At 38.2% G+C, this 72,089-nt stretch overlaps 2 protein-coding genes and 1 long non-coding RNA gene across 4 annotated transcripts; all 3 read left to right on the forward strand.

Annotated features, from left to right (window-relative positions):
* Positions 1-7,826: 7,826 nt before the first annotated feature.
* Positions 7,827-9,477, forward strand: LOC133995243 (uncharacterized). Its single transcript, XR_009927143.1, has 3 exons — positions 7,827-7,882; positions 9,285-9,338; positions 9,431-9,477. It is a non-coding gene; the product is annotated as an uncharacterized LOC133995243 (long non-coding RNA).
* Positions 9,478-10,771: 1,294 nt separating this feature from the next.
* si:ch211-196i2.1 (collagen alpha-1(II) chain) lies at positions 10,772-32,165 on the forward strand. Its single transcript, XM_062435233.1, has 29 exons — positions 10,772-10,789; positions 10,936-10,980; positions 13,100-13,207; positions 13,365-13,418; positions 13,538-13,591; positions 13,869-13,922; positions 14,514-14,621; positions 15,592-15,645; positions 15,774-15,881; positions 16,735-16,788; positions 18,131-18,184; positions 19,341-19,394; positions 19,500-19,553; positions 19,800-19,907; positions 20,235-20,288; positions 20,409-20,462; positions 21,413-21,466; positions 21,961-22,014; positions 22,225-22,278; positions 23,399-23,452; positions 24,336-24,389; positions 24,535-24,588; positions 25,536-25,589; positions 25,759-25,821; positions 26,185-26,350; positions 27,529-27,638; positions 29,767-29,847; positions 30,646-30,828; positions 32,016-32,165. The coding sequence occupies exons 1-29, from the start codon at positions 10,772-10,774 to the stop codon at positions 32,163-32,165; spliced, it is 2,166 nt and encodes a 721-aa protein (XP_062291217.1).
* Positions 32,166-35,442: 3,277 nt separating this feature from the next.
* On the forward strand, positions 35,443-54,175 carry man1b1a (mannosidase, alpha, class 1B, member 1a). 2 transcript variants are annotated; one of them, XM_062434468.1, is made up of 14 exons: positions 35,443-35,660; positions 37,062-37,199; positions 41,607-41,715; positions 42,724-42,959; positions 43,259-43,404; positions 43,611-43,729; positions 44,537-44,728; positions 44,918-45,066; positions 45,308-45,496; positions 46,014-46,204; positions 46,591-46,711; positions 47,123-47,317; positions 50,125-50,256; positions 52,711-54,175. In XM_062434468.1, exons 2-14 carry the CDS (start codon positions 37,098-37,100, stop codon positions 52,918-52,920), a joined length of 2,091 nt encoding a protein of 696 aa, XP_062290452.1. In that variant the 5' UTR covers positions 35,443-35,660; positions 37,062-37,097; the 3' UTR covers positions 52,921-54,175. The 2 variants fall into 2 exon arrangements, with proteins under 2 accessions (XP_062290452.1, XP_062290453.1); XM_062434469.1 differs by lacking the exons at positions 35,443-35,660; positions 37,062-37,199; positions 41,607-41,715; positions 43,259-43,404 and having other exon boundaries at positions 42,744-42,959.
* The last annotated feature ends 17,914 nt before the right edge of the window (positions 54,176-72,089 follow it).

A 72,089-nucleotide genomic window follows, 5' to 3' on the forward strand; every position in this document is an offset into this window, starting at 1 on the left:
TTTTTTTTAACTAGTCCTGTGACTTTCTCACAGTTCACAGTGAAAGACTGTAAAATCATTTGTCACATTGATCTCTACAAGTGTCCTGCTGGAAGACGGCATACTGCAGCCTCACAGTGCCATCTACTGGCTGTAGTGTCTCAGTGGATTGTGACATGAGTGTGAGAGACACTGAATTCACTGTGTTTCTTGTTTAGATTTTATTATCTGCCGGGCTTCACTGAAGAGTAGCAGTTGGCAGATGAATTAATTCTCAAACATCTTCTGTCACAGGATATGATGTTCTTTGCTTTAATCTCTACTCTGCTTTTCAGGTTGCAGCCCTGCATACATAATAACTTCAATGTTCATCATCATCATTACCGCTATAATCATTGATCATTTTAAACAATACACTGTCTTTCTTGGCTTTATTTACAGGGTCCACCAGGGAGTCAGGGTCCTCCAGGTTTTCACGGAGTAACGGTTGGTGATGATGATAGACAGTACAAACTTCTGCATTGTGAAACATTAATAGATATTTTAAATCCTTTGACCATTTTCTTCTTTACAGGGTAGCAGGGGGCCGTATGGGGACAAGGGGGATCTAGGACCTAAAGGCGACAAAGTAGGAACCTGCAGTTTCCTGTTTAGTAACACTGAACAAGATTCATGCAATGTCGTACAGCTACTTCTAGGAATAGTTTGACATTTTGGGAAGTAGACTTATTTGCTTTCTTGTCAAGAGTTAGATTGATAGCACTCACATGCCTGTCTGGTACATATGAGGCTACAACCAGCAGTCGGTTAGCATAGCTTAGCAGCACAAAGACTGTAAAGAGGGGGAAACAGCTAGCCTGGTTATGTCCACAGGCAACAACATCTGCCTACCTACAAGCACCTGTAAAACTAATTAACATATTATATCTTGTTTGTTTAATCTGCACAAAAACCACAGTGTAAAAACACATGTCGGGGTTTAAGAGGGTATTATGCTGTACTATTTTTTGGTTGGGTGCACTCACACAACCTCACAGACCCCAAGAAAGTCAATAAGTACATTTCCCAAATATCAACCCTCCTTGGACTTCTTGTGGATAAAACTGAAAGGTCTTTGTACTTTTTCTTAGTGAGATAAGTCTCTCTTTTTTATCTCAGGGTGTTCAGGGGGCAGCAGGTATTACAGGTCCTCAGGGAGAGAGGGGCCCCATCGGCTTCCCAGGTTTCCCAGGGACCAGCGGCCAGCCTGGCCCTAAAGGCACTGAGGTACATTGTACAACACTGACTAACTTCACTCTTTCTGTAGAACACTAAGCAGAATCTACATTAGCAGAAGAAAAACTAAGGTGCACTTCCTTGCGTTTTCCTTTTGAGCTAGTTAGTGAACCGGGAGTGTTTTTTTTGTTGTTTTTTTTTTTACTATTTCAAAGGTAAAGAATTACGTTTTGATTCAGCAGGAAAGTCAAGCTTAAAATTGTAAATAAAAAGAATTAAAAAAAAATGCACCATTGGTTTAATATATAATTTTTAAAGCAAAAAATCTTGACAGTTACATTTTCCTGTTTTACTTTCTTATAACAAGTTGATTTACACGAGCCAAGCACAAAATAAACGTATCAACCATTTACAACATTACATTACGACATTTTTCTCCCGAATTATATTGTATAACCTGATCTTATAACCAGGAGGTAAAAAAAGCAGCCTGGGGAAGGAGAAAAACAAGATAAGCTTGACTGATTTTATATTTCTTCATTCAGGGCACAAACGGAGAAACTGGCCCTCAGGGAAAACAAGGCAGCGCTGGGTTAAAGGTCAGTGATGATTTGTGCTTCTGAACACCAAGAAATGACAGATGACTTCATATGTTGATCCAAACGTCACATTTTACTGTGTAACATTAGAGCTTTCAGTGGCCTCCACGCATGTAAATTTAACAATCAAATTTTCTGAAGTGCTTCGACTGCAATAACAAGAATTTAAAGCAGCTATAATCCATATTTTTTATAATAACAACGGATCAAATGACTATGTTTAATGCGAAAAAGGTCCCCTCGTTCTGATGAACCCTCCGAGAATTATCACCCGACTCTGCAGTTCCCCTCGGCTCCACAAAGCTTTATAGCATCTCTCAGCACGCAACTCCAAATGAATGCTAATGTCACTCCAGTGTGTGCTGAATGTGTTAATGGCCAACTGTTTAACAGCTCTCCATATCACTTTAAGGGTGATAACATGTCAGTGACTACTTTCACATGCACATAATATTCCAGTTTTTGCCCTAATTTGGAAGAACAACAGTATTCCAGCTAAGCTGTTTACATGGCTAATGAAAATAAATATTTCACTAATATTACCGTTTACATGCCGAGCGTTTTCAGGGTTCCCCTCTGCTCGAGTGGGAATGGGAATAAAAAGATCTCCGCAGGCAGTGGAGTAAAAACCAGTGAGGTGAAAAACATTTTTTGAGTGATATTGATATGATTAATACATTTATAGTTAAAGGCACATCCTGTACCTAGTTCGTCCCGTGATGTTTACTACACTGCTGAGTGGTTTTGGTGCATCACACTGAGTTGTCATTATCAGTCCATGGCTGCATGTCATCATAATAATAATCAATCCCCTACGTCCTTGTTGTGAAGAAGGTGTGCTCTGTTTTTCTAGCCCGCACTGAACAGCTCTCCACTCTCCTCTCATTCCTCCACTCTGTCTGCCTTCCTGCTCCAGCTGCCATCATTTTGCCTGCACAGGGGTAAACAGACAAGAGTCACAGTTTGTGTGTCACAAATTGCGTTAAAAACTCCAGTTGAGAAGCACACTCTGAATGTGCTGAAAACATGTCCAAAGAATGCACCGAAAACCCAAATAATGTCAGCATATCCCACATGTCTTAGTCAGGAAAATGCTACATTCAGGATATCCCAACAGAAAATGCTGTTTACAGACCAAATACCAAATTGGAATTATTGTCATATTCACAATAATAATGGAATATTGTGTGTAAACGTAGTCAGTGTTGTGTTAACAGCTTGTTTCCTCTGCCCAGAAGTGGCCAAACAAATCAGCCATTGTAGGTTTAACATGCTGCTAACAATATCTACACTGGTCAATAATTTAGAGGAATATTTAAATAATAATGAAACAGAAAGTGAAGGAAGCCCTTTTCCTGTAGCATGCAAGTCAAAGTGAATATGTCACTGTTGAAATTCAAGTAATAATTGGAATCGCTCGTCACAGCCGGTGTCACTTTCAGCCTTTTGTTTGAAAATGTTGAATCGTGTTTAAAAAAAAGAAAAGAAAAAGCAATGACTGGATGAATTATATTATGTTTGCTTGTATGTCAGACACACAAGATAAACTCTTGATTACCCCCATTTTAAAAACTCGAACATTTATCCACTATTTACAGTTTCACCAATGACTCCTGAGGTGTGTCTAATTTGTTTTTAGCATTTGTTTATAGTGTTTTCATTTTTTAGAGGTTCCAGATCACCTGCCATATTTAAGTCTAACCTGAAATTAATATGGGTATTTCATCAAGTGTCACTTCTTATGTCTTAAGTTTTGAAGTTTAACAATTCAGCATTTTTGTATCTGTATCATGTATCATTTCTACTTTATCTTCTTTATCTTCTACTTTATTTTACTAACGTTAAGAACAAGAAAGCAAGGTCATGGATTTACAGTAGAAGTCCCATTCATTTCACTTTAATTGAAGATGATGGCAATACCTAGATGAACACAAATAAAGATGGTTTCATTGTGGACATTTATGTTCAGCTACACTCACCAATATCTTAACCTCCTTGAAGGGTAACAGGGGACCAGATGGACGTAACGGCAAAGCAGGACCCCGAGGGAACAAGGTACAACACTAATTTATACCATAGTTCATCATACTGCCGACAAAGATCTATGATGGTACTGTAGCTGTCCTTCTAATAAAAATAGGAAAACAAAACATTCATAAAGTTGCCAAATTAGAGTTAACATACAGACACAAGCTGTTTTTGCTAATTATCTGCACAGATGGACCATTTAATTTTCCTGACGAATTGTTTGGCTTCTGCTCCCACTGTGTAATTTACTTGGTATTCTAAATTAAGTTGGGTTTTTTTGTGTGTTGATCTCTTCCTCTCTCTGTACTCCTCTCCAGGGTCGGACTGGGCCAAGAGGCCATGCTGGCCAACCGGGTCCATCGGTAAACTTTCCCCTCTATGGCTCTGGTCAAATATTCAAAATGTGGTTTCTTAAAAATTCTGAATAAAAGCACTGCAAATAGCTAAATTGTGTGAACCATAATCTTTACATATTCATTCCTAATATAGGATTTTTATTCCCATTCTTTTTTATATCAGAATTAAGCTGATTTTTTGGCAGCATGGTCAGTGGATGTGATGGCTTTATAGTTATATAGGATGAACAGTTTGCATGTGTGTGTTTGGTGTTTTCCTCCCAGGGTTTGACGGGGCCACCTGGACCAGAGGGAGCAGAAGGAAAGCCTGGTACACAGGTTCCCATTCTCTATCATATCTCAATTCCATCACCTGTAAATGCTGTGTGTGTCTGAGTGTCCTCTAATATTCTGTGATTTTAAAAAAATAGTTATGTAAACTGATTTCACACATATATTATTACCCATCTTGATTTTAGTCTTATTTTTTATTTTAGAGGGTAGAGGACTAAACCAGGATATGCATATAGAGGGAAGAGACACTGCACTGCACATCATCACATCATTTGACTTCTTTAAAGAAAAACAATGCTTCTCTAAATACAGTATTATAGAGCTTTGGGTATACATTTTAAGGAGTGACATATTAGAAGACTAGATTAGACTGCTAAGATGGAAATGCCCTAAAAATGTCAAAATTGTCTCCCGAGTTGAGTGGAGATCTCTCTTGTGTAGTAATTGTTGGTGTAGACAGCAGGAGGCAGTCTTTGTACAGTAACACTGAGCTGTTATACATTTACATCAGCTTCACAATAACATGATGTATCTCTGTTTCCTTTATTCATCACTATTTTTTATCCAATGTTTACACAGTGTGTCAATTGCTGAGCTTTTAAATCTACACAGTCAATGTTACCATGTTCCTGTTTTTGGTCTGAAACTTTATTTATGTTGAACTGGGGTAGTTCTGGAAAAATAGGTGATTCATCATTTTATCCATTGTTGTAATTTTGATAATGATATTGATCATTCAAGCCATTAGTCAATGAAAGCCGCCAAACATTCTGTCTCCAGCTTTGTGAGAGATTGGCTGCTTTTCTATGTTTTCTATGATTTTAAGTTAAATATTGTTGGGTTTTGGACAAAAAAAGCACTTTGGAGTACAATCTGATGCACGAACCGATTTGGCAATTTTGTGACATTTTAAAGAATCAATGATCATAAAAATAATCAACAGATTGATCAATAATGAATGCAATAATTTATATTGCGTAACACATTAATTAAGAGACTGAACCCAAGATTAAATGGCTTGATATGATTGAAATGTATGTGTTGAGTTCATATATTAATTACTTAAAGTGATGATATTTACTATTTGCACTCTGGATGACCTCTGCTGCTGGGAAAAATTACATTGTTGGCATTTTCTCTGACTTTTTTTCAGGGTCCTTCAGGTGCAGTTGGCAGTGCGGGCAGTAAAGGACCAACGGTAAGACTGTTAGCCTCAGAATGACCTCATCTTTCAGTTTATGACATCATCCCTCCAGATCACCCTTTTTGGCTACATGCCAAAACCTGCAGGGTTCAACTGAATAAAAATGCACTATTGCACTTTTACAAGACAGCCCAGGATTAAATGATTGAGGGGTTTATAGGTTTATGAGCAGGCAAACACAACAAACACTGCCAAGAAAAATAACAAGGCAGAGCAGAACCTGCTACCAGCCAGTTGTGTAAACTTTTAGGAGTGGCTGGGGCTGTTCAGAGTTCATTTAAGTGCATGTGTATATGTATCATACACATGCTTACACATACTATATGTTGTATAAACACACTGAGGCCAAAAGCATGTGAACACCTTAACATTGCATCTATTACCAGTTAAAAGATTGGACACACCTTCCCATTTACTTGAATTAGAAAGTGTGTCCAAACTTTTGACTGGTACTGTGTATGTGATTCCAAAATCATGGACATTCATCAACTACTATATCAGCCTTTTTGGAATTCACTTAACTCTCAGCCACAAGAGCATTAGTGAGATTGGGCAGTGATGTTGGGTATTCCCATAATGGAACCAAGGGACCATAAAAAACAGCTCCAAAGACCAATATATGTGTGTATGTTAAAACTCTTAATCTCATAAGAAAACTGGATTTACTACTTAAAACTGATCAGACAAACAGACAAAACTCAATAAAATTGACAGATTATTAATTGCATTGCAATTACATTATTAATTTTTCAAGCTATTACAGACCAATGTAGCCCGTCGAGCCCCAATTAATATCTTAATCACCAATATATTATCCATAATGACTTTTAGGGAATAGCCTCATACAATCCCATCAAATGAAATGGCTAAAACACAATTAAATGGAAGATTAAGCAACTATTAGTAAAATACTGAATGAACTAATTTAAATCAACAATTTAACAGCTCAGTGCACGTCTGTTAATTGCAGGAAATAAATGAAAGTTTCTTTCACATGTGCATTTCTATATTTTGGGGTCAGTTATGCAATTTTTAATGTCTTCTTTCATCCCACCATGTCTTTTTTCACTTACTTGATAGTTTCTATGCATCTTTTATTCTTTTCCAGGGTTTTCCAGGAATTGCTGGTGAGAGAGGAGCAGATGGCCCACCAGGTTCTGTGGTAGGTTTCGTTGTAATTATGTTGCTGTGTAGTGTGTAGGAAGACAGAGGAACTTTAAACTGTAACTACAAATCTGTTTTTTTTTTAAGTCAACACTGTTAGTTAGGGATATTTGTTGGAGATGGTTTTGGTCAGAGTTGAAAAGCGTACGACGACGAAAATATGACTGTTGTGACTTTTGAGATACTGTTCATTTTTATTTTCTTCACAATTAGCAATGATAAAGTGCAAAAGTTTAAATAAGACAGCTATAAAGTTATAATTGGATAGGATAGGCTAGCATTTTCCCCCTACTTGGCAAGGCAAGGCAAGGCAGTTTTATTTATATAGCGCATTTCATACACAGTGGCAACTCAATGTGCTTTACATAAAAGAAACATTTAACAGAAATAATTGAAAAAACATGGAATTTGAGAAATAAAAATAAAACCCAATCATCCAACACATACATACCCCCCCCCCCCCCCCACCCACACACACACACACTAATAATAAAAACAAAGTACAGAAACATAGAAAGAGAGAGAAATAAAATACTATAATAGAGCACTTGAGTGTTTGTGCTATGCTAAACTAAAATACACTGTGATATCGATTTTCTTCTCCAACTCCTGCTCAGATAACAAGCAAACAGATTTATTTAAGTATACCACATGCTTGATCAGCAACATCCTTATTTTGACTGCCCTTGTTGCTATAAGGTTCATGGTGTTTGGACAGTGGTATTGATTGTAACTTTGGCCCTTTGGTGATAGAGTGTTTTTATCTGACAGGGGCCACCGGGCAAGACAGGACCTCCAGGCTCACCAGGACCTCCAGGAGACAAGGTGACTATGCAGACACAGAGCAGTCATGACCTCCTTCACATCAACACACAAATATTTGTTGTATACGTGTATATGGTAATTGTTTGTGTGTGTGTGTGTGTGTGTGTGTGTGTGTGTGTGTGTGTGTGTGTGTGTGTGTGTGTGTGTGTGTGTGTGTGTGTGTGTGTGTGTGTGTGTGTTTTCAGGGTTTTACAGGGAAGCCAGGCGTGGAGGGACCTCAAGGCCCAGTAGGCCTGTATGTAAGTGATTCTTCAGCAAGGCAGATACAAGGAATGCACCTGTAGCCTACTACCTTTTCACAGCATATGCAAATGCATACAGTATGTCAATAGAATATCATTGCATATTAAGTTTTAATTTTTCTAAATTTTTTATTAGTTTAATCATAAAAATAAGCAATATGTTGAATATTGATTCAACATTGATTAGACGGCATGGTTTCTTACGTACCTGCATGTTAATCAGTTGATAATATAAGTCCTTATCATGTTAATGTCAGCTGAAGTAATTCAGTTTTAAGCATCAAGTTTTTATTGACAACCTGGCACAACCGGACCGGCTATGATAACTAAACTGTATGGTATTTTGGGAGAATGTTTGTTTCTTTTTAAATTATTGAAGTACTGTGGAATGAAACTATCATATATATAAGAGGGTTTTTTTTATTTTTTTTATAAGTAGTCAGACCCAATACAAAAACCCAAATGTAATAAAGAGCCAGTGATGGTATGGATTCAAGTCTCATAGTTTTCATTTTAATACAACAGTATTTTCTGCAAGGAGCAGATTGGTTTCAGTTGAATTTCCTCATGAATTTTATGTCGCCATGCACCAAGGATTTGTTGTTCTTCCCTCTTTTAAAGGTCATTATTTATTGGAGTTTACACTGAGATAATTCACAGCTCAGGAAATTATTTTAGAAAGAAAGTGCAGAGGAATAAATGTAGATGAGCTGATGCAACACCCAGTCCTTCTCATTAATAAAACATTACTACACATTATTAGTATTTACCCTACAAATGGTATTTGGAAAATCATTTCACCCACACTGTGAAACTTTCTTGCCCAGAGTAAATTAACATTGGTACCAATCAATCTTTCTGCTAAATTTCAAGCTAGTAACAGGCCTTTAAGTTGCTAGCATATTAAGACTTGAAGCATGAGGAAACAGCTAACCTAGCTCTGTCCAAAAGAAAAGAAAATCTCAAAAACCAACACATAATGTCATGTTTGTTTAACTCATTGAAACCCAAATTGTAAAACTGACCATTTTGGTTTATGGTTTTGTGTACTGGAACTAGCCAGGTTAGCTGTTTCCACCATTTCCTGTCTTTATACCAAGCTAAACTAAATTATTGCTGGTCCTAGCTTCATGACACAAAAATCCTTTTAACTCTGCAAGAAAGTTCAATGTGTTTTTTTTAATATTGAAAACTCCAATTAATGTTCAGTAAGTGTTAAAAAGCCTACCCAATAGTATGTATAGTCTAACCTGTCACATACTTTTCAGAATAATACAAAAGCTAATATCCAGGGCCACCCTTGCAATTTTCTGGTTATTGTTGTGTTGTACTGATTCAATCTGACCTGACATTAAATGATGATTATTTACAGTCTTTTGTCTGTTGCTTTTATCATCAGGGTATCCACGGGCCTGTGGGCATGCGTGGACTTCCAGGTGTCACAGGAGAAAGGGTAAGGTCAGCTTTCTCTCACATACATCTCCACAACACCACAACATTTGCTGATAAACAATCACAAAAGTAATCTCTTCTCTTCTACACCAGGGTGAGCCAGGTTTAAGAGGCTTACCTGGACCAGTTGGCAAGCCAGGACCTGCAGTAAGTGTCTATAGTTTATTTTTTTTATTTCTTATCTATCGACCTCTGAAAAGTGAAAGGAGTATAAAAGAGGCGTGCTGAGTATTGTACAGAAGATTTGATTAAGACAGCAGCTATGATGGGGTCATACCTAGGAGGGATTGGCACTGTAAATAAACCAGTGAAGTGTGCAGCTGGTGTGCAGGGACCGCCAGTTTATGGAGGCAAACAGATCACAATGATTGATTTTGTAGGGCACTGGTGGCAAATAATGGCAAAGTGAGATAGCACGTACAGCTGATAGAGGGCAAATCTAATATACCGACTGAGCTCCAGGTCAAATCCTCTACAGTTCACTCACTGTATAGTCTTTAGCAGTGAAGTAGAAAAGATTGCTGTGAGATCAGAATATTTTCTGAGGACTGCATAGTTTACAGAATTTTTAGTGAAACCAAAGATACACAATAAACCTAGACAGTGTGCGAAAAAGGGAGACGCCATGGAAACACAGACACAATACAATGAAGAACAAGAAGTAACCTAAAAGATAACTTTACCACTAAATTTGCAGCTTTTATTTAAAGTAGATACACAGTTATGTGACTCTGCAGATCACGTAACCAGCGTTTGCTGGATTATGAGCCAAGAAGGCTTTTGAATGCAGGAGAAGCAATGGCTGACACGGGACGTGCAGAATTTAACTCCAACAAACTGAAAGTTGAACAAAAAACATTTAAACAACAAACTAGTGCTTTTATAATACAGTTATAAAAGTCTATAAACATACATCTGTATACTCCTGAGCATGAAAAGGCAAGAAAACCTCTTTGCAAGCTTGCATCCACAGATAGAAACAGCAGAACTATCAATGAAGCTAAACATCGTTCTAAAATAATTTCCTTTGTCTGGACTAATGGCTTTTCTTCAGTGTCTGCGCCCCATGAGTCAGTTCTCTCTTTTTTTATCTCTTTTTTTCTCTTTTTTCCCCGGTTGGTTAGACTTGGGAATAAGAAAGTCCCTCTTGCATGGAAAGAGTCGGTTTCAGTCATGGAAGTATATTTTCTGAAGTTCACCTCTTTTCCGCAGTCCCTGCAGTGTCACTGGACACACTTTGTGCTATCTCACATGGTTGGTCACTGCTTTGGTGAAATCCATCAACCTGTCATAGAGTATAGTCATACACTGCTGAGAAGGTGGCATGAACACTAAATACAATTATAAAATGAATGCTTTTGTGTCCACATCACTGAATTCACTGAAAGCCACACTCATCTGAGTAGGAAATGATCCTGTCATCAAAAGGGACAAATGGACAAGCTGAGCAAGGTTCTACATTTTGCTGCAAAAGTTTAAAAATAAATATTTTAAGGGTCCATACTCTATTCTCAATACAGTCCTCGCATCAGACATACGTGTGAGTTGTGGGGGCAATTAGCATGTTCTGACTTGCCTTGCCTGTTTTTCTTTTTCAGGGTATGCCAGGTCCTCCTGGAGAGAAGGGACTCCAGGGACCTCAGGTGAGAGAAATCTTTAATAGGCACGTTTGTGCCCTAAATCAGAGAGAACAAATTATGTAACTTCCCCCATATGTTGTTGATGGTCCTAACCTGCAATGTCAATGTTTGTTTTAATGATATTGTTATGATTAATACACAGTATTTAAAAAGCATCAAATCCTCAAATTTGAGAAGCTGTAACCAGTAAATGTTTGGCTTTTTTTTAAAATTAACAATAATTTGATTATCAAACTGCCTACAGGTTATTTTTCTTTCAATTAACTAATTAACTAATTGACTAATCATTACAGCTGTAAAAACACGCCAAGCAATATTTCACATTTTTAGATGTCCATTATGGAAAAGGAGAGAATGAAAATGAATCTAATGCACATGAAGAAAACAACAGGAAATTCAATATTTCAGCATTGGATTCACACTCACTGATGTCCCAATTGGGCGATATAGGTTTTGGAGAAATCAGGTCAGACACAGTTAAAAGCTGTACATCCAGTTCAGCTACAAAAACACTGTATATTAAATTCTGACATCCAGTCTTAAAGGACCAATGAATGTACTAGGAAACTGTCTCCCATGTATTCCTAATCAACAAGTCACTGAAGTGGAGGTCTTGTTATTTCTCACAGGGTCGACCTGGAGATGAAGGACCCAAAGGTATACTGGGGGCACCAGTAAGTTCACTGTTCTCCAAGTGACTCTCATCTGAATTACTATTCATAGTGGCACATTGTGTGTTAAAGGGTGTTATGTGTGCAAAATGTCATTTTAATTGGATGCACACTGTTGTTTTCTCATCATTTTATTTTGGTTTTGTAACAGGCCTTTTTCACAGCAGACATTTTGAAATGTCATAGCAGGAAAAGCACAGGTTTTACACATAACATTAAAGGGATAGTTTGCTTCATTTTTTAAAAAGTGGGTTTATATGTGGTATTTATCCATAGTCAATGTATTACCTGCAGTACATTTGCATCAACATGCTCCCAGTTTGGAGACATAGGCAGAAGTACTGGCATGGATGCTAAGCACTGTACTGCTGTGGATGGGGCCAGCTGCAAAACATATATAAGCCAACTGAATATAGTCCCACCTTTAAAAAAAAGTCAATATTGTAGGCTATATTTAGAATATTTTCACTTTCACTTTGCTTTACTTTGCCTTTAGACAGCGCTTTACCTTTGGCACTTTTTCTCAATTGTATAACATGTTTATACCACAGAATCAGCTGAATTCACCCATGTTTCATTATTAACACACCAATGTTTTTCCTCCTGCAACATGTCAAAATACAGTACCAGTCAAAAGTTTGGACACACCTTCCTATTCCCTTGAATGAGAAAGTGTGTCCAAACTTTTGACAGATACTGTATCTTCTATGAAAAAAAAAGAAGATTATATTAAGTGTCTGTAATTACCAAGAAGAAAAGTTCACTTTTACTGGAAAACATCAAAAGTATTCACACTGGTACTGCCCGCCCACGGGGAAGAAGTCTATCACGAGCTGCAGCTGTGTTCTGAACGACAACAAATAAATAAATTGTGTCTGTATATTGCCTCATAAACAAGTCAGACGTAAAACATTCATGAAGCTCCTTTTTATCAGGATTGCTGTTCACATCCCTCACACACAGTGATATGTGGAGAACTGAATGGGATCACTCAAAAGAAGACATCAATATCAGTGCAATATGATAACATATATAACAATAATAACACCTATTGATAATATATAATTTGCACTTATTGGACCAATCGTAACAAAAACAGGAAAATGTCACCTCCATTCATTAAAACCACTATCAGTAGTTGCATGTTTGAATATATTCACATATCTGTTTACATGCATATCCAGTCCAGCTGTCAACTGCCTCTTAAAATTCGAATTGATTAAATAGAGTCACAATCGACTGAATTTTATTGATAAAACACACGCATCGCAGCACAACAGACACAAATAATCAACAGGATCACAGATTAAATCAGCAGGTAGGTTCTAACTTTATCGTCAAGAGAATGAATTATTTCCAACATTCATTTATTTTGGCTTGTGACTAAAATATGAGCATTGATTTCCATCCTGACTGTCTTAATGTCTGTGCTTATTTCCTCTGATTTCCAGGGTGCTCCAGGTCTACCAGGCAATGATGGAGCCATTGGGAAACCTGGACCTAGGGGAAGTAAAGGGCCCCTAGGATCACAGGGGCCGCAGGGGTCAGCAGGAATCCCAGTGAGTGGGTACTTACCATCGACTGCTGTTTTTTTCCTTATGTGTCACTTCTCATAGTTTAGAAAGATGGAAATCAATCTGTATCACAATTTAAGTATCAGACACACAAAAACAGAATAACGGGTTATTTAACAGCATGTGTGTTGGATCTCCACAGGGCCTACAGGGTGAAGATGGTTTAATAGGATCAACAGGGGAAAGAGGATTCAAGGTAAACCACAGTATGATTAAGAATCCTGTAATATACAGTAAGTTGTAATAAAATATGAGATTTGTGTTAATGTAAACTTGATTTATCATCGATTTCTGAACTGTAACTGTAACCTCCAGGGTTTACCTGGCCCACCTGGTGATACTGGCCCCGACGGAAAAGTTGGACAACAGGTTGGTTCAGTTGTATAGTGAAGCAAGGAACCTATTTTTTAATCTAAATAATAGTAAACAATTTATTGAATGAAAATAACAAGTTACAAGTGCAGATAAAAATTGTGACACAGAAGAAAAGAGTGATGATCTAAAACATCTCTTGTGTGACTTGACAAAGCATCAGTATTTTTTGTTTGATCATCAGAGCAGACTTTTGGATTAGATGTAAATTTAAAATGACCACACAGGACATTTTACTGTCAGTTGATGATTGTTTTCACCTTTGACTCTTCAGGGCAACCCTGGCCTAACAGGCGTTGAGGGTCCACCAGGAAGGAAAGGAGACCAGGTCAGTGATTGCGGCAGCATCATTCCTAAATATTTGCATCACTGTTTGTTTACATAACAAGCTACTTTAAGAAACCACATCAAAAATGTGTTTTGTTTTGTACAATATGAGTAACACCAACTGACTGAGGTCAAGACAGATTTGTTTAATGATGTGGATCAGCCTCAGGTACAGGCACACAGACTGTGTTCGAAATCATGCTGATATACATGCTAAAACATGCCAATTACATGCTTATCAGTATGTACTGCATACTGCATACCTAATTAACCATTTAGTATGCCATTACCAGACTGAAGCAGACCTGTATACTCAAACAAGACTCAAGCATGACTTTATCACAATACTGACAGCCCGTCTCACTTTGCAAGCGGTTCCCTCATTGTATTTCCGAAACCATTGCAGCAAAATTCCAAACAGCCATTATTTGGATAAACTGACCACATATTGGGAACCTAAATGGTTACTTGCAAGCCTGAAATTTTTATAAAACTTGATAAAGTGACAGCTTGTAGCCCGGCTCAAATCCTCCACCATTGTCTAAAGAAAGGTAACCCATTTCCTGTCTTCTTCTGCCGTTGTGTTTGACAGGGCGACCTTGGGCCTTGTGGGAAACTTGGTCCTCCAGGGACACAAGGAGAGAGAGGACTTCAAGGACTAAAAGGCTTACAAGGACCACCAGGACCAGACGGTAAAGAGGTCAGTGCATTCATCTCCTGTTTATACAAAGATGAGCTTCACTTTAAATGATTACAGACGTTCACACACATGTTCAACTGCTGTCTCATAAATGACAGGGCAGCTCAGGACGTGATTTTCCAATTCGGTGAAGACATTTAAGTACTTCATCACATCAGCATTACCGCCACCCTGTTTACTTTACCACATCACACAGACAGTCCGTTCAAAGTGTGTTGTGTTATGGTGGACAGATGTGCTTGTTGTGCGTGTGTTGTTTTTTAATTTTATGTGTAGAATGAGATTATTGTGGACTAAGTTGTCTAAAGCTTTTTCAGGTGCTCTATGAAATCGGTGTAAAAATGTTTTGAAAAGCATGAAACCGCCATCGCTGCTACATAAACCATGAAATTAAATGTTTCTGATGATGTGTCATGCCAGTGCTTAACTTAAGGGTTTTCAAATGCTGATCATACAACAACAAGACGAGCGGAGAGCCGGCATGGCTTGTAATCTCGGCAATCCCTTCAAGAGGGGCGTTCTCGCTCAGTTTTATGAAATGTGTTCCACACAGCCGCTTAATTTATCATCTTGAAAGTATCTGAAAACAAAACACACTGCAGCCTCCTTATCATGTTTGTGTATTCAAATGCTCTTATAAAGAATGTGTTGTCAACAAAATATTTATGGAGGCCAACGCAGTGCTTGTAGAGTGTGTAATTGCTTTTTAAATTGCTTTTTAAACACAAATTTCCAGCTTCCCTGGATAAACAGTAAAATGTGGTGGTGTTTTTTTCCTTCATGCTGGCTGTACAGGTGTGAACATGTTTAAAAAAAAAAAAAAAAGCAACAAAACAAAATCAAAAAGAAGGAAAACCCAAATAAGAGATGAGATCCAGACACAAATAAGATCAAATATTGCATAATTGCCACCACTAAACTATAACATATAACAGATAAGGTACAACTCTAGACTTGTGTTCCTCTTCAGGGTGATGTTGGGGTCCCTGGTGAAGTTGGAGATCCTGGATCCAAAGGGGACAAGGTAAACGTGACTACTTTCACTTGCTGAAATTGGTGAATGTATAAAGTAATATTCACTCTGTTCCCTTCTCTGATTGGGAGGATGATTGTGTTTGCAGCTTGTGATCAGACTGTGCTTGTTGTTGGCAGGGTGAGGTTGGACCTCTAGGTTTATCTGGTCGAGAGGGCCCCTGGGGATCCCTCGGCGAAAATGGCAGCAGGGGCTCAAAGGGAGAGAAGGGTCACATTGGATTAATGGTGAGCACAGTTTTACCTGTCACGACTTTCACTTCCCAGCTTATCTGTGAACTGTGTTGAATTTTAAAACAGGGACATCTAGATACTTGCTTGAAATACATCAACAAAAGAGATGCTGTAACGAAAAATAACCTTTTTGTGTATAATTTCCATAACCCTTACATACTGTTCATATTCTGACTCATAATTAGTCTCTACACCAATTCACATTCATAAATTCCCCATCAGTTATTATTCAATGTTTGAATTATGAAAAAAAAACCCATTTACAATCACTATTATTATCACTATTATGGTCCAAGAGAACATTTTATAGAACATGATGAATATGTTTTAATGTTTTAATGCTGATTTTAGAATTGTTTTATTTAATTACATTTTTTAAACACAGGTCAAAACTTGTTAATTTGCATATATAAAAATGTATATCAGCTGCACAAAAATAAATAAATAATGCATTTTATTTCCATTTTTGTATACTGTGGGTCACATTAGGAAACATCCAGCTAAAATAAATGGGTATAGAGTGTTTTTACAGCTCTCAAATGTTAAAAAAGAAAAAGAAAAAAAAGGGGGCCAAATTTGAATCTAAGGGTTAGTAGAAGTATGTACTGTGAGAGTAGAGTACTGTGCAAATGTAAGATTTACTTTAGTAATAACTATTTAATATTCTTATTCAATACATTTTGGGTGAAAGAAGCAAAACTAAATGTAATCTTGTGACCAGCTTCACCTAGCAACACAATCTGGGATGTCAATTCATTTTCAGCATTAATGGAAAATATAAAATTGATCAGTCTGTTTGATGAAAGTCAGAAACTGTTCCTGATGTCACATTAATCCTCTTGAACAGGGTGAACCCGGTCTGATGGGTGAAGTGGGACCTGCAGGTCTGACAGGGTTAAAGGTGAGTTTGTTACCAGCGTGTATGCTGGTCAGAGTGACCTTTAAATGAACAGGTATTGAACAGTTCACAGTTGTAATCAACATTTATCGATCCATGTGATGGGAAAGAAAAACAGTTTTTGTGCACTGTTGTCCACATACAGACAGGGGACGAATTAAAGGAAAATCCTGAATAAATGTGTGGAGAAACATAACGACTGCAGATGCTACCACACAGGTGCACTGCATTGTACAATCAAACAATTGACGCCCAATCATGCTCATTGGCATGTATAAAAATGCTAAGCAGGCCCATTTAATTATCATTTTCTATCAAGATGGCAAGAGGAAAAAGGAGCTTCCTTAACAGGAGCTTCAGTCGCTCAGACTGCTGTTTCAATATGAACAGTGACCAGTAAATAGGGTCAGAAACTGTGGTCCACAGCACACATTTGATGACTGTGATGCTCGTGCATTAGTGCGATATATGTAAGGAAAAACAGAAGAGCAACTCTTCCTCATGACTGAGAATGTACAGTAAATGCAGGACGTGATCAGACTGTCAGCAACAACAGTCCATAGACAATTACACAGAGAGGGATATTATAATAGGGTTGCAGTGCACAAAACCCTCATTACAAAGATGAATACATATTTGAGAGTTCAGTGGTGCAAAAACACTGGTCACTGGTCTACAGAGATGTGGAAAGCAGTGATATGGTCAGATGAGTCATCCTTCACCTTATTCTCAACTAGTATCGGAGTGCATATGTGGCAATCACCAAGATAACAGTACAGGTCTGAGTGCTTGACCCCTACAGTGAGGTGATCTGGTGCCTCTGTTATGCTGTTAGGGGCATTATACTGGCATGGTTTCGGTCCACTTGTCCCCTTAGACGGAGGGATCACTGTAAATCAATACAAAGTTGTTGTGAGTGATCATTTTTATCCTATGATGAAACATCTCTATCTAGATGGCAGTGGTCGCTTCCAGGTTCTCATCCATAGAACACAAAGGGTCACTGAATAGTTTGATGAGTATAAAGATGATGTGAATCATTTACTATGACCTTCACAGTCAACAGATCTCAATTCAGTTGAACGCCTATGTGAGATTTTGTGTTAGACCGCACTCTCCACCACCATCATCCAAACACCAAATGAGGGAATATCTTTTGGAAGAATGGTGTTCACCCCTCCAGTAGAGTTGAGACACTTGTAGAATCAATGCAAAGGAGCATTGAAGCTGTTCTGGTGGCACATTAACCACATGTTGTTTTTTCCTGTCATTTGTACCCAATCTATATTTTCAAACTGATGTTAACTTGTGTCGTTCATATGTGGTGTGTTTGTTCCAATTTTAGGGAATCGTAGGTTCTCGGGGACCCACAGGTCTAGATGGACCTCACGGACAGAAGGTAATATTATATATTTTGTTAGATTTTTTAAAAGTTATATAAGCAGACTTTTATGTATATTTGATCCTTTTTCTTAATTCAAGTTTAATATACGTGCTTATGTTTTATTTTTGTTCTTTGTGTTTTCGTATTTACATTAATTTAGAATTACTAAATTTCCAGTGAAGTTCACTGTTTCAGTGTACCAATGTAATTTTATACAATGTAGTTCATTGTTACATTATAAAATATCATGCCTACATTCCATATCTTTGTGTTTGATAACCACATTTGAGGGATCATTGCAACAAATGTGTCCTGTATGTATATATTCTGTATAGGATTAGCGACCGATATATCAATGACAGATTTCTTTTTTTAACTCTCTAATATTGGTATTGGAATCGATCCCAAACTCCAATATCATATAATCATGATACCTGCTAAATGTCAGCAATGTCACTATGCGCATGTTAACATGTTGATATTAGCATTTAGCTCAAAGTACCAGTGTGCATAGGTGTAGTCTCATAGAACAACAAGAGTGACTGTTGACCTTTATTTTCGATTCGTTATGAAAAAACTCTGATTTTTTTGCACTCTTGCTTAACAACCGCACACTAAAGCAAAACTGTGGCCTCAAATCATTTTCAAGATATAATTTTACTGTATTCTGCATCAGTGCATGCTTAGTTCTTGTGTCACACGTCTGTTTTTATGCACCAGTTCCTTCAGTCCAAAACTATTTTCAACACTGCAGATCAACCAGGTCTTGAGATGTCACACAGCCCATTTTAGATTACAAGAAAACATCTTTGAGTTGAGTTGAGTTAAGCTGAGTTAAATCATGAGAATCACAGTTTAAAAACTAAAGAATAACTTTCTTCACAAGTCCATGAGTGTGGACTCTGCATTTTCATAGAGTAAATGCTCCAGGTGGACAAAGAATACAGCTGCTGATGACAGAGAGTACAAGGGACTAATCAGCACTGATTCTCAGTTATCGCCTAGTGGAGAGGACCCCTGCCTAGCCAGGCACTTACTGTTCTTTCTCCTATACAACCTCATTTTGTCTATATACAGTACATCACCTGCAGTGCTCTGCCTGAATCAAATCAGTTAAATTAGAGGAAATCTCAAAGGAAAGACATAATAAGGTTTTCATCTATCTTTCTAGGGGGAGTCCGGGCCAGTAGGAATTACTGGACCACCTGGACCGCGAGGCCCTCAGGTAATCCTTTGATTGTATTTAACGTTTTGTATGTGTGTGTGTGTGTGTGTGTGTGTGTGTAAGTGTATGGAAAGTCATGTGTTTTTATCTATGTCTTATTCATAGGGAATAACTGGAGCACGTGGTGTCAGAGGAGACATGGGGAAGCTGGGCCCACCTGTAAGTGACCACTAATATCAGGAAACCGTTCACTTTTATTATTTCTTTATATCAGTGTTTCTGTTGCACCAAAGTTATCCTCATAGTGGCATGACTCTAGCGACCGAAATGTCAATCAATGCAGACCGAAATATCTGAATTGATATGAAATATTGCGCAGAGATTCATGGATCAGGATTAGTCAGACTTAGTAATTTGTCAGGGTGACTATAATGTATTCTTTACTTTATGATGCTTGCATGGCAGGGCCCAGTAGGAAAAGTAGGACCTCAGGGAGACGATGGAGCTAAAGGGTATCCAGGGCCACAGGGAGAAAAAGGAGAACCCGGACCTCCAGGTCCACCAGGAGAACAGGTTATTGTAATTTTTTTATTTTATGGCATTACAAATCCTGTGAATATGACCTCAGTTCTGCATGTTTCTTCGCAATGAATACATTTCATGTAAAACATGTATTGATTGTGTACAAATATACATTAATTGTATTAATTACAAATACAGGGTGAAGAGGGTCTGCCTGGAATTCAAGGTCCCCCTGCTCTCCCGGGGTTAGAGGTGAAAACTAAACCACTTTTGAGTAGTTTATTTGATGTGAATTACAACTGCTGAAGATTATTAATATTATTATTTACCTCAACAACTTCTAACTTTGTTATTTTTGCCTCTTCTGTCTTTTCTCAGGGGCCTCCTGGAGAGATGGGAGCCCAGGGCCTGCCAGGTCCCGCTGGAGCTTCTGTAAGTGTGTGGATGTGTGTAACACAGATGATGAAATCACATTTCTGCCATTACCAGCTATAATTATACCTGTTTTATGAAAGCAATCAATTATTGAGCAATAAGCACATTGCTTTGCAGGGAGTACGAGGAAGACCTGGACCTGAGGGGAAACAGGGCATGAAAGGGGAGAAGGTAATATCCTCATAGTTTAGTTTAATTTGTTGACGCTATACATCTTAATGTGTAATTTAACATTTTCACACACACTTACACTTTGCAGTTTTCCAGAACTAATTACAGTTGGACAAAAGTAGAAATCATTTTGCACCATTTTGGTGTTTTTAATGCTTGTTTTAAGATACTGTAATATCACTAAATTCAAGAAGTAATTTAAATATAAATGGATTGGAAACTACCTCAAGGTATAGTCTGGCATTTTGGGAAATGTGCATATTTGCTTTTTTGTTGAGAGTTGGCTAGGACAATCAATACCACTCTCACATCTGTCTGTCTGTTAATATAATATAAAGCTGCAGTCGGTAGCCAGCCAGCTTATAGCTTAGCATTAAGCTCTGGACACAGGGGGAGCAGCTAGCTTCATGTTTATCCTATAGACATGGGTGGTACTGCATCATTCTTCACATCTAACTCTCTGCAAAAAAAGTAAACAAGCGTATTTCCCAAAATGCAATCTATTCCTCTAAAGATGAATGAAAAGCTGCTCTTGGGACTGTCCTCTTTCACACAATTGAAAATCAATCGAGTAAGGTGGGGGTGGGCGTAGGTGGCTGATGGAAGTGGAATATGAAATGGATGCCTTTCATCAGTTTGGGGCTTAATAGTTTTTGTCCATGGAGGTCAGATTACCTCCAAATGTTTGGTATGATCTCGTCACAGAGGCAGAAAGACTTTTGCAGCATATATGCATTTCCATACCAGGAGAGGGCAGTTAGCTAGTAAGTTTTTATCTGCATTGCTGACAACATTGCTGACAACATTGATGTTATTGACTGAATTCTCCATATGAATTCCATTACAATGCACATACATAGACTTTGCTCTTTCACACTGCAGCTGCTAAAAGTCTCCTTTTCCAATTGGAATTTGTCTAAAGAGAAACAAATGTACCTTTTCCCTGACAGGGAGACGATGGCAAGAGTGGATCACCGGGGAAGACGGGTCATGTTGGAAGGAGGGTAAAAGCTTCAGTGTTGTTAAAATGTTGCAGGTGAAATGTGGTTCTAAATCATGTGAGGACGTAGCAGGAGATCTGCAGTTGCGATGAAAGTCCTGAAGGCCACAAAGATTAACATTATTTCTGTGAGCAATAGTAAAGCTATTACATTTTTACAACTTTTTGAAAAAAAGCAATTGTTCAGAGATGAAAATATGGATTTTTATAGAGATATTTTAGGCTGTGTATGTGGTAAAAAGGTCTGACAGCCACTGTGTGAAGAGATGTATACATAAAACATTAGATTGCTTTGTGTGTCTCCTCTTTGCTGTGTGTTGCCTCATTGAAAAACATGTCAAACTTTTTCACAGGGGAAACGGGGAAAGGCTGGAGTCAGAGGGACCAGAGGAGAGAGAGGACCAAAGGTGGGATATCTAGAAACAAGGCTTCAGGCTCTGTGTATTTCTGGTTAATTATGATGCATGAGACAACAGTAGATTGTGTTTTGTTGTTCAGGGCGACAAGGGAGACACAGGACTGGCAGGTCCCCCTGGGTGGCCCGGGCTCATTGTAAGTCAATTTATTTGTTCCCTTACCATCCATTCATCTATTTTTATGTCAAAGTTGAGTATATCAGCAAATTACCTCTGAAACTGTCTCTTCAGCAATCTGTCATGTATAATGATTTCGAGAGAAATAATTTACGTGATAATTAAAGTGCATTTGAAGAGCTAGTAATTTCATATCCGCTTGATGACTGACTTTTTTGTTATCACCAAGGGCATCCCTGGCTTACGTGGAGAGCCGGGGGATAGTGGTGAAAAGGGGAAAGAGGTTAGTGAAATCAACTAGAAGAGTGCAGCTCTTCCCCAGGTGTGTCTGGGGGCATGTATAGTCTCAGTTTACTTTAAAATGCATCGAATGGTGTAATGGTTTTGTAACCAATCGTCTTCCTGGGTTCACCCAAATGTATAAACAATAAATGGCACAATAAGTACAAATTTATTAATTTAAATGTTATTTATTCAGAACATTTTGTTGTAACACACCACACAAAATAAAACCCCTCCCTACCTCCCAAAACACCTCCCAAACAAAGACAGATTAATTTCAGTCAAGATGATAGTGAAGCTAACAACAACAGGGATTTATTCATCTCATATAGTGGCCTAACTTTAGTGGATCATAATTCATCGGGTATGAAATTAATCTTCACATGCTCCGGTTTAAAATGAGATGAAACTAATCTTTGGATGTTTTCTATGAGCTACGACAATGGCAAAAATGTGGAATGTAACTTAGCAATTTGCTAGAATTGCTTTCGGCTGCAGTTGTAGATCACTATGGGCTGGTTAAAAGGATTGAAGAGTCAGCAGTCAATGGAGGTATAAAACGCATTGTAAAATAGGTTTTATAACAATTGTGAATTACTGCAAGCACAAGAAGTCCTTAAGCATACAGTCATAAATGTGGACAAGAAAAATATTAGGCTGATGGGTACAGTGGTGTGCCTGATTAGCTGCAGACAGATACACACACACACGACCAAACAAATGATCTCCTCCAGGAGATTAGGCCTGGCGGAGATAATAAACTTGACATATTATGCAGTAAAAGTTTGATGTTCAGGACCAATTTCAGCAGGCTTTGACTGGATTCACTTTGTTAAGATGTCATTCTAGTGACTCATTTTAGGTTCAGTCAGGCCAAAAAATTTCTTTTTGTACTACTTCCATTAACATGCCTCTGAAAGTCTCCTTTTACCTTTGAATATGGATGTATTGTACCTTTTTCTCTCAGGATAACTAAAACACATGAGGTTAATAGTTGCAGTGGATTTATCTAGTGATTTATTTAAATATATGTACTATTTAGGTCAATATATAGAAAAATCCAGTTCTAAAATGAATTTAAGGTGAAGGTGGAGGCTTGACTGAAGTGTTTGTGTCCTCAGGGTCAGAAAGGAGACATGGGACTGCCTGGACCACCTGGAGGTATTAGCATGAAGGTAGGATCTCTTCATAATAAGATATAAATAATATGTTAATAAGAATAATTTGGGTGGTGATCCGTTTTTGGATATGATAGCAAAACAGCCAGAAATAAGATCTCTACCAATACTTACAGTAAAGAGGTATGTAATATTCCTTTAAATGTTGTTACCAATGTATGAGTTCTGTCTAAAAAGGGCACATGTATGAAAAAATAGGACATATTTATGTGGCAAAAGTAGACAAGATTGTTAACCAGGCCCTTAATTAAATTTAGATTAGATTTTCTATGTGAAGTATATTGATAACAATTTTAATAAATGCACCATTATCTTACTCTTACTGTTTTGTGATTAAAGCCTCAGTTAAACACTGACACTTAAGTGAATAAGTGTGTGTGATATTATCTGTATGGTATACAAACAATAGTAACTTCTACAAAGAGATATGGAGAATATCCCAATGACCATTTGAATACATTTGACTGTAACTGATATGTGTAGAGATCTAAGAATGATAGTCATCAATCTTACAAGTATTATTTAACTTGCTGATGGTGAGTTCTGATTTATTTTGAACACAGGAAAAGGTTGTGATGTTAACAGTGAGGAGTGACTTATAAACAGCTGTTAAATGTCTATCCTAACAATATCTATCATAACTGTCAGGGGTTCAGATAGTGAGTTAGATCTATTTAATTTATTCATTACAGGTCATAAAGTCATTTTGACTCTTATAAAATCTTGCACAGTAACTGAATACATTTATTGTAGCTAAAGGATCTATCTTATTATAATTAAATGTTTGATTGTGATGCATTTTGCTTGTGAGTGGCTTGCTGCAGGCATTATGTCAGTATGTCAAGTTATGTTTTTATTTTATTTTTGTTTATTTTTTCAGGGTATTCGTGGTGCTGTTGGGTTGCCAGGACAAGTGGGTCTAAAAGGAGAACAGGTAAACAAAAAGATAGTATTTTTTCATGTAAATATCCCTCTTGTGTTTTGAAACTTTTATTATTTCACTTATTATATTATTTTATTTAATATTTACTGCACTGAAATTTGTTTTTATGATTTCTCTCCTCCCCTCTTTTATCCAGGGAAATATAGGCCCCCCAGGATGGAGGGGTCCACCAGGGATGCCAGGATTGCCTGTAAGTTCTCAGAATATAATGTGACAAATATGGAATTATATATTCTCTTTCTTTAAATCACATTTTTATTAACTCATGCAGCGTGTATATCAATATTTTAATTTTCAGTTTGTTTTTTCTAAGTTGTTCTTTTTTCCAAAGGAATGAATGAAAAAGAAAGGTTTATTTAGCTTATACATATATTTATTTTTTTACTTGTCAGGAATAGTCAGTCACTCAAGCTGTTTATCTATCAATAAGATATTTTTTCATGTAGCATCTGAAAAATAGAGACAACACAGAAGTCAAGCATGTGTTGGAAATGCTATTGTTTTATAATAACCCCAGTCAGTTGTGTAGATTATCTGTCAGCCAACTAATCTTTTTTGAGCTCCCAGTCTGTTAAATCATCACAGTTCGGCAGCACATAATGACTGTGTAAAACCTGCTGTGTCTTCGGAAAAAAAGGGAGAAAAAAAAATCCATTGACTTGTGTTACAGAATTTCCAAAGCCATAGCTGATGGGTTGTTAATGCAGTAGATAAAAACACTCGAAAGCTGTCAATAAGTGTACCTCAGAGTGGAAAATCATACTAATGCCTTTCTATTCTCTATCTCTCTCCTCTTCTTGCAGGGTTTGTTTGGATTAAAGGTATGATATCATCAACACAAGCACTCTTGTCCTGACAGATCAAACTCACTTCAGCTCTTACTCATGGGTATCTGAAGCGAAGGCCTTGGAGGATGTTTACATTAAGATTACCCCGGCTTATGTTGACGGCACATATAAATCATTAAGCTGTCACATTTTGGAGTTGGCATGTGAATGTAGTGGAGTTTTGCAGCAGTCTTGAATTCCATATAAATGTATGTTATAGTCAATGGTGTGGTATAGGGTTAGGAACAGGTACAGAACAGTGCAGAATCGCATTGTATGTTGAGCTCATCATGTTTTTTCTTCCCTGCAGGGTTTGAAAGGCTACCCAGGTTTGCCTGGTATACAGGGCAGGAGAGGCCTCCCAGTAAGTTTACAATAGAGGATGATACTATAAAGCACTTAAGATACATAATATGAATAAAAATGTATACATTTATACACAGATGTCTGCAAATCCAATCTCAGAAGCCATATATTATGATGGATAATGTTGTTGCCGGTGTGGTCACATGTGCATCCTCTTTGTGTTTTAGGGTCCACCTGGTCTTCCTGGACCTCCAGGACCTTCATTAAATATGACCTTGACACAACTCAAGGCAAGTAATCCATTTCTTTATTATCCAATTAAAATATTCTATTGAGAAATGATTGCAATTGCAAAAATATTTATCATAATAGAGTCTGCAATACTGTATGTTGCCTGTTTCTAAACAGACAGAAAGGACAGAAAAGACATAGCTTACCTTTGTTATATCATACTATTACAGTTAATAGAATATCAGTAATATATTGTATTTGTTAGGGTGAGTAAATAAAGAGAGGTTTTTTAACTTAAACTTATTTGACTTAAAGCCACAAATACCTCAAACATAATTCTTCCTAAAACAAAAAATCAACTAAAAGCAACTGATTATGTGAGTTTGTGCGTTTTTTTTCTCTCGGTCTTTTTCCATGTCCAGGACTTGATGTATGTTTCCGATAGGCCCAACTACCCTCTGCTCCAGACCCTGCTAGATTCTTTGCAGCTGGAGCTCCGGCTGCTGGTGGATCCTCCTGATGGCAGCAAGGAGCATCCTGCCACCACCTGTCTGGAGCTCTGGCTCTGCCACCCCGAATACAGCAGTGGTTAGTTACAAACAGTGTAATACTAGTAACTAGCTGGAGTTCCTCATGCACTCCTGTATGTTTGATTGTGTGCTTCTTCCTCAGTTATAGCTTTATTTTAAATAATTTTTCAGATTTATAGAAAAATACAAGCCTGTTAAATATTAGTATTGCAAATATAAAACATGAAAGATAAAGTGCTCTATAAATTATACATATGCACATTGACCACAAACATGTACATAATCAAACTTTTAAGATACACTTTCTGCTTATGTTTTTGTACTTATGAGTCATGTGTAAATGGGCACAGTAACAAAATATTACAAAAACATATCAATACTAATTTAAGTAGAAAATTAAAGTAGAAGTGAACAAAGTCAGATTTTCTTAGCAGATGATTTTGTCTTGTTTATATTTTAGAGTTTTTTGCTTTCCAATCTTTTCCTGAATAGTTTTTTTTCTTATACCTGATTATACTAAATGTCATAGATACATTGTTACAGTTGGATACATACCAGTGATTTATAATCACAGCAAATACAATATTTTGTCTAAAATTATATTTTTTTTCCCATCAAAAACTTGTGTATCTTCAGATTTGGAGATTGTGGAGGTTATACTGCCACTTTGACACTTGACACCACCTCTTGAGTGCTGTTAGCAAACTCATCTGTTAGCACCACCAAAACTGGATGGTTTGTTTGCCCAGCAGCACCTTCCATTACATGAACAAACACTTTATATTAGAAATTATTCATGTTTTTCTTTCTAAAGGTCATGTTTTCAAAATAGATTCTGTATATTTTATCAGGATAGAATTGTAAATTTTTGTTGGCTTGTTTACCATAAAAGACGTATTTATGTGAACACACAAAAACAGAATAACACTATCATGCCTATCCATATTGAATGAATAATTAATATGTAATGCTTCAGATTCTGATTTTATATCACAAGTGAAACATCCCAATTCTCTGTGCCAATCAGCACACTTCAGTTACTACTTAGAGCAGGAATAATAATGCTGTACTATACTGAGGAGAGAAAAGATTGCACAGTTTTTATCATCTTTTTTATTTCTTTGGTGCGGTCAATATATTGTAGTTGCTGTGTTTCTGGGTCTTCCTGTTATTGTGAAGCACAATACATTCATCCCCACATATTTCACTCAGCTCTCACTAATCTTTACTTTGCAGGAATGTATTACATCGACCCCAACCAAGGCAGCCCAGCCGACGCCCTGCTGGCACACTGCAGCTTCTCTTCCACATCAAAACAGACCTGCCTTCACCCTCGAGACCCTCAGGTACAAAGTCATTACTAGAGAAAGACTACAGAAAATTGCACCTGGATCAATGACATGCCTGCAAACTACAAGTAGCCCTGTTGTATGACCTGAATTTCAATTTTATTTATTTTCAGTCCACTCACACTCCCTTGATGACTGAGACATCTGCAGTGATGACTTAAACTTAAACTTCTAAATCAGTCATCTTAAAGCTGGAGTGTGGGACTTTTCTCTCTACCTCCTGGCTAGTGTTATGGCTGTAAAACGGTGGATAAATTGTTTTGAGCATCACAAAACTCGTGCAAAATGATGTTGTTGCTATCAGAATTTAATCCGTTCGGTCAGATAACATTTGGAAAGTCTAGAAGAGCCACACGAATAAATTACTTTATCCCCATTCAAGTTGGCTGACCAGAAGTTAGCCACTCAGCTGGTAGAAGTCTCTAATATGCATCTTCTGCCCATAGAACATGTGCAGTGTACATTCATCCAGCCAGTGTGGGTATTTTGCCACCGACACCAGATTTAACTCTGGTATACTGTGAAATATAGAGAGATTTATCTAGTGGTGATAGGCTTTATCAGCATTATGTGAAGTCATTTGGCAAGGGCTTGAATGTAACAAAAGTTCATTTATATATAAAAGTTCCGCACTGTAGGTTTAAAGGGAAGTTTTAATATCTAGTTTGGTCATCATTCTTACAATATTAGTTCTGAAAAGATTTAATTATTTAACGACAATACTGAGATCCACTGTCTGAAACACACACACACACACACACACACACACACACACACACACACACACACACACACACACACACACACACACACACACACACACACACACACACACACATACACTATGCAGCAAACTGAACACACTTCCAATAAGGATTCAGGACATTAATTGGTCTTTGATGATTTACTGGACGCAATTGTGAAACTGTGAAAACTGCACTGGATAAAGCACAATAAATCCAGAGATGACCATTACAAAAATTACAAAAACATGGGATACCACAAATAAGAGTTTGTAGAGTAAAAAGAAGTATTGAAAAAAGTGAGGATTTAGTTACATTGTCCAGCATGTCAGGAAGAAAACAGTCTCGCTGGTGAAAGAACAGCATTAAGTCACATTAGGCAATGTAATGCAGTATTTAATATGGTTTGTAGTACTTGCATCCACAGGAGTAAAAGCATAAACAGTAAAATGTATAACATCCACAGTTAGTCCAACATTACATTAGAAGTAGCCTACAATGTTGTATTAATACAAGTACATTAACACACATTAGCCTAAGATAGCTAGTGTACTGGCTAGCTCGGTTAGCCAAACTGTTCATATTGAACTTGTTGTTTAGATATTGTTTTGTTTTTGGTCAAAATGTGGCAGTACAGGTTGCTAGTAGAAAAACTTTCAACTGAAACCAAACTCTTTTATCAAGATATGTGTTTTATGTATGTTTTAAGTCCAAGTGAACTTTCAGTACATGATGTAATGCAATACCAGTTAAAAAAGCATTTTTATATTTCGTAAATTCATCATATCAGGACCTAACAAAAGATCATCTAAAGAACAAAGCTGTATTTTTTAAAAATGTTGTTTCAATGTATTTTATTTCTCCCTTTCTACATATAATGCTACACAAAACTGCATCTACACAGTAACTCTTACAATTGAACAGGGACAGTTTTACAACAAACTAAGCTGCAGAGGGAGGGAAGTTGTGCAGGTAAATGAGCGACTACATTCACCCAAAGGATACATCAGGACCATCAAGACACAGACATTATTATTATTCTCTTTAATAATGTATTTTTCTATGCTGCAGTCTGCATAAAAACACAAAACACATACTCAACTCTCACCTCTTCCTCTCTCATACTAACAACCTGTCCTACATAAACCAATGACTCACTCACCCTGGGAATAATGCAAGTAGTCTCAGGTAGCGTCAGGTAGCATGAGGGATGCATCTCTCACCAAGGCAGCCAATTTACTTTTGGTTCATGCTTGAGCTGCATGCAAATCCAGAGTTCATCAGCATCTGTCTGAGCATTGTTGACCTTCACAAGTCTCTTACATGAAAGGAGGTCTTGCATACAGATTTGAAAATGTGTGCTTTGTTATCTCTGCCCGCAGCTGCCGATGAAAGCCTGGATGGAAGAAGTTTCTGATGAAGGATCTTTTCAGTGGCTCAGCAGGCTGGAGCAGGGGTTTCAGGTGGGTGTATGCTTCTGGATGGAACAACTAAAATGAAACATTTACCATTAAGGCCAGGTTTTACTAGAAAATAACTAGCTTGTTCAAAAATTGTTTTTGCTTCTCCGAAATGGCCAAACTCGAAGATTAGGTTAATTGCCAGCTGCAGCAAAAAGTGAGAACATTGTTGTGTAAAGATTGAATAAAAGAAGTTCAAATCCTGCTTATTTTCTCACCTCTTCACACCTGGACAATGGCTGCGCAAAGTGTGTTGGATTGTCGGTTTAGGAAAATTGGAGTTGTTGTCGGATGCATACCCCTAAATTCCGATGTTAGTAAAACGTAGGGAGAGGGGGTTTCTGAAGCTTTTTGACAAAACAAGCACTTCTGATGGAATATACTGGCTGCTTAATTAGGTTACTCACATCACTTCACAAGCACTTTTATGTGTGCAGTTCAGACCTTTCATTAATACTTCATTAATTTATGTTTTTTGGCCACTAAGGGGCAGCACACACGCGATCCAAAACAACTTGATGAATATAGTTTCTCATATTATCAGCTTTCAAAGTGAATAACAATGGGGGGGGGGAGGGGGGGGGGGGTCTGCAATCAAACCTTTTAATATTACACTTAAAAAAATGAAATATACTTGTCACAGTAGAAAATAAGATGCCTGGGTAGATTATGATTTGATACATGACAGTTTGTCCAGTTTCCATTGACTTGTTTATTGTTGCAAATATTATTATTGTTGTTCCATAATCACGAACCAGCTGAAAATGATAATGCATCAGATTTTTTTATTCTTGTCTTCAGTTTTACTACACAGGTGCCAGCGTGGTCCAGATGCGTTTTCTGAGGTTGCACAGCAGCACGGCCGTCCAGAAGGTGACCTACTCCTGCCATCCAGGACACAGACTGGGACAGACGGACAGAGACGTCAAATTCCTCACTGACACACGGAAGCAAAGTTACCTGGGAGCGCTTAAAGATTGTGTGGTATGTAAAATATTTTATACGTTTCCGTGTTTAGCTTTACTCTTGAGAGGCTTGAGGAAGTACTGGTCTTACTGCTGTTTACTATTTCTAAATGTAAGGCAAGGCAAGGCAGTTTTATTTATATAGCGCATTTCATACACAGTGGCAACTCAATGTGCTTTACATAAAAGAAACATTTAACAGAAAAAATTGAAAAAACATGGAATTTGAGAAATAAAAATAAAACCCAATCATCCAACACATACATACCCCCCCCCCCCCCCACACACACACACACACACACACACTAATAATAAAAACAAAGTACAGAAACATAGAAAGAGAGAGAAATAAAATACTATAATAGAGCATTAAAAATAAGATTGCAGCATAAAATAATGATTTGCTTTAAAATCATTAAAAGGACATAGAGTGCAAATGAAAGATTAAAATTTAAAGTGCTTTGAAAGAGCTCATAAGCACAGGAGAAAAGAAGTGTTTTTAACCTGGATTGAAAAATATTCACAGTTGGGGCTGATTTCAGTTCTGCCGGTAGTTTGTTCCAGTTGTGTGCAGCATAACAGCTAAGAGCTGCTTCACCATGTTTAGTCTGAACTCTGGGCTCCATTATCTGACCTGAGTCAGTAAATCTCAGAGCTCTACTGGGTTTATATTCTACTAACATGTCATTCATGTATTCTGGACCTAAACCATTCAGTGATTTGTAGACCAGTAGCATAACTTTAAAATCTATTCTATAGCTGACTGGGAGCCAGTGTAAAGACTTTAGAACTGGAGTAATGTGCTCTGATCTCTTTGTTCTGGTTAAAACTCGAGCTGCAGCGTTCTGAATGAGCTGCAGTTGTTTAATGCTTTTTTGTGGGAGTCCAGTCAGAAGACCGTTACAGTAGTCGAGTCTACTGGAGATGAAAGCATGAATCAACTTCTCCTGGTCTGTTTGAGACATAAAACCCTTCACTCTGGATATGTTCTTAAGCTGATAGAAGGCTGTTTTGGTGATTGATTTGATATGACTGCTGGAGGTCAGATCTGAGTCTATCAGCACGCCAAGGTTTCGGACTTGGTCGCTAGTTTTTAGAGACATGTACACATGTAAACATAAAACAAATTATGCTGAAATATCGCCTTCACATAAAAAGTGATTCATAGCGATTAAATGTCAAAATATTCTGTTTTCTGTGTGTCAGCCTGGAGAGGAGATAGCTTCTGGACCTCGGGAGTCTGTATTTGAGTTCGAGGACCTCCAGCTGCTTCCTCTGAGAGACGTGGCGCTAATGGAAGGCGGAAACTTCACACACCACTTTGGCTTCACTGTCGGACCTGTTTGTTTCAGCTAGAGTGGGGAGACAGCTGAGCCGTTCCAGAAGACCTGCAGGTCCAGGAAGGTTCAAATCACGGACACCAAAGAGGACAACTGGAACCTCTCTCATCCAACTTCTGAGGACGTCACTTTCTTTTCCTCTTGGATTTGATCTCTCAAGTTTAGTGACTCCGTATTCATGAATTTAAGAGGGCACGAGTGTCCCCCAAGCTCACGGAGAAGTAAATTTTGTTTACAGAGACTTTGAACTTGTATTGAATAATTTAAAAATGTATGTTTTTTATCCTTTTATATACATTGTTTTTTTTAAAAATATGTTTGACATTTGTTATGTATTTTGGGCTTTTATTACAGCCAGCCCACTGTGTATATACAGTAAAAGTCAGACTTTCCTAACTGACTTAACATTGTGTGCTTCATGGGCGCACAGCTTCTGCCATCCCATTGGCTGTAAGTGACCAGGCCAGTCATCTCTCTCACTGTAAGCCCGACATTTTAGTGCTGTAAGTGAACTCATATGTGTCACTTTTTTCAAGGTGCTGATCAAGTTCTGTTTAAAAGCCCCACTTTCATTTAATCCTAAAAGCAATAAACAGAGACAGTCATATTATCTTACTTGATGCCATCTTAATGCTAGACAAAATCTCCTCATCTTGTTAAATTACAAAGCATTGTTTATTGTTTTTACAGTTTACAGTCAAATTGTATGTTTTCTTACTCTCAGGTATGGTATTTTGATGATATATACACAGGCACTGAAGCTGCTGTTGACACAGTATGTGGTGCAGTTTTTAGTTTAGCATGAAAACTAACTCTTAAGATAAAAAATGTTAAAGGACAATTGCCTATATCCTTGATTTTTCTTATTGTCAAAAAATCCCAAAACCAAACCACAACCAACAATGAACTGAACTGACTAACAAGTATCAGAAACACAAATGTGTATTGATCCACGACTGAAAATAATCCCCAATTTCACTATTAACTCTTGTTTGAGGTGCTAAAAACTACAATTCCAAGCTGTTCTAGATAATCACTAAACGTTTTCTTATTTTTCTTTATTGTTGAGCTGTTTTTAAAGATGTAAATCTTAAGTAGGAACCAGTGGCTTGGAGGTGAGTGCCATAGACAGGGTAGGAGGTAACACATTGTTGGTTTTGGTCTTTTCATGAGTTTTTTAGACAATAACAAAAAACACTGGACATCATGGCCAGCATTTTTCTTTAAAGTGGTGAACTCCTGCACACTGTCAGCAAAAATGTTGTCAAAGTTTCAGTCATAGACTTTCATCTGCACCGTATCACACTGGTGTTGTTGCCCCAGTGACGTCTGTCGTATTTCTGTGGTTATAAAAACAACTGAGACAATTAGAGCTTTTACACAGATTAAGAGCATCAATAATTGATTTCTAGAAAAAGCATTTGTAGAATTAGCGTATGTCTTCAACCCATGTGGAAAACATTTAATTGCTTCTGTTGCTGACTGAAAACATTGTTGGATGCACGCCTCAGTCACTACTAATTGATTAGGCAATCGTGTTTAATTAATGAAGTGAGACAAAACGGCAGTTCAGTCTGATGATTAAGCCACTATTTTCCTGCATTTACCTGAAGGTCTATGACAGAAACATAGCAGCTGCTTTAATACATTTTTTGCTGAAAGTGGAGTATGAGAGACCCCTTCTTTAGTAGGTTATTTTCTCCTAAACACCTGTCCAACAGGTTAACATTACAGTTGAATTAAGATCCTCCATCCTCCTTTCTCTGTTATTCTTATGTAAGCCAAAGACAAAGTTAATCAACCAGAGGTAACAGAGCCACACTTTTCCTCCCAAAACAATACTGTAACTTCTTTCATTGTACTGTAAAGATAATGCTTCAGTTTGGCTGTAGAGTGCAGTAGTACCCTGGACCTGAAGTGCTTCTTTGGCCCCGTGTGCCTGTAACCACACACTTAGCGTCAACTAATTGCTGTCGACCCGAGTTCCTGTCTCAATGCAATCCGAGAAGTGCTTTGGTCCAGAGAAAAGAAGCAAGCCTTGTAGCTTCTCAGCAGAATCGAGATTTGGTATTTGTGTCCTAGAGCCCATCAGCGGTGATTGATGAGTGGCGTACGTGCATCCTGCACGGGGTTGAGAATACATTTGAGTGAGATCTCAGGGAGTTTGTGGTGAGAGCATAGTCCACTAGCTCAGCCAAAACAGCAGCTCTGCAGCCGGAAAACACCTAAACTTAATTTTCTTCCTATTTAGACATTCTCATATGTGGTGAACCAGATGGCCTCCGGGGTTTTCATGAGGCTGAGGCATACCATTGCTATGTAACAGGGAAATATGTAATTCATCTTGATGTCAACCAGAAGACTTAGACTAAGGTTTAAGCATCATAGTCACACAGGTCTGCAATTCTGGCCTCATTGTTTCCTTTTTGTATTTAGATTTGTTATATCATCACTCCATATGATTGCCTTAGCTGGCTGAGACTGATCATTGTTATTTGTTTTGTACAAATTAGCATTTTGATAAGTGGGAAATGAAATGACATGCTGGACATCTGTCTTGTGTGATCCCTCCATCAGCTCATTCAAAGAAAATTTCAGCTGAATTAAAAAAAATAATACATGACCAAATGTTGACTAAGTGTCTTTTGTTCTCAGATGAAGTAATCAGTTTAAATGTACAAACCTATTGTAAATTCATTTTTTGAGGTTTACGACAGATTTTCTTAATACAGATTTTTCATTTCATTTTAAACAAAATACACGTTTCAGCAGCTTTTGATTTGAATGAGAATTGAATAAAGTCAGTGTCAGTGCTAATTAACACTAAAAGGTAAATAGTGGGTGATGGTGATGTACTAGGGTGCATTATATGGTATGGTGTTCCTAACATTTTGTCCACTATATGTACATACATGAGAGGGGCAAAATATTAGGAACACCAGTCAATATCATGCACCCCAGTACGCCACCACCACTTAGTATGAAGTCAGTAATAAACATAAAGTAAAATTATCACTTTTTTGTTAAAAAAAAAACTGTAAATGTATAAATTAAAATAATAAAAAAAACTAATGGCAGAGCTGTTGTATTGCATTGAATTAGATTGCACAGGTGTACCTAATGAAGTGGCCTGGTGACTATTTAATAGTCATATACAGTCAGTGGTGGTGACGGCATGTTAAGGGTTAACCTCAAACCCTTAGAGCACGTGCTGACGTCACATGACGCACAGCATAATAATGGCTCGTCAGCTATCTTACGTTTCCGCATCTGCCTCCCTCCCCAATCACTCGCTAACTTTAGCCATGTTCCCCGCCGTTTCATTTGTTTGATACTTCATGTGACAGCTCGTCGTCCTGTGGGACAGTCAGGCGGACTATTGTGTCACATGCTGGCTCTTCTAGCAGCCGAACAGTGACACTTTCCATTCAGAAACACGCCGACCAAGCGAGCGAGCATCTCCTGGCTAGCTGGTTAGCTTTCAGGAGAATAACGTCGCTGTGAGACGAAGGTGAGGGGGAGGCAGCTGCGTGTTTGACTAATATCTCACCTTTTGGGTTGGTTTTTGGGGTTTAAAGAGCATGTCAGTGAAGTGTGAAAGGCAGGACTGAAAGGTAGTAAAATAGCCTATTTAGCTTAAGTAGCTCCGTTGTTGTAGTTAATGGACAAGTTTAGCTTTTGTTGAGGGTTTCATTCCTACAATACTCCTACAGTCACTTATACTTAAAGGATTTAAGTAATAAGCTTCAAAACGGCTGCCTGTGCTGTCATGTATATTCTGTTTAGCTTTGCCTGGCTATAATAAAGCTTTCTTAGAGACTGTGGGACTGCTTCAAGACACATTACTGTATTTGAGTTCAATGTTTCCCGATAACAATCTATATTATAGGTGCTTTTAAAGTTCATACACCTGTCTCTGGCCGCGGGCGTCATTACGTCTGCTGTCCATGGTGCTGAAGATGATGATGATGAAGAGACGAGTCTTAACTGCCACGTTTTAAGAGTCTGATTATTTATATTTATGAATATTTATACATTATATCTATACATATATAGTCAATTAACTATTTAATCACTTTATATAACCCACTGCATCAGTGCACAGTAACCCTAACCGTATTGTAAATTTTCAACAGTAAAGTAAACATTTCATTATTTTTTTTATTGGTGAAATAATGTGGAAAACAAGGATTGACATAAAAGACATGGAGACCTAGCAAACATAAAAAATAATAGACCGACAATACACATAAGTTAGATGTTGTGAAGTAGTATGTTACAAGTTGGGTGGGGTATGTTGTGGGTAGTGTTTTTCTTTCTTTCTTTCTTTCTTTTTCTTTTTGTTTTGAGTAACTGGAAACAGTAGCAGCATACATACACACATCAGAATAAAAAAAGAAAAATGATTGGCCAGATAAGATGAATACAGTATCGGACATATAAAGTAAAACTCTTCACTTTATCATAACCAAATGCTGCACATGGTGTCTGGATGATGATGTCAGCAGCCAAGAGTGCAAAGAAAATGATAATGCCAGTTGAAGTCAGCATTTATAAATTAGTCAAAAAGATACATGATACATGGGCGGTTTGTTGCAAATCAACAGTTTCAATCAAGATCTCATTTAAATATTTCTTATTTAAATATTAGTTGGATATTTTTTGTAACCTTTTCTGTTTACTGCTGCTTGTTCTAAGTCATGTCTCCAATATTTACCTAACTGTGTTAAGCACTACTGCTGGTTTAGGACTTCAACTTACAGAATAGTCAATTATGAATAATCTATTATTTTACCTTTTTTAAGCACTATGCTGGGAGAGACTACTTTCACACATCACATTTCAGATAATCTTTATTTTAGAAAAATAACCCTTGTTAGACTAACTGTGTTTCATACTTTTCTGTTTCCAGCTTCTATGACCTACGATTGTCCGCCCCGATCAGAGGATGTATCCGCCTTCCAGAAAGGACTTCATCTCTCTGACACTAAGTGACCCTCACAGTAATGCTTACAACAACGGCAAACACCGGAGACAGTCCTGCTGGAGGGTGAGCAGCAAGCAGATCACGGGTTTTACCACACTGACACACAAACAAACAAGGAGCTTTGAGCTTCTTACTAAGACACTTGATGTTACTTTTTCTCTTTTTCTCTTCATTCGTTATTAATCTTCATATTTCGATGCAGCATATTTTATAGGAATTAAAGTGATTTTAATAGCTGAGAAATCAAGATACTTCAACACACTGATATAAATATCCTCTAAATCCAACATTGCCATCAGGCTGTTGTGCACAGCGATTTGCGACATCGTCCACAAGGCCATAAAACAAGATATACTAAAATGTTGGCCGGCCTGATATAAACAGTATAAATCTGTTGACAAAATTTCTGCCAACTCATCATTCATACCGTCACGCAGCTCAGCCCTCGTCGATGTATTCCTCAGTTCTGACTGATTGTGCTCGCCACAAAAAAGGCGTGCATTGTAAGCATCCATCTGCCGGGTTATGATTCTGTTGATTCCACCGAGACAGATTATGTCTCTGTCTCTTTTTTTTTTTTTTTGGTGACAAATCAATTCATGTATTTCAGTCTCTTCTTTCTCGCTCTCCTCTTTTGTTGTGCAGCAGCCTGAACTTTTAAACCTTTGAGATAAAAGCCACAACTGCAATGTGTCTGATCACTGCAGTAGATAAACGTAACATAACATATAATAAAGAACATCTGTTTATCTCTCCATCTCTTCTATCTAAACTCTTGTTTTCTTTTCTTCTGCCTCTCTCTCCTCCTTACACCCTTTCACTATCCCCTTTTCTTCTTTGTTAGTTTTGATTCTCAGGCATATTATGTTGCACTTATTATTTCCCGTCTCAAACTTTTCTGGACAATTTCTTGCTTGGGGTGGTTTAAAAAATATCAGTGCTGCTTTGTTTTCTGCTGTCCTCCTTCATACTTGGTATTCATAACTGGGGCCTGTTTCAGGAAGCAGGTTTAACTAACTCTGAGTTAAAACCTTAACACTAGGTTGACCTAGTTTTCGGTTTCAGAACAGGTGATAACAGTTGGTTCAATCAACTCTGAGTCAAAGTAACTCTGAGTGAAGCTTGTGCATGAGGAGATACCAAGCCCTCATCAATGGAGCACAGATAACATGATTCACCATGGCAACAGGTGAAACAAAGGGCTCAGTCCTCCTACTTCTCCCCAGTGGAGTTAGAAATATTAATGAATGCATGCAGATGATGAGTATACTTACGAAAAAAAAGAAATACAGTAGCAACAGCAAAAGAACATGAGCTGACGTGGCAGAAAATTACCAACCGAGTCAATGTGTGAGTATTAATGAAAAAAAGTTTTGTCTCGAGTGTTCCACTTATTCAACATTTATATTCTGTGTATGTGTGTGTGTGTGACACATTTAATATTCATGCAGACCCCAACAGGTACAAAACGCAGGCCTACTTGGCAGCAACTGAATATGAAATATATAAAAATATAGCTCAAACAAGTCAGGTATAATTTCATTACAAGCAATTGTGATGTTGTTTAGCCTGCCCTCATTAAACAACATTCAGTGGCTACATTCAACATGTGATATATTTCAGTACTTAGTGAAATCTTCTAAGCAAAAAAGAGAGTCAATTTTTCAGCCATCCCAACACTACCAGTATCTATTTAATATTGTATATTTGAAAGCCTAAATGCCTTTATACATACAACACTACCAAAGTGTAAACGTTTCAGTGCAAGAGTCACATTTCTTTTCTTTTTTTTCTTTTTTTTAAAGATTTATGTTTGGGCACTTTCACCTTAATTTAACATTAGCTGGTATAGAGGTTGACAGGAAACAGGGAGCGAAAAGGAGTGGAAAGACCTGCAGGAATCGCAGGTGCTCGCTGGAATCGAACCAGGGATACTGTCATTATGAGGCATGCGCAGTAACCACTTGGCTATCAATAACTTTAAAACATTACGTCTCTGACAGCCTGACAGACGGTTGCCTTGGTAACATGCTCAGCGTCACAGATGTTACATATAAAATCGCCATTGGCAAAGAAAAAAACAAAGTGCAACACAAAAAACTTGTTCTGAACTAAGAGCATGTCCACGATGTGTCGTACAGACGATACGAGGGCTGAAAATATTGATCAGATAAAATGATCGATTGTAGCCTACAGAAAAACGGAAACACTCAAACAGAACATCATCAGAGATAAAACATCCCAGCGGGGTCTGATCACCCTCTGACGGAGATTTCTGCTTCGTATTTGTGCTTCAATATTAACTAACTCTTTAAGAAATGTCTGACAGCTCCTTCAGTCTGCAGGCTTCAGTAAAAAGGAGGAGAAACTCAGGGTTAGTTGAAGAAAACCTGCCAGCGAGCAGGTTAGGTTCACGGAGTATGTTGCCAGGGTAATTGACTCGGAGTTAAGCTGAACTGGCTTTGTGAAACCGAAAAACCAGAGTTTCCCTCATCTCAGGGTTAACTAACTCAGAGTTTTAACTAAACCTGCTTTCTGAAACGGGCCCCTGGTCTTACAACCTCACTAATAATAATAATAAGACTACCTTCATTGTCCACTTATGTCTATGAAACACCATTTTCATCAGTTTAGTGTTCAAATTTTAAGCAGCAAATGGAAATGCAAAATGTTTTTGAGGGGTTTAGGTGTTTTGACATATGTCTCTTTAGTTTAACACATTTTTCCAAGATATTGCTTTATTTGAAATATTGTCAGACCATCTTTCATTTCACTGTTAAAGATCAATTACCACTTTTATTGTTCAAAAAATATGGAGTCATAAGTAAAAAGCTCTGATATTTTCATCTCTGTTCTTTAGTTTGCAGCTTTGAATTATCTTAAAAGTGAAAAAACACTAAGTAGAATTAAAAAGATTTTAATTTGGCTTTCAGTAAATCTGCAGACGCTCATATTGATCATTTGAACATGATTACTTCTGTCACTTTTCCATAAAGGCAAAACCAGCAAGATCAGCTTCTCATAAACACAATTCATTGTGCTCTCAACAATATGAATTCAAAAGGTAAACCTGTCATCTCAATGACTCCTGTGTAACATTTTATTTCAGCAGTATATCAGCAGATATTTCTTCTATAAAAGCAGCTTCAGTACATGTAGGTCATCAAATCTGATTATGGTTTATGGCTCTTGAGAAAACCACTTTCTGCTTGTTGGTTCAGTGTTCGCCCCTGACACAACAAAGAGGACTTCACTTTGTGCTTTACTGCTATTCACACTGTTATTACTGCAGCCATTTCCAAAGACATGCACATCAGGTGGAAGCTCATTGGCACTCATTGATATGTGTGTCTGTGTTTTAGCAGCTAACCTGCCCAGAGTGAGTTTCCCGCACTCCAGCCCAGTGCAGATAGAGCAAATGAATAATTGTCTCTTGTTCATTATGCAGTGTCCAATTTTTACCAAAGGAATAAAATGCACCATAATTAAAGTGTAGTGGGGAAAGACACAATCGCAACAGATCTCAAACGCCTGGTTGATAAATTCTGTTTATGTTTAGCTTATTTTTCCCCCAGATCTTTTGACAGTATCTCACCATCTTCTTCAATGAATGGCACATACTTAGGTATCTGATCAGATACTTAAGTATGTGGACAGTGAAAAAAACAAATGGAAAATAAAATAAAAAATGTATATATTTTACAGATTAACCAGATCAAACAAACAGAGCATTCCACATTTGAAGCCTTTTCCACTGCTAAAATATGTTGTGTCGTCTCCTCTATATTCACTGAGCATTCCAAACCAAGCATTCAGATAAAATCTGTGCAAAATGTTACACTTTTTTTTGCTTTAGACTCAAGTATGCTGAATAAAGCTTTCCCCCTGAGATAAAGTCTGTTGTGTCGTTGCTCAATAGTTTCACGGTGTTGCACAGGTGTTAATTAGAGCAGGTAACAGAGCGGTACCACTCCAACCTGCCTGTTAGCCTTCCCTCCTGAGAGACCCCTCCCTCTGCACGGCTGGGTTGAGCTGGTTAGTTTATTCGTAAGCTGTCACCGGGATTAAAGCATCAGCTGGAGAGAGATGTTGAGTTCATACAGGGTAAGACCTACAAAGACATTGACAATTGGTCTTTTTTTAATATCCAAAAGCTTCCTCTTTCACGATGTTGCCTCAGGATAGATAAAAGTTTAAGTGATGTGAAAGATTTTCTTGTTTTTGCCTTTCGATCAAAGCATTTTTAGATCTTTTTAATTTTGATAAGCACCCGTCAGAGAAGGCCAACGGGCTCGTCCTCCTTTCTTTCCTTATCTGCACTATTTCCGTCAACAAAATTCCTGAGATATTTTAGGGTAGCGTTCGAATCCGCTGACAGACACTGGAGATTTTTCAATCAAAGCTTTGACGTGTTTTTATTGTAGTTGAGTTCTGTTTTGTTTTGTTTGTTGTTTTTTCCACCGCCTGCAGAAATGGAAGCAGCTGTCTCGGCTCCAGCGAAGCCTCATCCTCTTCCTGCTGGCTCTGCTGCTCATATTTGGACTGCTGTCCTATCCCAGCATCGCAGAACAGTGGAGAGGTAAGTAATGCTCACTCACACACACACACACACACACACACACACGCAGAGACAGTGACAGTGACAGTGTGTGTCATTATTCGTAGTTGCACAAGTTTCCGCATGACTAGTTGAATCTGATGAGTTGGATATTCGCCTGTTATTAGGTGATCATGAAATAGATTAGAGGAACACCACATGAGACGCTGTGATAGTTTTCTCTATGTTTAGACTTGTTTATGTGTGCGTTTGTACACACCTGCTCTTGCATTGAAGATATGTTGCATAAACATACCATGCAGAGCAAAAGATAACAGAATGGAGGTTTAACCACCACTTTGGACTGGAGGTAACTGGACTTTTTCTGTGCCATCTTGACTTTGACATTGGTATACAGGCTGTATGGCCACAGTAGCACATTAGCAGTACAACAGCAACAGCTTCAGTCCTCCTTCACTGTCTTCACATGATGTTTCCAGGCACAGTAAATGTGAGTCCAACACACAATCACTGTAATTACACGTTTAAAACAAGCCTCAAAAGACACTTCAGGTTGATCATAGGTGTATTGCATGCCACACAGCTTATGAGGGCAACTGTATTGATTGAAATTGAAGCTGATTAGTTTTATTAGACACACAATTTTGTTGTTTGCTGATTAAAATAGGAGGAAGAAGAGATTCACTCATTTTCTTATAATTTTGGGGTTTCAGTTTGAGAATGCCCAGATTTACCTTTCATAATTGTTTACTTATTTATTCTGTGACGTGTGTGTGTGTGTGTGTGTGTGTGTGTGTGTGTGTGTGTGTGTGTGTGTGTGTGTGTGTGTGTGTGTGTGTGTGTGTGTGTGTGTGTGTGTGTGTGTGTGTGTGTGTGTGTGTGTGTGTGTGTGTGTGTGTGTGTGTGTGTGTGTGTGTGTGTGTGTGTGTGTGTGTGTGTGTGTGTGTGTGTGTGTGTGTGTGTGTGTGTGTGTGTGTGTGTGTGTGTGTGTGTGTGTGTGTGTGTGTGTGTGTGTGTGTGTGTGTGTAGGGATATCCGACAGGGAGGAGTGGCTGGAGCTGAATGATAGAGGGTTAAATGCCGCGCCTCCAGGTGCGAAGCCAGAGTTGGGTCCAGACGCAGGTAAAACTCCAGCTCCTGTGGCAGGGCCACATCTAGGGCCAGCTGTGGTCCCAGATGTTGCCGTTCCAGACGCTTTGGGTCCAGATGCTGTGGAGGAGCTTAAAGGACCAAACATACCCATTTTGGCAAAACCTCCCATTAAGGTTAGGGTTACGTTTGTATCTTTTTATTTCAGCGTGACTTAAATGCTACAGTTGGCCGGGGTCGAATCATTTTGTATCTGCTGTTCTTTGCCAGAAGTTAAAATGACCCTTAAGTACATATCTTAATGTATGTTGGTCTTACATATAAATTACTGGCTGACACAGATAGAGTCAACTATATATATTTCAAATGAGCACTTACTGTGCTTGAGAGAAAAATGTCAGATGGCGACAAACCCTGACATCAGAATTTGATTTGGGTCCTTTTTGTCTAGCTCTAGCTGTTTGCTTATCCACAGAAAAAGCCGTTCCCAAGCAAGAGAGGTCCACCGAGCCTGCAGAAAGGTGGAAATGTTTCAGATACAGCTGGTGGGGAAAGGCAAGAACAAGAGGTGGTTCACGATGAAGAAGGAGAGGAAGAGGATAAAGAAAAGAAGATTGTTAGGTGGTCTGCTTTTTTCCCTCCATAAACAACTGTATTAAAGGATTTGGAGCTGTTGAGAATAGTAGAGGGCATGTTTCAAGATAGACCTCAGAAGATCAGAACCAAACATTTTCCAGCAGCATCCAGGCCCCGGAGTGACTGTTCCTATAAATTTAGCAGAAAAGCAGTAAATAATTTCAATCTGACACAGGTTTTTTGTCATGCAGCTGGAGAGGAGCAATGATTGAAGCCGATCAGGCCACAGAGCCTCCACCCTCAACCAATGAGAAAGAAGCTGCGGCGCCTCCAGCACCGGCCAACCCTGCTGACACCGTCTCACAAACAGGTCAGTACTGAACGTATGCTCATGCTAGCTGCATTGCTGTTAGTGTGGCTCAGAGGATGTACAGAGCGTCACTATGAGGTTGCCATTTAAAGTGGATCAAAGTGAAACATTTTGACAACTATTAGGTTGTCATGAAATTTGAATATAGGTATTTAAGTTCTATAGATCATATGTTGCAATGGCTTTGTGACCCTCTGGCCTCTCCTATAATGCCACCATGAGGTGATGTTTTTGGTTTTTATTGAAATATCTCAACAACTATGAAATGGACTGCCATGAAATTTGGTACAGACATTTATAACGGATCCCCTGACCTTTCTTATAGTGGCTAACATTTTAATAAATCTATTATTTTCATTTAATATAATATCTCCAAAGTAATGATATGCCCATCAGCCTCAGCAGCACTTTGTATTATTGCTAATTAGACTAAAGGCTAAACTGAGATAGTTTGCATCAATTCAAAGCACTGCTGTGCCCAAGTACAGGCTCACAGAGGTTCCAAGATGGCTTTACACTCTTGTTCTGTTCTTCTCGGAGTAAAGAAAAAAACAAACTTTTAATGCTTTTTTTGGGCCTACTGATAAACTTTTTCCCCTTCAAACAGATTCTTTAAAGTTGCGTTGACCAGGTCTACTGGTATATGCTGTTTAAAGACCAGCACCTTTTTTTTTTGATTGAAGTTTGAACAATTTTATCTTGCTGAGCTCAAAGAAATGCATTGTTGAGAGAACTTCTTATAGGAAACTTACTTTTAAGACTATACTTTCATTTCTCATTCATTCCTTTGTGGACTTTTGTTTGTAGTTTCACCCGGACCTGTGGACAGATTGGAGGTGGTACGTGACACCTTCAGGCATGCGTGGAAAGGCTATAAGGACTACGCCTGGGGTCACGATGAGCTCAAGCCCATCTCCAAGTCTTTCGGCGAGTGGTTCGGACTGGGTTTGACGCTCATTGATTCTCTGGACACCATGTGGATTATGGGCTTGAAGGAAGGTACTGTATATCTCCCCTGTATATTACAGCTGGTAGATAATACCAATATAGTGTTTTGGTACAGATACCCAAACTTTTTTTTTTGAATTTGTGCTGTCCAAAGCAAATCTCTATGCTATTTCCATCTTTCCTACACTTTGTCGGGTGATGGAGATGATGAATGTTTGTACTCTGCCTCACTCCACTCAGAGTTTGCAGAGGCAAAGGACTGGGTTGAGAAAGAACTCACCTTCCAGAAAAACGTGGACGTGAATCTGTTTGAGACAACCATCCGTATCCTCGGGGGCCTGCTGAGCACGTACCACCTATCAGGAGACCAACTCTTCCTAGATAAAGCTGTGAGCCATTTTTACTGTCATGTTTTCTTCAGTATTGATTTAGAATATATTGATGCATCTAGAGTTTGACTTTGATCAATTGAGAACACAGCCAATATTAACTTAATTGTAAACTATGTTAATGGAACTGTGTTTTTGTTCATTCACTTCTGTTACAAGCTAAGTGGTTGTAGTAATGTTGCAATGTTACTGCAGAAAAGGTATTTTCCCTTTTAATTCAGTTTCTTCTTTCCACTTAAAGAAAGACCTCGGGTCTAGATTGATGCCCGCTTTCAAAACGCCCTCAAAGATCCCGTTCTCAGACGTCAACATCGGGAAGGGAACAGCCCACCCCCCTCGATGGACGTCAGACAGCACGCTGGCTGAGGTCACAAGCATTCAGCTGGAATTCAGAGAGCTGAGCCACCTCACTCAGGAGCCGCTGTACCAGGTCAGTTCACCAGGAGGGTCTCCATAACGGTAAAATGTGCTAGAGGGTATACAAAGTATACATTTTTTTCCTGGGTTCAGATGGAGGGTTTCACTTCAGTTAAAATCAGATGTTAAAAAAAGATCTCAGAGACTTGTGTGATCAATTGAAGTGACAGGCTTGGGGGAGGATTTGCTTTAAATCCGTCATGTTGTCATTTCATGAGTGATTCCAGAAACCAGAGCCTGTGCCTGAAGATTTTCAGCCCAGTCTGACAGGAACTTCAATAATTTCTGTCATAAGTTGAGCCAACCCTGTGAGACATGGCTTTTGATGACTCGACTATAATGAGTGTGAAATTCCTGATCGTTTTCCAATGAGAAATTGCTTGTAACAGTATTATCTTTAAAAAAAAAGAAAGTAGTATATTTTAAATATTTTCCACAAATAGTCCAACACACCAGCAGTAACTAAGGCTGGGGGATTCATTATCTAATGTCTTGGTGTTAATGTCAGCTCTCCATCTGTATGTTTCCAGGAGGTTGTGAACGAGGTAATGAAGCTGGTCCACAAGCTGCCAGGCAAACATGACGGCCTGGTGCCCATGTTCATCAACACCAACAGCGGCCAGTTCAGCCACAAAGGAGTGTTCACACTCGGCGCCCGGGCAGACAGCTACTATGAATACCTGCTCAAACAGTGGATCCAGGGAGGAAAGACGGAAGACGAGTAATTACAACTTTACATAAGCTTACATAAGCATATATAAGCTGGAGCAAAAATCCATGAAAGCCATGAAAAAGAGTATATTCACAAAAATAGAATCACTTTAGAGCCAAAAAATAAAACATGAATGTAGAGACATTTTGAGGATGACATGAAAGGGTGTGACATAGTAGTTGGGCTGTAAGGCTTACACAAAATTAAGGATGTAGTGGAATCACTCACGATGTATTAGCCATATAGTGATATGTGACGACATCATTTTAAAGTTGTGACAGTAAGATTAGTCATATTGCCCATCCCTGGATATAATTTAATACTGTATTATGTAATTTATTATAGAATATTATTTATATCGCTAATATTTCCTGTTTTTTCTGTTTTTTCTCCAGCTTGTTGGAGGACTACCTTCAGGCTATTGAAGGAGTGAAAAAACACCTTGTGAGACAAACGGGGCCCGGCAGATTGACCTTTGTTGGAGAGTTGTCACATAACCGCTTCAATGCTAAAATGGTAGAGATGCTCACTGAAATTCTATTTGCAAAATATCAGGTTGTCAGGGGGTCTTGGATGCTTTTTTTGACCCTAGGGCCTGCTGAAAAGCTCCAAATCTCATTTTGTGGTGATGATGTATATAGCTAGTGGCTGACATAGACTTACTGTGTTTTGGAAGTAGCTTACAGCACAGGACCCCCTGGTTGACGTAGGGTATTTTGCACACTGCGATAACAAACAATGACCGCCTTGTTGAATCAATCAGCCTTTGTGTCTCTGTTGAGTCAGTAGCTATACAGACTTGTGCAGTCTCTCTTTCAGCCAGTCCAGTCAATTCCAACTCTTGGCTATCATCATTATCTCTCATTATTCCTCTGTACCATTCCTTCTTGATTGCACCTTTTCATCTGTCACCCCCCCCTTCTTCAGGACCACCTGGTGTGCTTCCTGCCAGGAACCTTGGCGCTGGGGGCCCACAACGGCCTCCCGGGGGACCATATGGATCTGGCTGTGCAGCTGATGGAGACCTGTCACCAGATGTACAAACAGATGGAGACTGGGTTGAGCCCGGAGATTGCACATTTCAGCCTGCAAGCCAGTGATGGGCATGATATTATTGTCAAGGTGAGGCTTACAGCAGACTGATGGTGTTTGATAATCTTCCTTTATTCTGTGTTTCTGTTTTATCCATATGTCATGTAACTGTTGCTGTACTGTAAATATTCATTTTTAAGATTGAACTAAACCTCCTAAAACAGGCAATGTACTTTTAGAAGTGGACAAACATATTGGTAATAAGTAATTGCTTTTTAAATGTCTTATCTTGTGCAGTGTCATTTTGCATTGGGAAGCACTATTGTTGTTTAGTGTGTTGCCGATGCGTTTGACTGGACATCTGACATATCAAAGAAGAGGCTAAGAACCAAAAGCAGTGAGAGCCCATATGGGATTGAATGAGCCAGTTAATGCAATGCTGCTTAAAATTCTTACCAACTAGTTTAAATGTGCTATGGGAGTTGTGACCAGAACCTTTCTGACCCTCCTCAGCACTCATTTCATTTTTCATTAACAGATTTTGGTTTATCGAAGTATCCAATATATTCTCCTCTGCCGTCTTCATTAACCTTGAAAAGTAAAGAGGAAATAAACTTGAAGAAAAAAAAACCTGTCTTCCTAAAACCTCTCAGATAAAAGTGTGTTTTTAAAAAGAGATTTAAACAATGATACTGACTCAGCCAGTCTTTTTTCCTTGGGAGGTCATTCCAAACTATCAGGGCTCTAACTATTAGATTAGGTTGATAATGTGGACTGTTTTGATAGACAGCTGAGGAATTACTTGCACAGACAAGCTTCATAGAAATTCTTTCAATCTTTTATCATCTTTTTTATTATGTATTATGTTTATTTACTTCAATCCTTCCTAGACAAGTCAGTGGTGCTTTTGTGGAAAAAAGAATCCTGAATAGTGGGCCTGCAGCACAAAGTATTTTATCAAAATGTATTCGTCCTGGGATAAATAACTTTTTATAGTTCGTCTCAAAGTAAGCAGAGACACGTCCAGCCACAAGAAGTTTTCAAAGCATCAGTTTTTCTTGACTCTTTTTTTGGTGATAAACTTTAAAAAAAGGAAAGAAACAATGCACTAACAAAAAATTAAAAAAGCTAGTTAGAAATCAAGACACATAGCCACCTAAGACCAGAGGTCCCATATAGAAAACATGAAGGTGTTCTGGCTACCTTTAGTACAGTTTAGATTTTATTTTGAAGCGCCTGTATGGTGTGAAATAAATGTATTCAATGTAAATTTGTAGTGAAGGAGCTGATCGTTTTTTTTGATGACATAAATGTTAGCCCATATATTGTCCCAATCAAGTTCAAGGCCCTGTCCCTTGAGGTCATGATTCCAGGACTCAGTCACCCCCAAAGTTTTAGCATTTTTAGAGATTGAACCAAGCAACCAAGAACACCTGGAAAGAGAATAACTCTTCAAGCTTCTTGAATGAAAGGAGGCTATGGATTCCCCCAGAGGCTCAACTGTCATTGAAATATGGACCAGAATTTGTAGTAAATTGTTCTTATGCCAAATTGTAGAACAGTCACAGAGCTTGAAATTACAACCCATGTATATCTGGACATTGGACCAAATTTGCAGAGAATTGCTTATAATTGGTCCAAACATTTTATGTGCTGATCCAGGTTTCACTCCAAAGAACAGGACATCTGCAGCTTATTTGTTGCACCAAGTTGTCAATAACTTTATGTGAAATGACCGATAATATAATTTAAAATCAGATACTGCTAAACCTCCAGAGGACTTTGAGGGTTGAAGTGTATGCAGCAGATTGTGAGGTCTATATTAAGTATTTAACTAGTGAGGGCACAGAATCATAGAAAAAAAGAAAGTTTAGTTGACCAAGAACCTTTATTTTTATTATTAAGATTCTGCCTTGCAATGCCATTTTAGATTAGACCATCTCTGGATGTTGGAGGAAATGTCCAGTTTGAGTTATCATAATCTGTGCGTGATATATATAGGAGAAATTGGTTATAATTAAACCTAAGTATGTAAATGCAGAGTTATGCTACTGAAGTGTTTTACTGAGGCATTCACAGGAACACATTTTATCATCAGAAAAATGACTGAACCAGGTAAAGACTTATATTAGTAAAGTAAAGAAATACATCGTCCACGTGAATTGAGATTTTATGTTGTGTGTCTTGTATACTGGTAAGTGGGATTTGGCGATTTAGTCTGATTGCCCGGAGCTAATAGTTCCAGTTTAAAGAGCAGTGGAGAAGTGAGCAGCCTTTACTTTCACACTGCAGGGAAAATGTTTTAAACAGAATACTCACCTGTTTGTATAAACTACACAAGTATTAGTGTAAAGTGTTTTAACCATATGAAGTTCCTACCAGGCACAGATTCCTCCATGATCACTCATAGATATTCCCAACCTACTATATCTAAGGTTTTTTGTGCATCCAAGCTGAACACAGCTGCAGGGTCTGATTCAGATGTATGATGTATAAAAGCTGTCTAAAATTGTCTGATGCATGTCTCTCTCTTATAAATCCTATTTGGTCATGATGCTTGAACTAATCTAATAAAAATTCTCTTAACAATTTTGTTTCTTCCCCCCCCCCCCCCAAAGTGCTGTGAAGGCAGCATAGAAATATCTGGGACACTGCAATCCCCAAGTGTCTTATCTGCTGTCATACACTGAATTTTGAATCTGTCTGTTCTTAACTTGTATTCAATCTTAACTGTAGCTACGCTCGTGAGTGCTCACTCTCTTGATAAAATGTTTTGAAGCATTTTCAATTTCAGCAGGACTGCCCGGTTGAATACGAGTAAATCTGCAAAGCTGAACTTAATATGATTACTTTTGTTAAATTAAATATTTATTTACAACTTCTCATTTATCTTCCAGCCTGCAGACAGACACAACCTGCTGAGACCAGAAACGGTAGAAAGTCTTTTCTACATGTACAGATATACTAAAGACACAAAATACCAAGATTGGGGATGGGAGATACTGCAGAGCTTCAATAAGTACACAAAGGTAAAGACAACTGACCTTGGATCAGCTTTAGCTTCATTGCATGTTATTTTATATAATGTTATATTTGGGTTTTAGCAGAGATAGAAGATATCTCAAAACATTAACATTAGGGCCGGGACTCGATTAAAAAAAAATTAATCTAATTAATTAGAGGCTTTGTAATTAATTAATCGCATTTTAATCGCATATAAATATTTGACCTGAGAACAGTGAGAAGTAATTTTTTTCACATGGATTTTTAGTATACCATTGAATAATGACTGAATACATAAGCTTAAGCAACAAAAATATTGTTTATTTTGTTCAAGTCCAACAGACCAGTGCAATTTTTGCCATTAAGTGTAGCAATAGCATATTTAGAAATATAGTACATTTCAGAAATTAGCTAGCTACCACACTAGCGTCCACGCTAGCTGCTATATGTTTTGCATTGAGGTGATACTTGAAGCTCGATGTGCTGCGGTGATATGTGAATTCCTTGTTGCATAGCTTGCACACAACCATGCTCTTATCGACACTTCCATCTGTTCGTTTTTTGTAACACAATTTCCCATCCACGGGGCCAACCAAAGCGGTCTCATCAGCTACTTTGTTCATGTACTGTGGTTTGTTGTTGTCTGAACTACGTAGGGTTGGTCCGATTGACGATGCCATCGTCCATCGCCGATGCCTGACAGCCATCGCCGATGGACATCACGATGTAATCCCCCCCCCCCGTGCGCGGCAGTCTCCCGCATATTGATAGCGTCTCCATGACGTCCGCAAATTAGACGTATTCTCCCGGAATCTGGAGTGAACGAGCACTAGAGAGTGACAGCGTGTGTGTGTTTGTGTGACTATAAATGCAGCGCGTGCGAGAGCAAAGCTCTGTGTTGCCGCTTATTAGACCGATCGCACCCCTCCGCCCCCGGAGTCTGTCCGGGGGCGGAGGGGTGCGATCGGTCTACCTAGTGTATTGATTTTTATTGGCAAAAGAATTGTAATTTCAAAGACATTCAAAGAGTTCGATTAATCAAAAAAAAGTTACAATATAGTTAAATACTGCGTGCAAAGCGAATTATATAAAATTATCTTAACCAAGGTCTGAAACGAATTATACTAAAAACAATAAAATTCAAAATTATTTAAATTAATAATTAATTAAACACTCAAAAATGTGCTGTGCAAAAGAAATTCAAAACGAATTATGCAATTATCTTAAACCAATAATAAGGAACAAAGTTAATAACTATTTACATGGGCCTGATAAACTAGACATTTTTCTGTTCAAAAGTGCAAACGCAAAACGACAGTGTCGGGAAAGTTTTTGGCCAGAAACACCAACATGTTCACCTTTTCTGGCTTTAACAGACTGCGGAGTGGAGTAGCAGCACTACCGGCTGTGCTGAACACACGTTCAGATGGAGCGCTGGTAGCATAAATGCATAAATATTTACGTGCAAGCCTGGCCACAAGCGGAAAACGTCCGTGGTTAGTTTTCCACCAAGTTAGAGGGTTTTCTTCTCCATCTATACCCATTTCCTGCAGGGATTATTTGTTATAATAACAAAATTCTTTGCCGCCGCCGATGCCATCGGCCATCACGATGTTTTGCTTTGAACATCGTTGATCGTCCATTTCCTGTACATCGCCCAACCCTAGAACTACGCTAGTTGGTGCTCCAGTATAATCGGTCCGCCTGAAACTCATCCAGTGAGAAACGTTCCGCGGTGCAAAAATAAGTGTGATTAAAATGCGTCAATTTTTTTAACGCGTTAATTATTGTGTAATTAATTAATCTTAATTAACGCGTTCAAGTCCCAGCCCTAATTAACATATTAAATTGAACTAAATCCGTGTGGCTAAATACCACTGGGGGTTTGTGTGTTTTTGGTTTTATTTGTGATTTGGGAGAACCCTTTAGGGCGCCCAGTTATGGATCCATGCATGCTGACTGAGCTGTTTCACTTTAATTTTTTTTCTGGAAAAATATATTCATATAAGAAGTGCTTGTGAGAAGCTGTTCATAGAAAACCCTCAGGGAAATGCACACAAACAGTAATGTTATATACAGTGTGTATAAGTAAATGAGATATTACCACAATTTGAATGCATGATTTTTAATTAGGCTCATGTTTGACTAGTAATGGTCATTCAATCTTTGTTGTATTTTCTGTGACTATTATTGTATTTACTATATGAATACAGTCCAGGTGTGGCCAGGTAAGTTTCAAATCACTTAAATTAAGTTACTTTTTTTGGGCCTCTTTGAGATTAAGAACAGATAGACAGGAATTATATGGGATTATGTTATGACAAGTAATACAGCCCACCGGGCCAGGCCGAACCCTAACCCTTAATGCAATCATAGATGTCTTTACAACACAACAGTGTCATAACCATCTATAAATACCAAAGTACACTCCAGAGTTTTCTACCCACTGACAACCTGACCTGATATCTCCACCTCTGCAGGTCCCCGATGGCGGTTACACGTCCATTAACAACGTCCGTGACCCCGTTAACCCCGGGCCCCGCGACAAGATGGAGAGCTTCTTCCTGGGCGAGACGCTCAAGTACCTGTACCTGCTCTTCTCTGACGACTTGGAGCTGCTCAGTCTAGACAAGTACGTGTTCAACACAGAGGCCCATCCACTCCCCATATGGCCCTCTCCACCAAAGTGATGTGACCATACAGGGAGACATCTATAAAGATCAGGCCCGCAGAGTCCTGAACGAGTCGATGACTGTAATGGCCGCTGAGTCAGCCACGTCTCCAAGCAACCGTCCAGACCGGACTGCTGTGTTTAGCAGTGAAGCTGATCTGTGCCGTCCACCTGTATTTTGATACGTTTTCCATGTGGAGGAATTTATTTGGGATTTTTTTTATTTTTCCTAAGGAAAAGGTTTGTGATAGAGCTGGTCTCTAATGTTAAAAAAAAAAAAAAAAAAAAAAAAAAAAAACTTTTGTAAAAATCAGTTTGGGCTTTCTGGGGCTAACAGGAAGCAAGAAAGAAGATGGTGGAAGGGCTTTATTACTTGAGCAGCTTGGATAGTTCTGTTTGTGCGTATGTATGTGATGGAAGCTCTCATTCGTCCTACATACTGTAGTAAGGTCGCTGTGACTGTGGTGATCAACCAATGCTGTTAATACACTAATGTTTGAAGGTTCAGTAACCAATCGTGGAACTGTATAAGAAAGCTGATCAGATGAATTTCTATTTAAACAGATTGCTCTAGGCGAGGAATCACTTACTACTCATTAAAGTCTTTGCTTTGGCTACATTCAGTGCACTTAAAGTATGAAAGATACTTTTAAAAAGTTGAAATATTTAATCCCTCTAGAGAAATCATCTCCTGAATTTGTCCATTCATAAGTATTCAGGAGCAGCAGGCAGCTACAGCGCAGTGTCCAGGGACCACTTTCATTTCTGAGGTTAGTTGAAGTTGTAAAGCAGAGGTAGAGTCTTCCTAATACCTAACATGCATGTCTTTCATTATATACAGACTTGTTCAAGTATTAGGAAGCTTAAGTAGACAAACATTGTTGGTGACTTACTTTTACTTCATCACAAACCTCTTTTTTTCCCCATTGCTTATTTTCTGATCAGTCCAGCCTCCAGATGTTGGGCTAAGTAGATTCTCATCTTTTAGGCCACCACATTAAAACACTTTGCCATAATTGTTATTTTAACTGTGAAGCCTCAGAATGCATCGCATTCTTTAAATCAACTTTAAATTGATTATTTTAGGGCACTACTGTCGCACATGTAGCTGTGATTCATAAGACACTAACAGATAAGTTAAATATGTTAAAGCTTACTGCACATTCACACCTCTTTGTGTTTTTGAAGGGAAGTCTGCTTGATTTTAGGTCATGTCTGTATGACCTAAATATATAAAAGTAAAACAGATCTACTGTATAGAGCTATAATGAATGAATGAGTACTAAATGATTTGTGGGTTTCATAACATTATGACTGTGACCTTTTTTGTTATTTAATTTTTTTTTAATGTTATGTTTGTGCTTGTTTGAAGGTACGTTTACATGCATTCTAGTAACCCAGTTTTGAGTCTGATCCTGGTTTTGATCATATTCAGGATGTGATGTGTACATGAACACAGATCCTAACATGATGGAGGTTTCTGATCTTCAAAGTCTGGAGTTAAAAAGCCACTTTGGTCTCTGGCTGCCAGGATTGCACCACTCTGCTAGATTGGCCCGACTGTAAGTGGAATACTAGCGTGCATGTAAACACCCTCAGTGAGTGTAACACTAATTTAACATTACATGAAGGAAAATGAATCAAGGCTGCCATGCAGTCTTAAACATTTTCATTTACTGTGAAGTTAACTCAAAATAATCCAACCGGGAACACGATCACTTCCTGTGTCAGGGACAGTACACATGCAGCCGCTCATTCATCCTCTTTTTTTCTCAGCGCCAGCATGTTTTAAGAAGTGAACGTTGCTGAGTTGTTTTCATTACACATGAAGGAATTTGATTCATTGCTGTTTAGCATTCCCTGACTCCACCCGTCCAACATTGATGTAGAGCCGCTTGTTTTCTATGCGGTAACATTGAAAAATCAATTCGAAGGACATATCTGTAGCTGCTTTGTTGAAGATGGTTGAATCCACATTTTTTTGTTATCGTGCTATATTGCCTTCAATTCTTCAATCCAAGGTTTGGATCATTTTTCCCATAATGAAGACAGACAGTGAAGTTAACCATCTCTTCTTATTAATGAACTTGCATCTAACAGAGAGCCATATACTAACCCACATCACTGAATGTGCACTACATTTTGCCAATGCGCTACTGTGCCTATTGAAATGTATATCGTGCTACGGTGGTTTGTTTCTGTTTTTTTTGTTGTTGTTTTTTTTTCTTTTTATTGCTGCTGCATCAGTGGTGTTTATTTGTGACGTGCTCTTGAGTGAAAGTTTAATTTACGGCTCGTATTTTTTACTCCAGACGAGTGAGCTACAAAAACAACACGGATGTAAATATTTAGTGTAAACTCTTTCTAACCTGTCTGCTGAATCTAATGTGCACCTGCTGATTATTGAGCCTATTTTGGTCTTCATTTTATATCAAGCAGCGTTAATGTGTGGAGACTGATGTCAGATAAATAACAGATTTTCTTCCTCTTCAACAAGGGGAAAATTTGAATATCCTAATTTTAAAAAATACATTTTGAAAATGAACATCTGTTTTACAACTTTAAAATGACTCATTCACAGTATTTCATGCTTTATTAAAGTGATTTAAATTGCTGGTTCGTAAGGAATGGTAATTAGATGAGGAATTTATTACAGAGCTGGGAAAAGGCTAAACAACACATGAGCTTCATGTGTCTCTGTTCACTTTGAGTGTTAATGAGACCACATTTAACCCACAATTGACGGGTAAAGGAAGGGTTAATGGTGCTAAAAGTGCCACTAAGTTATATGGTGTCTCATCTAGTGTAGATTGTTAGTGTTGGTGTAACTTTTACAGACAAACTACTCTGGGTATTTTTCAAATATGATGCTGCTGGTAAAATAGCCGCTGGATTCATGTCCAAAAATTTAAGCCATTCCATCACCAGATCATCTGCGTTATGAGTGAGGAAACCAAATCATTGCTGAATAACTGGAATAACAAATGTGAATATGGTTTGATGAGTGAATAAGATATAGCAGGTTTTGGATGCTCGGGCAATATCATGACATTTGTCGACAATAAGAAGAGTTACTGTTATTGCCAGTTTGTCCTCCATCACAATAAACGTTTCAGACGGTGCCAAAAAAAAGTCAAATATGGCTTTTGAAGAGACTTATTCTGTTCTGAGACACCGATGTGATGTCTCCACTGTCCAGATGATGTAAGAAAAGCAGCTTATCTTGACTTACATTCATTTGTATTGGCATCATAAACCCAAGAGTTGTACTATGGATTGTACCAATAGAGAGAGACATGAAATCTCAAGTCCGAGCTCAACATTAACATGCATTGAACATCAGGCTCCTCACCTCGATAAATACTCATGTATAATTGGCTCTCTTATCTTTGGCAGGAATCAGCCTTTGTTAGATATTCATGATCATTATTTTGTGTTAAGAGACTGATACTAACAGAAAAGATAAAAGGCCAAAAATGACTCATTAAACTCCCCTGTGAGCTCCCACACAAGCTATTTAAATTCACTTCACATTATTTTATATAGTAATAATAAAAGCAGATTTTTTTTCTCATATTACAATTATGATTAATAATCTTCAGTAGTCTGATTTTTTTTTTAAACTGCAATGGTCAGAAAATTGAGTTTATAATTGTTTTTGAAGCAAGTAAAGAGTTTAATGTTCAGTATTTGATTAAAAATGAAGGAATTTGTCCAATTAAACACTTTTATCATCTGATTGGCTGCATCTTCCACTTGTGATGAGGATGATAAATGTTATTAATATTATTGTTATGAACTCAAGCCATAGCAAAATGACAACTTTACTATTTTTACATAGATGTGGGTGACAGTGATCAGTGTTGTGACCCTGTGCGCGGATCAATAGGTTTGTGAGGGTGAGGTCGATTAATTGAGCCATACTGGGGGTTAAAAAAAAAATAACGATAACTCTTCTGAATATTTTTGAAGACGATGCAAAATATCTAATTTTCAGTTTTCAGAGCAGACACAGTTTAAAAAGTTTGTGTTAGTTTTCATGGTGCTGTGTTTGCAAATGTTTGTCTCTGCTGATTCCCGGCCATTTGTCGAATCTGCACTCACTGTACATACGACTGATTCTGCACTTTGTAACTCGAGTTGTGGCTTATTGCAATGTTCACCAAATTCAAGCTTTTTTTTCCTGCCTAAAATATACGTTTTTGAATAAAGGTTTTCAATGAAGTGTTTGAACTTTACCTTTTTTTTCCCCCCCTGAAGAAGATTCAAGGCCTCAGTATGCTTCAAAAGGATTAGTTTGACTCTCTCAATGAATTCTGTGTCTTTGTTTGTCTTTGTAGTCTGGATGTAATGAATTGTACAAATGGGGATAACAGCACATGCTTTCAGGCAGTGTCTCCTCTCCATGAAATATTCATGTTTGGGTTAGGGTTAGGCACGCAAAAACTAAAGGAAGTAGTTATGTGAGGAATGAAAAATGGAGCTTGGGAAAGAAGTTCACACACTAACATGTATTTAATTACACAATCAATGTAACTATAATGTGTTACAGTTACTGAGAAAAAATGTCATTAAATTACAGTTCCTTATGAAAATATTGATGATCAGTTTTTCATATTGAAGATGTTACTGAATACATATTCTGCTGTTTTTAATTCTTGGAAATTCATATTTTTTTATATTTTGTAAATAAATCATGATGTGGACTTATTTCACAGTACCAATTAAGCCCATGCCAGACTTGACTTTTTTCATCAAATATCAAATATCAATCTCTATCCCAAAATCTACATGAACTAATGAATACATTTTCATATGACGGATAAATCTTGCTTTATAAGAAAGGATCTCCCTTATAAATCATGTCAGCATCCATGAAAAACACCTCAACTTAGATTTTGGTGCTTAATGGGAACACTTACACTAACAGCTGAAAACATTGGTTAGAAAATTAGAAAAGTAATCAAAAAGTAATTAAATGTAATAAGTTACATTATTTTGATTAAGTAATTAAATAGTTACATTATGTATTAAATTTACACAAACAGGGTAACCAGTAATCTTTAACCTATTACATTTACAAAGTAACCTTCCATACCCTGCTAACCGCTACATCAAGCTGCCGGGATTGTTTTAAGAAGCTACAAAAATAGTCAGATTCTGCTGTCACAGAAGCTGGTAGATAATCCAACAAGCACTTCATATGAAGCACACTGAGGCTGTCATTAGTCATCAGGTTGCTACACTCAGAGCAGTGTCTGCTGCCTTTTATTTGACATAAGTAGCCAGCTGAGTCTTCACCTAAGCAGCAAATTCAGCAGCCACGTTCCAAATATTTGTGTAAGGTCTTCCTACAGATTGAGCAGATTGATGGTCATGCGTTGGTGATTCCATGTTCAGCTATCACATCCTAAAACATCAACTTCATCTGCCTTTGATTGACTTCTAAAAACTACAGTGTCAGTACTCCCAACACCAGGGGGCAGCATAAACCATCCATCACTGTCTCCACCAGAAACACACACACACTCCTTAATGAGCCCTAATGAGTGCAGTGGCTTCTACTGTAGTCCATTAATGCACAAAGCAGTGCCATCAAATGTTTTTCATCTTTTAAAAGAATAAAGAGCAGAGTGTCTGCACATGTCAAGTCTTTGTAGCAGGTATAAAAGCAGTGTGATCAAAAGAAAGAGAAAGCCTGTGCATATATATGATGCTATTGCAATACAGTGCATGGTATTACAACAGCAGTCCTATCTTCTTAATCTTAAAATAACCAACATTTTCAATTTTTAAAAAATGTATTTATACATTTCCTTTTATTTTTTTAACTTCTGTGTTCAGAAGAACTTCAGCATCTTTCAACCTCTTGCACTGAGTGACTTCCTGTTTGACTGACATGCCATTAGGAGTAAATCTGATTGATGTGAGTAACACAGTTAGACTGTTTCTACAGGACAGTGTTGTCATGAACTGGCTCAAGGTTCAGACAAACCAAGGAGGAGAACACACATGTTTAAGTCTCACAAAATCAAAGTAATTTATTAAAGTAACTTATTTACATAACTTAAAATAAAACTACGTTAAATCTGTAGAATCAGTGGTGTAAGGAAGTGCATGGATGTGGGAATATGTTGCAACAACCAAATGAAGCAAATTTGATTACTTCTTGGAAGGTGGAGAAAAAAAGACAAGCAGACCAACCAGGCAGAACAATAACAAAAGTGGTCATCACAGTGTTGACATTTCTCCTTGCTCATATATATAAATAATAACACAGGAAGCCATAATAACAGTCGAGGCCCGTGGTGACATGTGCAATCCTACACCCTGAATTCTACTGTGTAGTCTGACCAAAAATTTAAAAAAAAAAAACACCCCACACTGGTGATTTCCAGGCCCCCTGACATTTATTGTGCACCCTCTTATGACAGCTGCCGCACTGCTGCTGCTGCAGCAACACGTGACATTTATAAATCTCTCAGTCAGTAATAAACAAATTTACAGTAGAGGCGTGCATCTTGAGGATACATGTGTTGCCTCGCTGAGCAGACCCTGGACTGAGATTTTTTTTTTTATTTTTTTTTATTTTAGCCGCAGAAGATATGAAAAATGTGACCTCCTATCTGAAACTGTCAAGCTGTCACAGGTTTTGTATATATTATTAAGTGTAATAAATGTGGAACAGACTACTGAGAGGAGGTTATAGCTTATTTTTTTAGAGAATCTATTTTTTTTTTCAGTGAGTGGTGGAAATGAACGAGTTAGCCAAGCTTAGTCCACAGTGAAACAGCTTAATGTTACTTTTGCACCCCAAACATTAGTTACTGCTTTTATCTTCACAGAAGATTCAGTGTTTGCATTTCACTCCACTTTCAGTTGACATTTAATTAATGCAGGTAAACTTTAAGGAGCTTTTAATACTAACTCAGTTGGTGCCAGGACCAACAGATGTAGCCATGTCACCCCATCATAATGAACCAGCACTATTGCAAACTGAAGAAAGAGGTGAGCAGCATTGTGTTAAATGGCATGTCACTTAACATTACTGAAGGTGTCTGTGGGAATTTTTTATTTTTATTATGGGGGAAATCAATAAAAAAGATTGCTTTTCAATGATAATACTTGGTAGTAAACTTAGTTGGTATGTAAATTGTGCTCCTGATTTTATTATTTTATCTTGATATAATATATTTACATCTTTCTATGGATTGTAATGTTTAATTTATTTTAATTGAAAAGGTTAATTTATATCTCAAGTTATTCATTAATGTTAAGATTATTTTCCATAACATTACCATTACATTTAGATCGTTAAAGATGGCCTTTAGCACATTACTTATAGAGGATGTCAGTTTTGCATCAAATAGTCAATTCCACTGTATGCAGAATGTTGCATGTTGTGTTATGATTTCACAGCTCAATGTCAGTAAATATTGTACAGTTAGTATTGGATTACATGACAGTTGCAAACCTGCACAGGTAGACTTATTGAAAGCTTTGAATGGGTTGGTTGAGTTGTGGTTGCAGCAATTACGCATGGTTGACCTGGGGCCCAATGTGATATCTTCTCATGGCCCCCCTAAATCCTTTGCAGTGCCCCTGACCAAAGATATGACTTCAGTGTTCACGGTGTTTCCTGGTGATGATGCTTGTTCTTAATTTTTAGAAGTGACAGAAGATTTCTTGTGTTTTAAATGTGTTGGTGTGCCTCTGAATGTGTCTTCAATAAATGTTGATGAGGTTCCTCCTTACCATGATAATGATATCAGTGAAGTTAACCTCCCGACTCCGTGCAGACAGAATCATTTTACATTCATCCTGTCAGAGTTTGTAGCAGTTACTAGTGTGGGATTTACTTCCAAAGCCAGATGGTTTAGACTCCAAATATAATCCAGTGTTTTGTAAATCTTTTGAGCATCAATATATATTTGGATATGTCTCTGGTTGATGCTGTTGTTGTTTTGGGGGATACTGTGTGCAGTAGTCTGTAGATTAAGCCCAAGGTTTTAAAGGCATACTGTGTAGGATTTGTCGGTTGTGGTTTGTCTGCCCCAATGACTCCAGAAGAGCATGCACGCTTCATCCTGTCTGCTGTTGCCTCTCTGCTCTGTGTGTAGCTCAGCCCTGCCCTGAGTCAAACAGACACAGACAGAGAGCACGGGAGTGAGATGGAGAAGAACAACCCATTCTCTCCCCGCTAACTCCTGTCACCTCACACCCTGCACACTGTTATACTGCTACAAACCCACTGCCCAAAGGTTAACACTCAAACACCAAAACACAGCAAAATAATCAAATACATTCAGAGGGCAGAGTCTCAGCAGATACATCACCCCACACTTCTGCTGGGTCATATAAGATGATTAAGAGAGATTATTTTTGTATCTAGACATTGCTTTTTAGGAAAATCCTACACAGTATGCATTTAAAGCTGCATCTCCCCCCGAAAAAATATGAAGAATATGTTTTTGGAAACTAATTGTTGCCAGATGGGGGATTTGGAGAGATTTTGACCAGCTGTCAGTAAGCTTTTTTCAAAATGCATTTGGTTGAAAAGGATTTACAAATGCAGTTTCCCTGCAGTGTCCTGGTGAGTGTTGTCTCAACAATTTACCATTTTGCACTTTGTCTACAGTATGTTTATATCGCTATATCTTTAGAGAATGTCTTTGAATAAGGGTAAGATTTAATGCTGGGGTAAAAATGGGCCTTTATGATCTTATTTTTACTTGTAGAAATATGAGAAAAAATATTAGACACGTTTGAAAATACTCATGTTTAATGTACTACATGTACTGATCAAGATAGAAGATAGAATCCATTGGCATCGCCATTGCCATCTCTGTTCTGTGACTTTTGAGGTTGTCGGGGCTTGCATTCTTGGCCTATGGGTTTAAGAAGCTCGCCATCCTACCTTAATATCCTTAGGGCCCATGTGGTTGCAGGTACCATGTACCATATGCCCTCGCTGTCTCCCCATATTCTCCCCTATCTGTTTCTACAGCATCATATCGAAAACAGTAAAATCAAAAATGCCCAAAAGTTTCTTAAAAACAGGAACACACAGTTCATATCCTAAATATAGTTTTTGGAAATTTGGACGTGTAATGGTAGGATTACAAACTATTTGGGGTCTAAGAAATGCCAGGAGCCTTGTTAGGACTGTTATTATTATTATCATGGGTCTTTAACAGCTTTAACAGCAGAAAGGCAAACATGAAGCAAGACTACTTGCTGAGAGGTCTTAACAAAGAGATGGTGAAAAACATATTTGGCTGGCTGATATTACTATACTGTCTGTACATTGTAATGTATTTGTTAAGACAAACATGTGAGCTGTCAGTTAAGTTACAAGTTTAGTTATCCTCATAAACATATGGCATATGTATACATATACATAGATAATATACATGTGTGTAAACATATATGTTACAATAGTGTCCAGCTGCTCAATGATTAGACCTTTGAAAGTAAGCAACATCACCACTGAAATTCTTGCTTTGCTGCCTCGTTTACTGCCTTTTCTTTCGTAAAGGTCTACTGCTTCCTCTAAGCCACAAAAGTTCCTTATTATCATATGCCTCAGTAGACAGAATGGACCCTTTTCACAGCAGTCATTTTGAATTGTCAAACCTGTAAAAGCACAGGTTAAAATAATATTAAGAATGACTCCATTTCAATAATTGTCCTGGTAAGCCATGTCAGTGAGTGTGCATGCACGATACCAGAGCCCTGGAACTGGCTCATCTAAACATAGTGTAAGCATTGTTAATGTTATTGATTCCACCTGTGCTGTTCCATTATGCATTTGCAGTTAATAGGCTATTCATGTCTCATTGGCTAGCTAATAACCATCATTCCTCGGGTTGTGCGTTGGTAAGTGGTGCCACTCATATGGTGCTTACCAATAATATCACCGTCTGGATCCACATTGGCAGGCTGGCATTGTTACGGAAGCATAGCGCCCACCCTCCTTTATGTTGCCACAGTGAGTTAGCAGCTCATTTGTAAGCCCTCCAGAACCCACTGTTAGCTGCTGCCATCATGCTCACCCACTTCTGTGTTTATAGGTGGTGTTGGAGGTGAGAGTTGTATGCAAGCCATCCAACTAGCACTGTGGCTCAAGGAAACAATAGAGACCAAAACACTACGGTAGTGGTGTACCAGGCATACCAATCCACAGCCCAATAAAGTGAGTGTTTCATCTTCATTAACTGCCAATATGTTTAATAGTCATGTGTCATTGGCTGGCTGATCACCGCCATTGCACACTGCCCAAGCGGTGGGCAAGCTAGCAGTGCTGCACATACGGCACTTAATGCAACAGCCTTCTTCTCTTGGTATTTCTTGGTGCCAAAGAAATCAGGGAGCTTGAGACCAATACTGAACCTGCACGGTCTGAAGGGCCATATTGCACCAAGAGCATTTTGGATGCTGACGGTAAGACAGCTTTTGGAATGCATCTGGCCCAGTGACTGGATGACATCCATAGACCTGACTGAAGCATACGTTCATGTTCCTATTCTGCTGCACCACAGGAAGTAACTGCGCTTTGTGGTGGGAGGACGGATGTACCAGTACTGCCGCCTCCTAGCCCCGTGCATATTCTCCAAATGTGAGGAAATGGTGTGGCCGCTAATCAGGGAGAAGGGCATGAGAATCCTTACTTACATAGACAACAACCTGATTCTTTCTGCATCCAGGCAGTCTACCTGGTGTGGCCTACTGATTTGTGCAGCTTTGGCTGCCCAGCCACCTCCACAACAGGATGCGGATGGAGTGTGTCCCTCATTATGTCCAGGTCTTCACAGATGCATCCCTGAAAGCCCTTGAAACACCCCTGGAGTAGGAGGGGCCTCTCTGCCTCATACCTGAATAGAAAAAACACGTCATGGTGAGGTCAGACAACACCACATTGGTGGCTTACATCTATAGACAAGGGAGCATTAGATCCCCAGCTTTGCACAGGATGTTGGTGTCCATTCTGACTCGCTGTAAGCCTGCCAGGTTCGAGCGTCTCTCAAAGCGAGGCCCTCAGGCAAACAGTGCTTGACCACTGGACTGCTACTGTTTCTTGGCTGTGGCTGGGTTTGGATTAGTGTTGGTTCGGGCCCAGATAAGAGTATATCTCATCCCTATCAGCCTTCAACTTAGTTTTTAACCAATTACAAAGCTCATTAGAGGGCAGAGCATGTATGACATAGAGAAAGTAGTTACCTGGATGTAACTCCAGTCCTTTGAGTACATGTGAAGCCCTCTAACCAGAAGCCCAGCTGGCCCAGGTTGTTTGTTGTTGAGTTTCAAAGTGAGACGAGCAGTGAGTACGCTAGGTTCTTTATAGAGGGAGGGTGCAGCGTGGTTTCTACCCCCTGATTAGATGGTAAGTTTAAGATCTTTCTCAGGGGCCAGGTGGAGCTTTGTAAGGTGAACCAATAGAAAACCTCATTAGAGAGGTCTGCATATACTCATAGAACTGAAGTTACAGGTAACTATTCTCCTGTCCTGCTGGAAACTTTGGACCTTGGCAATTAAGTTTCACTTTAATAAAGTAAGTTAGTTGCTTCTGCTAAATGTTTATTCTGAATTGATGTTGGCTCAGTTAGTGTATGTTTCAGTAATATGAGTAAATCATAAGGCTCTGGTTGCTGCTGGCAGTTTTGTTGCTGTCCACTAATGCTTGTGTTTAATGTCTTGGCATCTAATGGCCATTAGTTTCTGGTCTAATGTTGCTGCTGTCTACCTGCTGTATTATCATTGTGGATTTCTCTCTTGTAGTAGCTGAGGTAATTTTTCTGTTGGTTGTCTGGCAGGTGCATTAAGATACATTTATGCTGTTAATCAACATATACTGTTAATACTGTGGACATGACTTAGATATGTAGACATGACTTATGTCAATCCATTGTTCACAGCTCATTCACATCAGTTACCTCTAATAGTCTTCATTGGAAATTCAACCTGGCTTTTGTCACATGGGTAGGCTATATAGAAGGTAGCCAGATTGACATTTTTTCCACACACTTTACATTCAGCCAAGCATTCATTTTGAGTTTAAGGATGAGACAGTCGGATTCTTGCCATATAATTTATGGTTGCCAAACTGCACACTTAATCCTCAGCCTTGAAGTCTTTTCTCTTGTTAAACAGAAACATACTTTTTGGAAACACTTCCGATAAAAATTATCTCACCTTTTATGTAGACATCCCAACTAAGTTTTCGAGTGTACAGTTTTGTTTATGCTAAGCCATAATTGGCTCACTACTGCCCCCTGTGGTGGGAAAGCAAAAACCACTCACTACAGCCACAGTTAGTGAGAACATCTGTAGCCTACAGTGGGTATGTTTCTCCCATAAGCCACCAGGTGCAACAATGAGTTTATTCACCATTTGAATCAGACAAAAGTTGCACAAAGGTGAGGGGACACTTTTGAGAAATAATTTGGGTCTTCAGAGCTCCATGTTTTAGTCTAGTTTAGCACAAATACTGGTAAGCCAACTGCTCATTAAACCACACAGTCTGACTTTCTTGTTCTATATGTTACCTGGCTAAGAGTTCCTTCTGATTCTGTGCTAAGTTAAGCATGTCCTGAACGTATCTCTCTACTGAACACTCAGATGAAACTGATATCAATCTTCTGATTTGAGTCCTGGTAAGAAAGTGAACAAGTGTATTTCCTAAGATGTAAGAGTTGACCTTTCACAAGTCCTCTAATGACCACAAAGATGCTATAAATGTAAAACATGAAGCAGAATCCATGATCAAAAAATGATCCACTGTTGCTTTGAAATTTAGATTGCACGTAAATCTTATCACTGCTGCAGAGCTGCACTGATTTTACAACACACGTTCATAACCACAGTAATTCATGATTAATGTCCAGCTTATCACTGAAGATCTGATCTGACTAGTCAGCTGCTGTAAGTGAAATGATAGGTCCATGCACTGCCTCTGTTTGTGTGTGTGTGTGTGTGTGTGTGTGTGTGTGTGTGTGTGTGTGTGTGTGTGTGTGTGTGTGTGTGTGTGTGTGTGTGTGTGTGTGTGTGTGTGTGTGTGTAACTGTGTCATCCGTCCATACCCCCAGCTGCCATTACTGCAGCAGCTCAGCCAACTGTGATCGGTGGTCAAATCAGATAATCAATCGCAAACAAACACAGTGGAGCTATTTTAAGACACTGATCAATGCGTTGTTGTGCAGTGAGTCGGATCAGGAGTGGACTGACAAGCAAAAATAATTTCCAGGATCTTGACATTTTAACATCTCAGTGACCTCAACGGAAATTAGTTTCTTCAGATATTTAGATGTCCCCAGTGAATATGTTTATTTTGAAGATTTGCACCAGAAAACCAGTTGCATCTTCACAGCCTTTCTTTGATGATGATGGTGCCTCAGACTTCTAGAAGTAAATAATGAGATGAAAAGTCTACCCACCATACTTTGTGAAGCTCTGCTTAGAACTGGTTAGAGATTTAAAGGATGAATAATAATAATTAAAAAAGACATTTCTTAACACATGTTCATTGTCTCTGGTTCTCTCAGCCTGTTCGACGCTCCTCTTTTAAACACCATGAAAGCCTCACTGCAGGGGAGCTACTCTCATAGAAAATTGGATAGGCTAGAAAGCTAATTCACATAAGTGGAGCCCTTTTTATCTCCAGACCGTTTATAGAAATTTAAATCATATTTAAGAAATAAGATTTGTTTGAAAATCAGTTTATTCTGTATTATTCTATACCCTGTTCAGGTCGGGACAACACTTCTGTCTCTCTCTCTCTCTCTCTCTCTCTCTCTCTCTCTCTCTCTCTCTCTCTCTCTCTCTCTCTCTCTCTCTCTCTCTCTCTCTCTCTCTCTCTCTGTCTCTCTCTCTTTTAAAGTAATTTTTTTATTACTTGTACTTGTAAACATTTGTTATTTATTTGATTTCTGTTGAGACTGTCGGTGGTGGCATATTGCACTACCGACAGACTTTTTTGATAATGAACAAAATGTGTAATGCTGCAGCTCATGATTAATCTTCAGATTATGTTCTTTATTAACCTTATTGTCTGTAAAATGACAGAAATCTTTAGATATCTTGTTTTGTCTGATCAACAATCCAAAACCCAACGAAATTGAGTTTACTATCATGTATTTCCCATAAAAGCTTAAAGTCCTCACATTTGAGAAATGGCAACCAGCAAATATTGACATTATAACTAGTTATCAAAATTTTTTGTTGATCGACTTATCGAGTAATTGCTGCAGCTGTAGACATTTGTCCATAAGTACTGACTGTTGAACACTGGTCAGACTCATACTTGTTACTCATCATCAGTCACTTCCTGATTTGAAAATGTCATCAATTCAGAATTAAAAGGACTGTGACTCAAACAAGATCAGGATGAGAGACTATATATTGTGTACAAGATGCCCTCTTTTGTCTTTTCTATTTTGGACTTATAAAGGGTACCATATATGTATACACATATGTATATATATATATTTTATTTTTCTATTTTTCTTGGTACCTACATACACATCTGAATTATTGCACCTGAAGATATTTTGATACCTGTGCCCAAAAAGAAAAGTCAATGTTGGGCTGCAGTTTATTTGAGCAGCTATTCTGTTTTAGAGCTGCTTGTTTTTACATGTAACAGTTAGATGTTGAAAACTATGATTGACACAAGTAGTAGTAGCCTCACTCTTTAAATGTTACTTTGTAGTGTTTTTGAGAAATTTGAAGCCATTATTATGAGATTGCTAGTCAAAAGTCATTAGCATTATATTTTAAACTTATATTGTTCTTATTCTGCTTTTGCAGACTTCTCCTCCCACAGTTTTAACACCACAAACACATATGACTCATAAGATATAGCTCATAAAGGACACTTGTGGTTTTAAAACTCATGAATACCCCCCCGGGACGCTGATGGAAAAACATCTATTATGTTTTAAAGTAGCAACTTTAAACAGTTCTCCACACTTTGCATGAATCACCTTTGTATTAGCTTCTGTATTTACAGTTGAGTCATCGTCATAGTTTTATTCTCCCCACATGTATGTAAGTTAAAAAACAGGAGTTATATTTAATAACTTGGTTAGTTGAATGTGACACTGGAGCATTGAGTCTGCTACATAAAACCAAATGAAAACCTCTTCTTCCAGGTGAATAGCCACAGTCGTATATTAAAGGTAATCAGTGGGAAAAGCTCAATGATGTGTGACTCATGAAGTTGCGACTCTGGTCTGAGTGAGTTAATGTTTTCAGACACTCAGCTCTCAGTTTCTCTCCAGTGTCTCCGTCCGGTGACTTTAAATCCTCTCTGCACAAGTTTTGTAGTATAACCCATTGTTACAAATTGTTATGCAAAGATTAGACAAAATGTGTTCTGTGCTGATTGAATTGAGCACCAGTATATGCTACTACAAGTATGAGCGCACGTTAAAAGAAATAAATATAGTATACATGTTCTGAATGGGTCCAGCTTTATTTCCCGCTGCTGTGCTCCAAAGATTATATGAAAATGAAAAATAATGAATACATAATAATTAGAGAATAATTAACTGTTGAGTGTTTCTTATCAGTAGGTGACAGGACATAATGCTGGTCTGAGCTGTTTCCTAGCAACATAAGTCAGGTGATATGGTTCATATATTGGGTACAAATGCAGGCAAAGGTGTAGATGTGAAGGACACAATAAAGACTGGAGTTCTTCAGACCCCTCATTTAAAAAGAAACAGCCTTATATTCCGTCCAATACAGTATAAATCCAGCAAATAACACATTATGACAAAAGGAATGTTATTTTAACTGCTGGATTTTTAATGCACTACTACACCAATACTCACTCTCCTTTTAGCTCTGTTTTGGTCTCCCCCAACTCTTGAGAAAGATAACCATTGTACATTTGGTGCTGGGAAAGTGTCATACAGCTTTTTTTTAGTTTAGTTTAGTTTAGTTTTTTAGAGTTTTGTCACAGCTGCCTGCTGCTATTGGTAGATGATGTGAGAATGAGCCAAAACAGTGCATTTGCGGGCTGTGAAACCAAAACGATTAGCTGAGACCCTAAACACTCTGCAGAGCTGAGGACAACTGCAGAGCTGGGGTATAACTCTCTGTGGAGTTTTCCTGCAAACAAACAAAAGTCATATTTACATTTACCAAAAAATCATGATGTGTGTCCTCATTGTGTGTCACCATTTTCCTTCCTCATAAAAGATTTGCAAAACTATTTTTTAAAAAGTGGTTTGAATCCTGCATTGTTTACATCCATGTGTACTATCTTGCAGTCTTTTTCTTCTCTACCTTTGTTGGGGCATTTGTGGATTTCTTAGTGCATTACAGCCACCTGTAGATCAGGGGAATAGTGTGGAATGATTGGTAGGACTGTGTGTCACATCACTCCTGATGCAAACAAATCTCTAAGAGTCATTTGATCCATTGGTGATATGAAAGTATTTATTAAGGCAGCTTTAAGAATACGTTTTTTTAAAGTTTTTTTTTTAAATGCCCACCTGTTCACAGGCTATTTATTCTCCATTTGAGGAAAACCGATGACTCTGTTAATCTTTTAGTCATACGCAGTTAAGCCTATTATGTGAAGTATTTAAGCCTTGTTAAGCCTTCAAAATGATTACGGTAAACCATGAAATGTGGTAATTTAATTGTGAGTAGGTAGCCTTCTTTATTTTAAGAACTCTTTTCTTGAGGCAGAGTGCCCTGGTCAGCTAAAGCCAGTAGCCAGAGGCTTTTTTCAGCCTGTCTCTCTTAGACACATGCACACACACAGAGTTTCCCACAGAGCTGTTATCATAATGCAGTGGTTCAGCTCACAGCAGTCATCTCTACATTAACAAATTAATTGCTCTGCCACCATGAAATAATTTATATTTGCAGCGCCGGGCGTTCAACTAAGAGTTAAAATTGAAAATTATGATAACAGGCAAAATCAGTAGCTCTGTGGGTGATGTTGAAGAGCATATTATGTTCATTTTCTCTCTTTTTTTGTATCTCTTCCTCTCTCAGTGTTTGATTTTCTTTCACATACTGAACTCTCTGTAGCTTTTCTCTTCTCTGCCGCTCTGCTCTGTGCATCTCAGTCCATTAAAATACTGTTTGGCTTTCCAATGTTTCCCACTGCTGAATTCCTCTAATTACTGCCATTGATCAACTTCAAACACAGACATAGACACAGACACAGACACACACACACACACACACACACACACACACACACACACACACACACACACACACACACACACACACACACACACACACACACACACACACACACACACACACACACACACACAGTCATACAAACACACACATGTGCACATGCATGTTCACAGTCTCTCTTTTAACTCTTACTCAGCTAAACAGACCAAAAAAAGAAAAGGAGCAGTTTCACCATTTTTCATTGATTTTTTTCTCCACTGTTTACACTCATAGCCTATTAGCCTATATGTGCTGTAAAACGCCCCCTTAATTTTTATTAATTTCCATTTTAATGGAGTGAAGGGAGAATTTTCAAATACAGAAAGCTCAACAAAGAACCATAGCTATCAACGTAATGTATAGATGTCATAAGTAATCGAGAACATATTGTTTTTGGTATTTAAATGCTGCGTTTATTCTGAATAAACAGTACTTTCTGTCAGATTTCAGTGTTATTTGTTGAAATAACTTAAAGCTGACATTATTCATTACTTTATGTGCTATGTATTCACTTTAGCTTTAGTGTCTTAAACCAAAATAAGGCTTAACTGAACACCAACAACCTATAATGCGATTTTTACTGCTTTCCAAGTGTGGAGTGTCATTGTTATTCCACAATACACCAGCTTCATATTGTTCACCTGTCAAAATTTGTTCTAGTTTGTGTTGTTAGACAAGGAATTAATTGATAAAAAACAAAACTCAAAACTAATTTTTTTCCACTTCCCTACAGATGAACCTTAACCTATTTGTAATTCACGGCTGTTTGAGTCTATGTTTTTCTGATGCATAATTAAATTTTATTATTATAGTTGTTTTTGCCTCTTGGACTCTTCAGGGCACAGTTTATGGTAATCAGTTCAGATTGCCAGTGCACCACAGTCACTATACAGAATACACAATTTGGTAGTTTTGTTGTTGTTAGTCAGTTTCTGAGTCCATCTAAAAAGTTCATATTCATCTTTTTTTTTCACCACAGAACCCCTCCAAACATGACCCCTGTAGTTCATGTCACTGTTGACCATATATCAAAAATAAAATAGCGGCTACCAATGCCTTGACTTAATATTTTAGAAGTGGCTCGCAGTTGACGCTACAGTTCATCTCAAAGGTGTTAGATGAGATTGAAGTCAGAGCTCTGTGTCAACTTCAAACACCAAACTGCAAAAACCTTTTCTTTATGGAGCATGGTTTGTGGGGTGTGAGTGTGTGTGTGTGTGTGTGGAGGGGGGTATTGTCATTTTGAGACAGAACATGGTCTTCCTCACACTGTTGATACAAAGCTGGAAGCATAGTACACACTGTAGGGTAAAGGTTTCCTTTCATTGGCTCCAAGTACAATGCTGCCCACATACTTTTGACAGTTTAGTGTTTTTTTAAGAGAGAGAGACTGCCTACATTTATTGTCTCTTACTTGTTATTATGTGTATTATCACAATTTGGTTTTCCCCCAATATTACAACATCAGATTGCCTTATTTTGTTATATGTTCCCCAAAATTTCCCTCCAGTTCACTGCTGACATTTTGAGACTAAACACAGTTCAACAGTCGGAGCTATCTTCAATAGTGCTGCAATGATTCATTGATTAATGGATTAGCCAATCAAGACAAACAATTTGATGATGTCATTTTGTGCTCTGTGAACTAGTGAAGGGCATTTATTTCTTTTCAATTTTCATCTATGAATTAATGTGTCCGAAAAATGAAAATAATCAGTAGTTGCAGCCCTATTCATTGTATCAGACCATCTTACCATAAACTGAAATTAACCACCATTATAGACAAGCCAAAGAGCTTGGGATGCTCATTTAAAAGAAAAAAAAGGAAAAATTAAGACTCAGAGAGGAAAACTATTAACTGATAAACCTCCTCTGAAACTATGCATGTGCTATCAGATTGCTTTTTTATCTGCGTGGCTGGCTGACGGTTCGGCTGTGTCACTTTCAGGATGCAGAGTGTTGACTTCATCTGGGATTTCAGTC

Source organism: Scomber scombrus, chromosome 15 (genome assembly GCF_963691925.1).
Source record: "Scomber scombrus chromosome 15, fScoSco1.1, whole genome shotgun sequence".
NCBI lineage: Eukaryota > Metazoa > Chordata > Actinopteri > Scombriformes > Scombridae > Scomber > Scomber scombrus.

What these genes read in the sequence shown, in the direction of transcription:
- si:ch211-196i2.1 (XM_062435233.1), top strand. An exon ending in CTGGGTGGCCCGGGCTCATT is followed by an intron (nt 22,015 to 22,224) that starts GTAAGTCAATTT and finishes GTTATCACCAAG; the next exon opens with GGCATCCCTGGCTTACGTGG. An exon ending in TTCACCCTCGAGACCCTCAG is followed by an intron (nt 27,639 to 29,766) that starts GTACAAAGTCAT and finishes CTCTGCCCGCAG; the next exon opens with CTGCCGATGAAAGCCTGGAT.
- man1b1a (XM_062434468.1), top strand. Translation starts at nt 37,098, where the DNA reads ATGTATCCGCCTTCCAGAAAGGACTTCATCTCTCTGACACTAAGTGAC. An exon ending in GGAGACAGTCCTGCTGGAGG is followed by an intron (nt 37,200 to 41,606) that starts GTGAGCAGCAAG and finishes CACCGCCTGCAG; the next exon opens with AAATGGAAGCAGCTGTCTCG. An exon ending in CATCGCAGAACAGTGGAGAG is followed by an intron (nt 41,716 to 42,723) that starts GTAAGTAATGCT and finishes GTGTGTGTGTAG; the next exon opens with GGATATCCGACAGGGAGGAG.